At 39.8% G+C, this 51,241-nt stretch overlaps 3 protein-coding genes across 3 annotated transcripts; all 3 read left to right on the forward strand.

Annotated features, from left to right (window-relative positions):
* The first annotated feature begins 6,910 nt into the window (after positions 1 to 6,910).
* Positions 6,911 to 13,146, forward strand: TMEM128 (transmembrane protein 128). Its single transcript, XM_062493379.1, has 5 exons — positions 6,911 to 7,028; positions 8,102 to 8,243; positions 10,158 to 10,319; positions 11,368 to 11,476; positions 12,812 to 13,146. The coding sequence occupies exons 1-4, from the start codon at positions 6,911 to 6,913 to the stop codon at positions 11,465 to 11,467; spliced, it is 522 nt and encodes a 173-aa protein (XP_062349363.1). The 3' UTR covers positions 11,468 to 11,476; positions 12,812 to 13,146.
* Positions 13,147 to 16,485: 3,339 nt separating this feature from the next.
* Positions 16,486 to 29,703, forward strand: OTOP1 (otopetrin 1). The gene is made up of 7 exons (XM_062493381.1): positions 16,486 to 16,609; positions 16,674 to 17,075; positions 22,145 to 22,281; positions 25,152 to 25,210; positions 27,131 to 27,261; positions 28,222 to 29,165; positions 29,533 to 29,703. The coding sequence occupies exons 1-7, from the start codon at positions 16,579 to 16,581 to the stop codon at positions 29,701 to 29,703; spliced, it is 1,875 nt and encodes a 624-aa protein (XP_062349365.1). The 5' UTR covers positions 16,486 to 16,578.
* Positions 29,704 to 41,232: 11,529 nt separating this feature from the next.
* DRD5 (dopamine receptor D5) lies at positions 41,233 to 43,670 on the forward strand. Its single transcript, XM_062493382.1, has one exon. It carries the CDS (start codon positions 41,233 to 41,235, stop codon positions 42,688 to 42,690), a length of 1,458 nt encoding a protein of 485 aa, XP_062349366.1. The 3' UTR covers positions 42,691 to 43,670.
* Positions 43,671 to 51,241: the final 7,571 nt, after the last annotated feature.

Consider the following 51,241-nt stretch of genomic DNA (forward strand, 5'->3'; position numbering starts at 1 on the left):
TCTTTGTGGCAGGGTGGGGAAGGAAGAAATTTAAAAATTGTTTAAAGCTAGTGGCTTTCATTAGAAGTATGGCATGAACACTTAAGCAGGGACTTTAATCACTGGAATTAAAAAAAAGCTTCAAAGGACAGCTACTTATTTGTTGTGCTCAGCCCTCCACTGTCCTGGTGCATTAGAGTAGTTGGTTCTTTCTCCAGTGAAAAGTGATCCTCCCACCTGGTGCTCTAATCCAATTGCATCAGGACAATGTAGTCAGAGCCCAGCAGGAGTAGTGGCTCGTAGCTGATGACCACAGGACACAGAGACCCAATACATTATTTCATTCAGAAACTTTTAAGGCTGTAACACTCACCCTTATTAAGGAAATAAGAGAGCAAATATTAAACTTTTTGTGTGAGATAAGTGAAAAAAGGCATATTGTTCTGTACATTGAGCTGTATTCATAGGTTACAAGATATCTCAGTCAATATATTCAACATGCACTCCTTTCTTCTCCTGGATTAGTTTATAAGAAAAAAACAGGAATAAGTCCTCTAAGTTTCTTTTCTGCTCTGTCAGCCAAGAAAAGCTGCATATTATGTTTCCCATTAGTACTTTTACAGGAAGTGTTACTTTATATTGAATTCTAAATTTCACTTGAACTAGAAGTTTTATTAGTAACTTTCCCTTGCACTTTTAAGATACTGTTCCTTTTGCCCCTTATAATCTACTGCTTTTTTTTTGCAATTCTCAGATGTACTTCCTTTTGCACCTGAATCCTCATGCTTTTATGCTCCCAGACAGCGAAGGCTGAAAACCTTCAAGCTTTTTGCTTAGATTAACAAAAGACCTTTTTCATCAAGACTGCAGATCACAGATCTTAGTCCTTTCCACATATTTTTTAACTTTCCTTTTTAAATTTATTCTAGAAGATTCAGAATTGTCCCATCTTTTCGCCCTTCTCATTAGAATCTCTGAGTAGAAACTGCTCTTGCTACACAAGTTAATACCTGAGCTACAGCAGAAGTAAAATACTGACTTCCAACAAGTAGTTTTATAGTTCCTGAAAGTACTGGAAAGTAACAGAAAACCAGAAATGGTGTCTGTATGCCTACCCACCCATTAAACCCCTCTTGTCAAACTTCTAGGTGGAATGCACTAGTACAAAATTAGTATGAAAAGCCTATTTAAGGCCCGATTACAATCAAGTTCAACTCACATATATTTGGTTTACCAGAAAAAAAGATGCTTTTAAATATAAAGGGATCTTCCTCTCAGGCAGCATGAGATCCATTTGAAGGTATTCAAATCACTACATCTCACTTAAGTAACAAAGAACCTGAATAAAAAAGAACCAGAATTCCACCTGCATTGCAGGTGGATCAAACCACACTGTGTTTACTTCTTCATTCTGTTCCTTGCAGTAGCCACGCAATGAACTTCCACCATCCAGCCATTAATGTATAAATACAAAGCATGAAGTGCACTTTTATGCTCAGATTTTTTGCCCTTCTGCTGGCCTTTTCTCTTGATGAGAAGGAAGTCCAGGAGGAATACACACATACTGACACTGTATAGCATCCATACATGACAAAGGCTCATGTTTTCTGTGGATGAGACAGGACCAGGATTTTCTACTAGATTATTCTTTCTTAGCATGTCTTATAGCATGAAAATATGTTTCCTCCTGCTTTTTGCTCCTACAATTCTGGCTCAGGTATTATACCTGTGAAAGTTCCAGCTTTTCTGGTGAACTTTCACAACTGAAGTGGTTCCAGAGGTTAGCATTAGGTAACTTTTCCATGGGAAATAAAAATTGGAACTGAGCAGATGCTCTTAAAAGACCTGTTTATGTTATGCAGATTAGCTAAAACAGTAATGAGAATTGTACCATCATCCTCCAGCCAAAAATTCAAATTGCTGAATTAAGTCTTCATAAAGTAAACATCTTTCTCTTCCTTTCCTGTCCGTCTTGGACAGTTTAACAGTCAGTCAGTGTTCCTTCTAACTCATGTCCAATTAAAAACAATACCTGTTTAAAATACATGAAAATTTGACCCTACAGAATATGTAAGTGGTAATGGACTGTGAAGAACAGTGGTAAAGAAAACCTTTGCCGTGAATGAAGTGTGTAAGAACTTTGTGTTTATTTTTTTTCAAGACTCCACAGAAACAGCATGAGCTGAATCCCACACTGTACACAGCAATGAGATGTTGCTATGCTGAACTGTACTTTCTAATCTTGTTAACAGTGAGATCCACATGCCCAAGAAGCTTTGTCCCTGCTTTAGTACGTCAGTCAAATCACAGTGACAGTGGTGACACCAGACATCTCCAAAAAAAGCTAGTGTTCTATCACTGCCTAAAATAATTCTAACCTCTACCAATAGAAAAATAAAGTGTCACATCAAAAGAGACCAATACTCCTGTACAGTAAATGTTGAATGATACACTTGAATGCCCATTCCCACAACTGATAGTCTTTCCTATGCGAATTAGACCTGAAATTCATTATTCAAAACCACACTTTAGGATGTTCCTAAATGCCCTAAGTATGAAATTCTTTTCATATTGTTACATATGCATGATTGCATAGACTTTTTCCTAAGTAAAGAAATCTGTTTCAGTAAGTCCCAAGTGTTCTCTTTCCCACTCTCCCACATCTGGCCATTTGTTTTTGCCTCTCCATCACCCCCTGCATTTTTTCAGGCTTTTAAAACCAGATCAAATCCTCAAACTGAGAGGTATTATATACCACTACTGGGGATTGAGTAGTCAAGAACAATTATAGCTGGAGTATTGCTGCCAAGTGCTTTGTATCATTAAACTGTAGTCTTGGGAAAACATTTTGAGAGCCATTGTACTCCCTCAAGAAAGTAAGCATAGTTAAGTGAAACTAAACTCAACAAATTATTTAGAAGAGAGTAAGAAAATTTACCTAGCTACTGTAGGAGAATGGTTTATCCAGATTTATTTTGGATAAATAGGATGATTTTTTAAATATTTGCATAAATATTTTAGTTTTATTTGCACATTTAAAGATGGGATGAACAGAACAGTCTTCTTATATTCATATTGCTAATTATAAAACAGCAAGTGTCAAACACTGAACCTAACACCTTTAATCAGGATAATTGAGGGTTAAGATAGTCTTCTGTCAAACACTTGAGATCAGCTATTTTTTGTAATTTACTGACAACTTTCAAGGTGAGGTATGACATACCTAGATAAATATGATGTCTTTATGTGGTGCATTTTTTTCTGTTCCCCTAGACGCCCTCTTCACCTTTTAAACTGCCTTTATCTTTTCTGCTTTCTTTTTTCTTCATGAAGTTCAAATGCTTGCATGCTTAAATATAGAGCCTTCTTGGTATCAAACACACTATTCTATGTATTGTTTCCTTCCTGAAGGGTCAATCCAAGGCTGCAGTGCAATTTAATACTCGCATGAGAATTCAGCTTGAGTTCAGGAGTTTGTATATGGACCACATTCAGAGTCAATTGAGTTTTAGTTTTACCCAGCAGTTTTTTTTCAGCTCTGCATTAAGTTATTCACACCGAGTGTTTTTAAATCCATTTCCATTGTACTGAATTTAAAATGTTAAAAGAATGCAAGATGAAAGCAAGAGAACTGCTTGTACTATTTGGAGGTGCTTTGTTACTTAGATGAGTCAGACAATGTATTTACTTTTTCACCCAGTGTAAGAGGGGATGCACGATACTTTACTCCAAGGACAAGGTTTGGAAAGGACTGAGAATCTCTACCCATCCAATCTTTTACTACTGGTAGTGGAAGATAAGCAGCAGATTACTACTTACTTCATCATTTCTGTTCACGAACAGAAAGCACACACTATATAGCACAATCATTCCTCAAAATGAAAAAATACATCTGTATTGTATCCAACCTACTTCAGCTAAAAATCAACATAGGTAGGAGCCCGCCCTACTTAGATATGGAACGAAGAAAATTCCAACCAGGTCTTTTGTGAACAGATAACTATTAGCTATTGATTTCTGTGATAGGGAAAAAGTTATGAATATTGGCTAGAATAGTAGAAAACTAATTTGACTTCCTAAAAGTGAGAATTTAACTGGGAACTTCAATTCTAAATTTTGTATCTACCCAGTAAAGAGACACCAACAGCTACCACATTTGTGTCCCATTAAAAAAATTTCTTGTAAATCAACATATAATGAACTAATCACTAAGCAGCAAATACACAGAGAGCAACAAGAAAATAAAATTTAAAAAATCCATATAGATTGCGAAATTCAGTTTATAACTGAAAAACCGGAATATTTAAATACATTCAACTAACATACAAAGGATTATTTTCTGCTTAAAATAAAAGAATGTGAAGGTGTTGAATTCAGTTCCCAAGATGTGGAAACTGAATCACATTATGCAAGAGACCATGAATACAGTTCACAAAAAAATTGCTGCAAACTCTGCCCTTTTTTACATTTCTTTCACTAAACCTTCAAAGTCACAAATTTATTTCACAGACTTTAAAGTTATCACATCAGGCATCACATTTTAATATACTTCCTAACATTTGTGTAGGCATTCTTAAACATTAACTTGGAAGAATTAATTATCCATAACAGGCCCGTTGATTAGATGCATTGTTAATTATGTTGCTCATTTTGTGACAGTCTCAGTTCAACTCCTGATCACTATCCATTCTTTGGCAGATTAATAATTTCTGAATTAGAGGAGCTCTGTGAAAAGATCACAGAAAACATCTCAGCTCTACAAACACAGAACATGAGTGGTCTCGGTTTAGGTCAATAGTGAGCCCAGGAAGGAAGCTCTTATTTCAGCTCTTTGCACAATACTTACTCTGTAGGTAAACAGAAGCATTCAGTTTAACAACACTGACAGATCTTAACGTTCCTAGCATACATATTTATTTAATTGCTACATTTAAATCAAAGATATATCCTATGAATAGCTTCTGCAAAGAAAGTGCATGAAGATTTCCTTTGTTTCTTATTTGAATCATTAAGATGAAAGTGAAGGCTGAGGTAGTCATTTCACTCAAAGGCAATAAAACAAAGAAACCTCTATTTCATTGATAAGAAAGCAGAGCTCTGATCTCCCATGAGCTGCTAACTTCAAAATATTCAACTGAACTACATAAAGAATAATCCCTGCAGTCACTAAGGAGTGCAGTGTGGTTGGCCCTTATGTGATACATGTTCTAAGGCTGGGAAAACAATTTCTACTTTCTATGACACCTCTCACATGAAATTCAGATGTAAATGAAAGTCTGTCTTTCTGCAGAGAAAAAAAAATAATTTTTTCTCATATCTTTTGGGCTGAATTTACTCAAATTTAATTCAAAGTAATAAAGAATAACCAAAACCCTGTTTTCCCTTGTCCCCAGAATCTCACTCATTAATAAAACAGACAATAGTATATTAAGGAAAATATAGTTCTCACGCAGGTTTAGAGCTGCTTAAAACAGTGCATGGAAAGTTTAGCTTTTACCCTAATTAGCTTCTACTGGTTAATTTCTTCCCTATGAATTGCCTAATTTTTAAGGTTTAGTGATAAAATACATAATTATTTAACCACAGCCTGCATTCCATTCTTTTTTATTTTCCTGTTTTCTCACCATAAAACTACAGAGGAAGTATCTGCAAGTCATTTATGTTGATAAATGCTGCACAATATGCAAAGAATGCATGTGGTAAGTGAAAATTTCACACATTTGTAATAATCTTTGTTTTAATGCAAAATATTTTGCCTTCTGAGAGGAAAAGTACAATCAAGTTATTAAACACTTGGATTTTTGAACTTTAATCTATATACAGCTGGAAGGACTGTAAATATGATTTTGGTAAGTAAAACACACACCCTAAAATTAGGTTTCTGTTTCTTCAATCTTCCTTATAATAAATCTGAGTTTGTATTGAATATTCTACATTTAATCCCACTAAAAAGGTATACATAACAGCTGCCATATGGGACAGGTACTTCCACATTGAAGTCAGCAGGATTTTTGCCTTAGTCAGAATGTTAAGCTACACAGTTTTCTCTGGGAAAGCACAGGCCTTGTAACAATCACATGGATCATCTAATTAACCTAATGAATCATTACTATTAGAAACAATTTTCAATTTTAAAAGCCATCTTAATGGCCTAATCAGTGAACACAACCCAGAACACACAGTACACATATTCACAGTACTCTTAATATTCATAGTATTCTTATGAGGACCAGCCCTAAGGTAAATCTGCCAGCCAAATTGACTAGTTTTGAGTTTATCCATGTGAATAAACAAGAAAGCCCAGGTAATATAATTGATTTCAAAGTTTTATTTGCAGAAACATGCTGATACGACTTTGTATCTAGTTATGCAGAAATCAGCTACAGAACCGAAACCATCTATTTTACCATTTTATTCCGTTTATTTAACTTCTACCTAGTTTGTCTTGCAATTATGTTTATTGTTTCCAGTTAGAAGCTGCAGTCTCGCGTGTTGCAGGGTTCCCGTGGCTCTGGGAACCTCCCGGAGCTTTGCATTAGACAGAATCACGGAGCTTGCTGGTACTAGCACCACGCTCCAATCATTTTTAACCTACACCACCGGTCTGTGTCACAAAAATTGAGATTTCCCTAACATCTGCCCTCGACAACATCTGGTTGGCAGATGAGGAAAACATTTCTACGCACAGTTTTTATGTGGTGTTTTGTTGTTTTTTTTTTTTTTTTTTTCCCTGTATCATTTCGGCAGCACAGCGTTGACTGCGGCGCTGGGCTGTGCACGGCACCGCTCCCCCTCTCCGGGGGAATCACTGCGATTCCCGAGGCCGTTCCCGTGTCCCGTACCGGCCTCCGCTCCGCCGCTGCCCCTCACGCCGGGGCGGTCGCGGCCGCCCCGCTCCCGCCCCGCCGCGTCACTGCCGGAGCGGCCCAACATGGAGCCCGGCGGCGGCGGGGACGCGCTCCCGAGGCTGCGGCGTCCGGGGCGGCGCGGGCCGGAGCCCCGGGACCCGCAGGAGCCGCAGCCGCCGGTGCGGGGCGGCGGGACGGCCGGTGGGTGGCACCGGGGCGCGGGGAGCGGTGCCGGGCCCCGCCGGGCGGGCCCTGGGACGGCAGCGGGGCCGCCTCGGGTAGAGCGGCGCGGAGCGCGGCCCCGCCTGCCCTCAGGTGTCCGCTCCTGACTGCGGGCTGGGCGGGGGAGACGCGAGGGGCTTGCTCGATGCGGATGAAGTGCTCGAATGCTCCGGGCCCAAGCTCCAGTAGGATGAGGAGAAATCTAAGACGTGAAAAATAAAGCTGTCTGTAAGCTCCAGCAGAGCTGTGGGCGCGCTGGGCTGGTGGCGGTGCGTGTGGAGGAGTCGGCACATGTGACACTGCTGAAGGCACGCAGGACCCCTGGAACTCCTGGTGATAAACTTCAGAGTGTGCGACAACAAAACCTCCTCTGACACCCTTTTTTGGACAGTGTATATAAATGCTGTGCTGCTGTCGTGCACAAAAAAAGAGTCTCATCTCGCTCTGGTGTCTCGCTGTCGTTAAAACATTACATGGTAATGAGGGGGAAAAGAGAAGGTGGTTTCCTGCACAATGGTAGTTGTAGTTTACCTGCTGAAAGTGTGCAGTGTAAGTAAAGTTAGTTCCTGAAACTGCAGCTGAAAATTTATGAATTGTCTGTAGTTGAGAAAAAGACAATTATTTATGCCTGCAATCGTTTTGCAAATACTAAAATTCATAAAGACGGGTACAAATAAATGAGTAATTGGAAATAGCAACCTGAAATTCCATATGCTAGATTAAGAAAAATGCCTTAATAACACCAGGGGTTTTTAATTAGTTGAACAACCCTTACAAAACCTAAGCTGTTTCCTAAAAAGAAACACAGATACAGTATTGTGCTGACTGTTACTGCTTTATCCTTTTATCAAAGGGTACCTTGCTTAGTCTGTTTCATTTCAGTAAATGTTCAGAGCTTTTTAGACTATTTGTAGTACAAAGTGTATTATGATGAGTAGAATAATCTCCCCAGATAAATGAATTAAAAAGATAAAGCATGATACTTTATGTAACAATAATCATACTCCATTTAATGAGTGGCTTTAGTGCTATAATTATGTTCTTATTTACAGAAGAGTCTACAGCTGTAGAGAAGACGATAAGGCCTCTTAACAGACTGAATATTCATTCTGCGTTCTGGATTTTGGCATCAATAGCTGTGACATACTACTTTGATTTTTTAAAAAATGTTAAAGAAACTATGCAAGCAGATGGGTAAGGTATCTTTTCTTACAAAAATGAGTGTTTTAGTCTTATGATCGTACTCAGTTTGTTACATCTGGTCACTGTATTTTAAATCATGGATGAACTAGATCTGCAGTAGGAATAGAGATACCTGGGACTGTTCAACCTGAAGAAGAGAAGGCTCAGAGGCATCTTGTCAATGAGAGGAGGTTGCAGAGACGGAGCCAGGCTCTTTCCAGTGGTGTCCAGGACAGGACCAGAGGCAGTGGGCATGAACTGTAATGGAGGAGGTTTCCTCTGAAGATCAGGAAACACTTTTTTACTGTGAGGGTGACTGGGATCTGAACAGTTGCCCAGGTCAATCGTGGAGTCTCCATCTTTGGAGATATTCAAGAACCATCAGGACATGATTCTGGGCAACTGACAATAGCAGAGCTTGCTAGAACAGGGAGGTTGGACCACATGACCACCTAAGATGATATTATTGAACTAATTTTAAAGTAAAAACAATGCTTAAATTTTGCTACAATTGGATTTTCTCTATAAGCTGCTGAGCCATCTATGTACGTCCAAAGTTTGCTCTGATACCAGACATTTTAATACTGTACCTTCAAGTTTTCATTTAAGTCCAAGAAATAGCTGCCTGTTTTGATGGAAGTATTTTGGTTTTGACTTTATTTTTATAATGAACCCCCTGAAAATAATCCTTAAAGGTCAAACAGAATTTCTCTAGAAGATCTCTAGATGATTTTGAGTAGGTCAGCAAAAGATTAATGAAACAATTTCTGTGAAGTAGTTTTTATTTCTAGTCTATTTCTATTAAAGTATTTTCAATGGGATTGATGTGTGTTAAATGTTTTTAGATAGCTTCAGCTGGAAGTGCTTTTAAAATGCATTACTTTTGTCATTGTTATATCAATACGTGGAAGCTGCACAGGACCTTGCTCTGTGCTGTGAGGTTCTCTGGAGCTGTTCTACCAGGCTAGTTACACCCTTCAAACACCTGACTGTGAAAGCAATACCAGTGACTCCAAGGTGTAATCAGAATTTGGGGTCAGGACCCTGTCTTCCTGCACTGCTTGTCTGGGTAGGCCATGGCAACAGTTCTAGTGCAGAATTCTCAGTTGGTAGTAGCAAGATTTCAAAGTAGCATATTATGTTTGCTGTACCATTCCAGGGCAAATGTTACCTTATTAGGAAGATCCCTGATTACCCTTTGTAATTTAGCAATCAAATTATGACAATAATTAATTGTTCAAAATTTTTATTTGTTAATATATGTTCAGATAAGATTTTATTAAAGTGCATCTTCTTCCCAAGTTGCCTTATCTGAACTAGTCTTGAAGAATATGCTCAGAAAAGCTCAAAAGTGTGTCTTCCTAAATAATCACATACCCTGTGTTCTTGTTATTCTGAGTTTAAAGTTCTAGATGTCTCCATGGCTTTCTTCAGCAGTTACAAAGAAAAATCTTCATGCTTCTTGTCTGTTAAATTTGTGAGTTTACAAACTGAAACCATATTAAAACTTTCTGCAGTATTTTTGTTGCACAAAGATCACCAGTCTAACTTATATAGAAAAGCTCCACAGTTGCAGTGGAGCCTATTTTATTTTATTAGTGACAAAGTGGTTTTGGTGTGGTGGTATGGTAGATTCCTGACAAGATCTGTCACACTGAATTTCCAAAGTATTTGAGGGGACAGTATATGAAAGGAGCGTTTCATTGCAAAATTAGACTCAGTTGTTTATATTAGACAGCTTTTAAGGGCAAAAAGTGTTTTGTAAAATTAATTTAAGGTAAAGCCTTCAGGAACTCTAGGCCACTATCTGTGTATTTAACAGATATTGCCTGTTCTGTTTGTAGACTGGAGTGAAGATACTGTGCAAACTGCAATGTGACTGTGTAATGTGCTTTAACATGGTTTAATTTGCTTTTCTTCCTGCAGCTGGTGGCTTTCCTGTGGCACTTGTTTATTGGCTGCATGTTTATCTGTTGCCTTTTACTGCATACTGTATCTTGAGTGGTACTGTGGAATTCAGGACTATGATGAACAGTACCCTGCACTGATTCCTGTTGCAACAGCTTCCTTTATAGCAGCAGCAGTTTGGTGAGTTCAGACACTGTGTCCAAACTTCTGCTAAACCTGTGCAAGTCTGGGTGCTCATGGGCTCATGTTATGACAAGTATAATTTCTATAATTCTGCTACATGTATTGGTGACAATACCAGTTCTGTGTAGCATAATTTCTTGCACTTTCAACTTTCATCCACAAAGCCAAGATTTGTAACAATTGAAACTGTATATTGTGTACTTGGAGATGTACTGGATCTTTTCTGTCTTGAAAATTTAGGGGGAAAGTGAAATTTTTGTCTTTGTTAGTATAGATTTCTCACCTCTGGCAGCTACTTGTGCAGTTTACAAATTAAGACAAAGGTGCAGTCTCTCTAACTGAGAAAAAATGAACTTGATCTGTTTCTGACAGAGTTCATTATACAACAATCTGTACGTAGCAAACATACACAATGTTAGACTTCTGACTATTGCCATATGAGCTTTAAGGGTTTATATTTTGTCTGAGAATGCTAGTTTTAGTGAGAGTTGCTTTACTTATGGGATTATATGAGTCAGAACTGAGCAATGTGAATGCAGAAAATTACATATGTTGTGCCAGAATATGTTTTCTGCATGAAACATCATTTCCTCTTGTTCAGTTGCTGTGTCGGAGTATCAGTCAGTATTTGTTGCAATGGTGAAAAAAAGGAAGATTGAGGAAAATAAAGGTTCCCTATGGATTATAATTAGTCAAATCTATAATTCTTGTAAGTCAGTTGTAAAATAAATTGATTTTTCCCCTGTCTCTTCAGTTAACTGAAATCTGTCTGGATGAAAGTTCAGATTAAGGCTTCTGTCAGATGCCATGTATGTCCATGGAAAAATCGAAGAGTAGGTAATTTTCAGGGACTTCAGGTACAGATTTTCTGAAAGTAAAACGTGTCTTTACCCTTGATGCGTTTTGTTTTCAGAAACAAAGAAGTGTATTCCCAAGTTAAGCAATTTAAATCTTATTTCCTCTTTTGACATGTTTCCTTTGTATGCCTGGTGTTTCTGCAGTATGACAATTGAGCTTACCAAATACTTACTGCTTTTATTTCCAGTTTCAATATTGCCTTGTGGCCTGTCTGGTCATTTTTCACACCTGTGTTGCTCTTCATTCAGTTCATGGGTGTTGTGATGCTTGTGTCACTCCTGGGATAAACACTTCAGGTAAATAATTGATTTTTTTAAAGCACATAAAAGTATCTTGTTTTGGGAACTGCTTTGTTAGACATTTAAGGATTAGGAAGCCATTTAGGGATTCCTTCTTTATGTTTTGTGTACATTCTTAGAATCGTGACATTTTGTGGCATATAGAGTAACCAGATAGCATGCAATTATCCAAAGGGAAAGAGTATCCTTTCCACTTCTCTAAAATTCCATTCTGGACGTTGAAAAGAGTGAGAATGGGTGGTTTAGGGACATATAGGCCAAAGTCCTGCAGCTTTACCTAGACTGGGAGAACTTCTTAGTAAAGCTGCTTGACCTGATGGTAAAGGGGAGAAGACATCAACATCCATGTGCAAAGGCCTTCTCTATTTCTTTAAATTATAATCTTAGCCATAGCTTTATCTTCAAGTGTGCTGTTTTCATTTTCTGTAATGCACAGCCCAGATCAACCTACTGTGTGGAAAATTGCCAGATATGAGAAGTTCTTTGTTCTTTCTAAAACGAGCTTTTCAAAGGCCAACCCATCTGTTTTGTTAACTTGAAAAATGCATTCTCCATAACTGCCAGAACTTTTGTTAGGATATGCTTATTAAATGAATACAATGAAATGTAAAAAGCTTAGGAAGACATCAAATACAGCCAGCAAATATGGTAAGGGATGTCCCCTGTATCACAGGTGTCTGATATTACCCAGAGAAACTACTCCTTCAGCAGGTCTTGTTTGTTGTGCTTCTCAAGGGAATGAGGAGGAAGCCTGTTTGGCTTTGCTTGCCATCACAAATCCTTTCTGGTGAGGAAATCCCTCAGCATTTTTAGGACTGTAGCAAAAAGAAGACTGTGCTGGGTTGCTGGATTTAGAGTGTAGTCTCTTGTACTGACAAAGTTGTAGGCAAAAAGTGTTTAATGGCTGGGATGGTGAAACTCAGATTTATGGTTTTTTTAATAATAAACTGAACCACGGTTGCATTTTCCCCTCTTATTTTTTTTTTGAAATATTAAGAAACCTGATTTTTAAGGAGATAATTAACTTATATTCTGACAAAATTCAAACTTCTGAAAAATACAATACTTAATTCTGAACCTCTTTACTGTGGGAACTTGCTGATACAAAGATATCCATGTTTGTTGGTTCTGTCATTAGCTGTGTTCTGTCTGAGCACTTGAAGTATGTGGGAAAACTGTATTATGTCAAATAATTATTTGGCTAATAATTAGGGACAAGTTATTACTTGCTGTTACAAAATCACTAATTCATTTAGTACATGATATAGATTGTGCAATGTATAGAACCTTCAAAGATTTTTGTTAAATTTGGTTTTTTTTCTTTTTTTTCAGCTTCATGCAAAGGAATCAAGTAACTGTAATCCTGCAAAGTGTATGTCACTTTTCTTACATTCCAGTACATCTGTTGTTTCTAATATTGCCTGTTTTCTCTAACTAATACAGTAATTCTTAATCTACTTGAATTATAAATCAATGGACATAACCATAGGGAAAAGCAACTCATCAGTGAATAATTGGAAGATAAATAGGTTTTACATCTCTTAGTAACATGAGGCTTTTAATTTTGTACATCTTTGTAAAGCTTCTATTTATATTTTAATACTAAGAACATGGGTAGTCAGTAATAGCACCATAGAATAGTGTTGAAAGGGACCTTTAAATATTATCTCTGGGGGCCTCAGAGGTCACCTACCCAAACTTACTGCTCAAATCACGTTGTTTGATTTGGAAGTAAGTGATACTTAAATCAAGTGCTGTGGGTTTTTAATATTATATTCTTTCCATTTGAATTGACAGGTAAAATATTGTTATCTGGAACCCGTGTTTGTACTTGTAAACTTACTTACAGGAGACATTTCTTGATCTGTCAAATTTCTAATGTTATATGTGTTACCATGTAGGAAATACTTTATTATCTAATGACTTGCATTCAGATCTGCTAGTGTTTTTTAAAAAAAGTATGGATAAGGGTAAGGGAAAGCTGGTTGACATTCGGCAGTGCCATCAATTAAATAAATAAATTCCACTTGTGCTCATACAGTTCATCCACAGCCAAAGGTGGATGATCAAGCTGTGAATAACCAGCAATGCAATGAACAATATTAACACTGCACAAGAAATTTGGAGCACACATTAAATTATTTTGATGTATGCACTGTTTTTCAGTATTCAGGTTGTTTTTTCTTCTGTAAATTAACTTTTCATTTTTAACAGTGCCTGTTAATGAAGTTGCCATTTTCCTTCCTCAGCAATGAAGAGGCTGATATTAACTTAAAAAGCTACTAGTTATACTCAGTTGGGAAAATAAAATAGCATTTTATTTTTATTAGGTGTCTGTACATGTTGACTGAGATACTTAACTGTCTGAAGACCTGGGCACCATCTAGTTTCCAGACTACTTTATGTAGGTTCTTGTATAAATACTTTTTCACCCACGCCTTTTGGAAAATAGGAGAATGTAGAAATTGGGTATTGAAATCTATTAAAATCTACTCCTGGTGAGTGTTGCCTAAAGTCTGGACTGCCAAAGAATACTGTGTTCTTCATTCTGGCTTCCTAATTCCTACCATTGCTGAGCACGTGGAATGTTCAGTAATGAAAGAGATTCACATTGTCTTTGGCTGTTACTGTTCCATTAACAAAAAAGGTTGCGACCTAATATTATGTAATACCAAGGATCAGACAAACCAAAATAAAGTGCATTCAGCACTACTTGAAGTAGTTTGTAGGGTAAGTTAACAGCTTGATTTGTTTAAATGTAATATTTGTCAAAACCAGTCATGCTTCATATCTTCAAAGTGCAAGTTGCTTATTTTCAGGTCTTCATCTTTTAAAAGCTTTTTACAATTTTATGTCTGCATCCACAGGTACATTTGAGTAACTTTCTTTATTATAATAATTAAAATGCAGTATTGCTCAGGGATGGTTATTATAACTGAATTTTTATTTGTCAGCTATATAGATGCTCTAGGTGTTTTAAGTTGCCTTGTGATCTGAATTAAAATCACTATTTGCTATGTGATTTTTCAAATTCATTCTTCTGAACATCTTAATAAACTTTGTATAAAAGTAATCAATAGTTGTTCAATATTTAATTGTTTAACTGTCTAATTACACTGTCTGGGAGACTTCCGTGTCATCTCATTGCTTTTTCTGTAAAATAGATGTTCGTGTGGATTTTAAATATTATACTTGACTCAAAGTGTTTTGGCTTTCATGCCCCCTCACCTGGGTTTACAGGAGGTGTAATAACACTGTTCACCTGTGGAGAGCTGTTTGCCTTCTGACTACTTTGAAGTCTTCCTGAGAATCCCAGGTAGATATGCTCATTGTACAAAGTCCAGCAAAGTCTTTCAGTTACAGATCTGAGTATCCAACACAATACTCATTCCCTTACTTGCTCAAAAGGAAGTAGTGGCAAATCTTCTAAGAATGTAAAACAATGCTTGTTTTAATTGTTGTAACCTGACAAAATGCTGCTGCCACTTCTGTGAACTCCTTGCTTTTGTTATTTTCCTTACCACTAAATAAAGAATTTAGAGCAAGAGAGTAGAAAGAGGTAGCATAATAATTCTCTGAAAAAAATATGAGGCAATTGAAATCCCTACCTGTACTAAAGCTTGAATGTATTCTCTTGGTACAGACCACCATGGTTATCTTCGGTGTCAATTTACATTATTTCATTTCAGGATGAGAATGTGTACCAGCACCGAAGAGCTTTCCTTCACAGGTGACAAGGCTTTTGGATAATATGAAGTAAAATACTCTGTGCAGTGAAGATTATTTATCATGGTTACCTATAGAAGCATCTTCCTTACTTATTCTTTAAAGGTTACATCATATGAGATAGAAGTTGGATTTGGCAATTCCACAATGCCAGTTCTGATAATGATGGATGTAGCTGTGAGCTAGAAGTGTTTGAAGCCTGACTGTTTGACTAGTTACACTTTTGCTTTGTATTGCTGTTAATAGTCCAGACAGAAACATAGGGCTGGCTTCCTGTTAAATGCATTCTTCAAAAGGAAAATTTGCAGATGGCTTAAAATACCTGGTTTTTGAGAAAAAGACAAAATTAATAAAGGACAGGAACTACTAGTTCTTTATGGTTACCTAAATAGGTGATTGCCCAGAATTCACTCATTCCACCTTTCTACCATTTTGTTTTTCTTCCCTGTTCTTTAAGAGGCTTGTGAACCCAGACACTTATATGTAAGTACAAAAGCATCCTTTATTATATGAGAAAAACCCCTCTATTAATTTCTGGCTTCAGGAAAGCTTAAAATTACTCCTTTGCCAGAGGAAGTGGAATAAAATAGATGCTGTATTTTCAATATATCTTTTTTTATTATTATTGTAGTTGAACTAGTGGCTTAATTTCATGTGAGCATGTAAGACCTGCTTCGCCAGAACAAGGACCAGTCTATCTTGGCGTTTGGCCTCTTAAGATAGCTTGGTACCCAAATATACAAAGTTAAGAGAATTCATTTTAAGTAGAAAAGGGTCAATACTGAAAGCGTGTATAAATATTGGGAAAACTAATATATAGTGGGGTAAATTCTGCAGAAGGTTTTGCTACTTTGAGCTCAGTAGTTTCTTCTCCAGCTAGCAATTCCTATAGTACTGTGTTGTCAGAATGGGACATTTAAAAAGAAAAAACAAAGTAAATTGCCACTTTTGAAAAGGTCTAGAGAATTCCTGAAACCAAGGCTACCATTGAAAGTACCGATTGCCCAAAGGACGATGGCCTGTGGGGCCAAGAGCGTGAAGCACGTGTGATCCTTCCGCCTCCCCACGCGAAGGAGCTCCATCAGCAGCTGGTGGCTCCTGGACTGCAGGGCAAGCTCCAGCCTCGCCGACTCCCGGGTTTTGGCACTTCCTCGGCTTTCCAGCCGTCGGCCCGGGGGTTTGTTCAACACGCGGTGTCTTTCACATCCTCCTGTCCAGGGAGCGTGTTACACCGCACAGGTGTACATACAACGTGGACATAACGCCGCGCTCCTCACCGGAGCCAGCCGGGCAGGGCGGGCTCCGAGCTACCCTTCGTCCGAGCGTCTTCTTCCCCTGGTCTGGACCCCAGCTGTTGTCAGCCTTAGGCAAGAATGTCCGGCAAAAACCTCAGCAGCCTTTCCCGCAGCGGGGAGCGTGGGGCTGCCCCGGCAGCCGGGGACCCCCGCCCGCGGGCAGGGCACGGCCGGGGCCGGCGGCCCCGCTCCGCCCCCGCCGCGATGGGGGACGGGCCAGCGGCGGCCTCGGGGCTCCCCGGGGAAAGCGGGGCCGCCTGCTCTCAGCACCTGGCCGGCGGAGTGGGAGATGGAGCAAGCCGCCGGGTGCCCCGCGGTGGGCGGCAGCTACCCGCAGAAAAACGCCGAGATCCTCAGCAGCCAGTACGGCATCAACCTCTTCCTGGCCGGGCTGCTGCTCACCTTCGCCTGGGCTGTTCATGCCGTGGGCATCAGCAAGAGCCACCTGCTCTCCTACCTCATCACGCTGATGCTCATCCAGCTGCTGTGGATGCTGTGGTACCTCTGCAGGAGCTGCACGCAGAGGAGGCTGATCCGGGACAAGGACACGCATGCCGGAGCCCGCTGGTTGAAGTGTAAGTACGGGCCGATGGCACAAAGAGTGGTACCGCACAAGGGACACCTGTGCCATCACCTGTGTCTGCTACCTCATTGTTAGCCTCTCCGTCCTACCGGGAGGCATCCTGGTATTCACGAACTGAATGCACACACGGTGCACTCTAAAGTAAATATATGCATAAGCTGAACATACTAGGAGATTGTATTGGGAAGCTCTTTGTTAAACATCCTCACTTTCCAACCTACCATTTATAGTGCTGAAAGCTCTGGCGCCTTTCTTCCTTAAAAGGCTGGTTTGGTGAAACTTGAAAAATGAAATATAGCTAGTGGAAGAGGCAGTTTTGTTGGTGTCTTGCAGCTCTTTTGGAGCAATTACCACCTTTTCCAGAAGGTGTAATGCAATTTACTTTATGGCAGTACTAGTCAGAAAGGTCCTCAAGTGCTCTCTGTACCAACGTATATAAGAGATTCCTGTTTATATGTGCACAGTGATGCTCTCAAAACATCTAGAGTTAGACAGGACAAAATTTCTGGCCAGATCAATTTGTAATTAGTACATAAAGCAGTTAAACAAGGAATCTATACTGAGTATTCACTTGCAGAAAAAGTATACAAGTTTACGAGGGCAGTGGTGGGATGTGCTGGCCCTCATCTGCAGCCAGGTGCTTAACCAGAGTGAGGATATAAAGGTATACTGAGAGAAGGAGTTTGGGGAGCACATCACAGAGTTGTAGTGACAGGAAGGCTGTGTTTTCAGGTACCAAGGAAAAGAAACAGCCTACATCAGTGCTTGTGGAATAATAGGCAATCACAGTTTTACCAGCCTCTTCCAGTCTCAGCATTGTAAATGATCATTGGGAAAGTAAGTATTTAAGTGGAATGTTATGACAGCTTTCCCATAAAATATTTTCTACCTACTAAAACTGAGACAACAGCTCATTTTCACAGCAGCTAATGAAATACCTAAATGAAAATTCCAAGAACATCTGACACCTGATTATTTTGAAAAGTAAGGTTGTGCTTTGGAAATGTCGTTTGTTCTCAATCTCAGCGTTTGTGTATCATTTATTTTATTTTCAACTGTTAACATTTGCGTTTGGATTGCTGACAGAAAACCTGTCTTTTAAATTTCTAATGTACATCTACGGTCTGTAGACTCTTCCCTGAAATGTATGGAGTTCACATACCCACTGTTGAATTCTTCCTCTTGACTATTTACTATTTTTCAAAGCAATATTAATCTCTCAAGCATTTTTCATTTATTAGCTTATGTGGCTTACAACCTTCTGAAATTCGTGCAAGGCTTAACTTGATCCTACCTTGGACCAAGCTAAGCTTTTGTTACTCAGAGGGTAGCTTTCCCCTCCTAAATATGGAATAAATACTGCCTAGCATGGGTAACTACAGCAGGATCCCCCACCCTCCTTCTTTTGGCCCCACATTCACAGCATTTCATTTGTCCTACAGAATATAAGGAGTCACAGAAACTTAGAAATAAGATCCTGGATTGAACTACTAGGTTACCTTATCCATTTCTTTTACCAGCACAGGATGGCTCTTTGTACTGGCTTCTCAAGTGGTGCGGCTTCCATGGCTTCTCTTGGATGTCTAGGCTGTAATTCAACAAATTTGCCCTTAGGGAATGACCTACACTTTCCTATTCTTGGGGGTTTCTTGTAGTTACAACAAGTCTGTACAACTCCTTTATCCTCTATTGGTAAAAGAAAACGTATTTGAGCTAAGAAAAACTCGGGTGGCAATTCCTCTGCCATGATCCCCCTTGTCCTCCTCTTTATCTGTGCTTTTGTCATAGAAATCTTTTACCTGAAAGATCAAAAGTCCAGAAAGGAAAGGGGAGGATGGAGTGGGACGGGCATATTTTGTTTGGGTTTTTCCACTGAAAGTTTTCTGAAATTTTTTTCTGGCTCTATCAGCTATTTTTGAAGACCATCTCCTTGCTGTAATTGTGAGAGCAAATGTCCTTGTATTAAACAGAATAAAATGAATGTATTTTCATTAATCCTTTTAAACTATGAGCATCATTTTAGTAAAAGTGAATGGCAGTTGCCTTTTTAGACCCTTTTGCTCTGGCAAATATTGAAATATAAGTATTTAAGAAATACCTCCTATAACTGACTCATTGTACATGTTTAGCAATGCTAGAAGGACAGTTGATCAGTTTGCAAGAGCTGCTCACAGGAAGGTTTCCTCGAGCCTTTCTGCACCAAGGTGTCAATTTGTGTCAACCCTCAGCCTTGGTTTTTCTTCCCACCTGTGGGGTTGACCAAGATCTGCTCCTAGAGTCTGAATGTGGGAAAAGTTTGTGGCAGAGCTGTGTCTCTAATACAGCACAGTTATCCCAACCCAAATAACCACAGGGAACCTTACGAAGCCTTTCCTTGACTTATTCCAAATGTTATTCCCCTAGGTATGCTTCTCTGCCAGGGAAAGCTCTCTGACCATTTTTTGGAATAGTTCAGTGAAGTGAGCCAGAGAACGCAAAATGAAAATCAATTGGCTTCACAAACAGCTTTATTTTATCACATTCTTTAGCAGCAAAGTTTCTGTTTAAAGCATTGACAACTGCTCAATTTATAAGCTCTTGTTAGACTTCAACTTGTATCTTTTTACTCTCTACATTGAATTGCCAATTATTTGAACAACATTTTAAAGTGAGAGTGGTATTTTTGCAACTGTATCATTATTTTTTCTTCTTCTTGATGGTTACTAGGAAGAAATGAGGCAGCACTTAGCAATATTGAAAATCCTATTAATGACCCCTTAAGACACATAGGTTTCAATTAATGTTTGAAAAGAAAAAGTAATGAAACAGTGCTCAATAGCAATCATTTCACATTTCTTAAAATTTTAAATGTTAATATCTAAGCGGTGGAATTATCTTCCTTGAAATTACTGGTATCCATTTAGTATCAGTAAATACTACTGAATTTTCCATCACAAAAGTTGGCAGAAAAAACATTAATATACCATATGCATGGTCATTATGGTTGTACCTTGATTTTTGACTAAGAAAATTAGTACAATCTTTCTCTTTGGAAGCCCATAAATAAGCATGTTGGACACTTTGTATATACTTGCAGTGTTGCCACCTGGATGATTGCAGAAAAATCTAAATACCATTTGAATAAATGAAACATTCTAAATTAAAAGAGACATACAAAGTCTTCTAATCCCTGGAGGTCAGTAATCTATAATCTTTCTGCTACAGAAGATAGCTTTCGCCTTCTTATGGAAACAATCATAACACATGTGAAGTCCCTCAAACTGATGCATTTCAGATAAATAGGCTGTTTCCTGCATACTTTCTAAATAAGCCATAAATCACAAAATCAGTCTTAGAATAATTCAGGTAGGAAGGGACTTCTGAACACCTTGCTCAGAGCACATTTAGTTAACTCAGGCAGAATGATTTATAAGCAGTTATAATTATATAATCAGAACTACCAATTCTAATTTATTTCAGAATTATTAACATTCTTTAGATAAGGAAGGAAACATATCATTTGACCTCAAGAGTAGCCTATAATTTTGTATTTTATGATACCATTTACTTTCATACACAACAAAAATGGCACCTGTATTTAAAAACGTGGGGTCCAGTCCTGTTACATGTGTTAGAATACAAATTAGCTGACCTAAGTAGCATAATTAAAAAAACCCAAAAACCTGTGTGGGATAATACACATGCATGAAGTGTAGAACAGAGGTTTTAGATTTTGCAATATAAAAGCAAATGTTTTTTAGCTCTTGGTAGAAATTACACTCAATCAGTAATTTGACAGTGTTTTTATTATAGAGAGATTGTAAAACAGAAACATAAAATCCTACTGGAATTCATACCCTTGTGATTAAAGAGGTTTCTGAAGTCTATTTTTTTAATTTTAAAGGGTCAATAAAATAATAAATAAAGTTACAGTGTATTTATATAATTTCTTAATTTTTATCAATGTGACTGATAATGAAGGTATAATTAAATAAATTTTTAAGTTAGTATTACTTTTTTACTACCACAAGTCAAGTGGAACACATGATAGTTATACGGAAGAGATATAAAAATAAATATTCATCAAAGTCAACACTAGTGATGTTATTTACTCTATGATGAATTTAAGGAAATATTAAGATACTTATGCTGGTTTATATTGTAAGGATCAGGTCCATGGAATAATTATCTAGTCTTCATTCAAATAAGTCCAAATTAAATCCAGTGAAAGCTTACTTGAATAAAAGCCTAAAAGAAAATGAAAAAGAAACCCAAAAAACACCAATCCCCCCAAAATAAACCAAAATGAAGGAAATGGAGGCCTTAGAGTTTGGTTCAGTAATCTTGTAGCCTATTGTGCTTAGTCATACAGGTACAAACCCAACAATAACAAGAACAACAAAAATAAAGAGAAATATATTTCAAAGTTCTTCAGCGTCTTTAGAGTAATATGTTAGAATATTTGTGTGTGTGTGTGTGTGTGTGTGTGTGAAATATAGATATTGAAATGAAATTTTTGGATCCTTTCTAGGAGAACAAACCTTACAGCTGGTTGTGGTTGTGTTCTCTGAGTTCAAGTGTGACCCTGAGCCATGGGGAGGGCACACCAAGTGATTGTGTCACTTCCCACTGTCGAGGTTTTGGGCTGGGGGAATGTAAGGTGACTGTTCAGCTCCCCAGGACTGCCCAGTATGCTGGGGGGCTGCTGAGGGCAGTAATTCCTGCTCTCTGTGGCTGCTTCAGTGCCACTGTTACCTAGGAGCTTGGTCCTGCCCAGAACTGGGCACTCTGCAAGGTGCTGAATGTCCTGGGCAGTGCAGGGCTGGTGACTCTTCACTGACCAGGGGGCTGTCCAGTGGTGACCTTGCTGAATGTACTGGGCAGAGGCTGTCACAAATTAGAGGCACTTATTCCATGGAGTCAGTTATCTTAATGAGCATTGATCTAGTCTTTTTTCCCTAAACAAGAAAAGAGATACTGATCAACTTTCATTCTCCTAAATAGATTTTTGTTTATTTTACAAATAGTCTCCAAACACTATCACTATACATTAAAATTTTCTAATATCTCTTTCATTTGTAGGTGGGATTACATTATTTGCAGTGATTACTTTAATTCTGGACTCCTTTAAAATTGGATATTATATTGATTTTTCAAATTGTCTATCACCAACTGAAGGCATTTTTCCTGTTACACATGCTGTCCACACCATCTTACAGGTAAAAGTCACTGGTTGCAGTTTTATATCTCTGTTTCTTACAAAAAATATATTTTATCTTGTCTTCAGTGGACTTAACACTAATTTGCTTTCTAAGGATATCACAGAATACTTTTGAGGACTAAATGCTTGTGCATGTATAGTGAATTCAAGTGTTGCAACCTGCGGGTGCTTAACCATAAAATTAATGGGTTTCAAACACGGGTTTGAAAAACAGAATAATAAAAAAAGTTCTCCTGTAGCTGAAGTTACGTGGCCTTTTTGTTTAATTGACGTTACATACAGAATTTTCAGACTGAAATGAGTATTTTGGCTAAAGACAATTCCCTTGTTTGTGTATGCAGAAGTTGTCACATAAGATCAGTTCAATCTGTCTAACCCGATGTTCCCTTGTGGTTAGAGGTGTAGACCTGATAAGTTAAAGGGGTCAAACCCCTTCCTAGCTGGTTCTGAAACACTTGCACAACTTTCCTGTAACAAATGAACATGGTTCCTTCTAGAAGCATTTGGTTGTTCTTATCAGTAGCTGCACAGAGGCAAACATAGTCAGTTACTCCTGTGAAATATTCCAGTTGCTTGTTTGTTATAAGGCTTTGGATCTACTACTTTGGATCTACTGTGTGTTAATGAGTGTACACTCCATAGCTGATTGTTTCTCACATTAACTCCTCTGAACCCTGTCAGGTTTGTAGTGAAGAAAAAGTCATTCAACTGAGATACTCAGTCATAGCCAGGCACTTTTATGAATTTTCAAAGAGGTTTAAGTCATTCAGAAAGAAGTGTTTTCCTAGCAGTTGTGGTTGCATGTAAATGAGCTTTTGAACAACCTACATTTTTCTGCTTTCTTCAACAGTTAAAAATATAAAGCAAAAAACATTGACATTTAAACAGCAACTCTCATCCCATCTATGCTTTTTTTCTGAGGGTGAAATTCTCAGTTGGTTGAAGCAATCTTAATTTCACATTCTTGTAATAGCCACTCTCCATGTCTTACTTCATCTCTGAAAAACAAACCAATAAAATTAAGCCCTTTCTGCCCTACTGATCTGAACACAGCATTCTTCATTATAGCCAGCCACCAGGAACTGGAGTGTGGAAGAGTCAATAAAAATGCTGAACAAAGACAGCAAGAACTCTAACTTAAATTTTACATCACCCAGTGTCACTGAATTTATCATCTACAGAGCTTAAAATAATGAACACTTGAATGTTAGCCTGAGCAAAGAAAAAGTTAAATTGAAAAAGTAATTAACCAGACACCTCTTACCTAAGATATATCTTCTCATGTCTTTGGAATAGTGGATGAAATCACAACAGAGAACATCCCTATGTGTCATCACATCCCATATGTGTAATCTAAAAACCAAAGAATTAATTTCCTGCTGGATATGTATCAGATTCTGTTGTCATTTACCTTGAGGCATCCTGATACATGCCATGAAATTAATATATACATTCTGCACTCATGTATGAACTAACATGTACCTGCCCTCCCAGGGCAGGCTGTGCATTATGTTCTTCTGCAGGCAGAAATCCCTTTGAGACAATGAGTATTCCGTGAGTGAAAACTGGATTTTATGCTATTTCTTTACTTTTCCTATTTTTTTCCCACTATCTTGTGTCTGAACAGATCTTTAAAACTTATATTTTTATAAGTTTTAAAGAATGGTTTCAGATCTGCTGTCAGATTTTACTGCACTTATCCCAGGGTGGGAAATTGAATAGGGCATTAGAGACTAAGGTAATTTCAATTTTGCTTCAGTTGAAACCTACATGAAATATTTTAGTCTTTACATCTAGGATTTTACAGTGGTCACTCATCTCATCGATAAATGCTTCATTTGAGGAATTGTTACTGCTGAGTAGCACAGGTGAGCCATAATGAACTAGCTTTTTCCAAAATGACACACGGAATACCTCAGAAACAGTGGCTGTGAAGACATACTGTAATGGATGCTGTGGAAAAATGGGCTTCCAGTTACTCTGGTTGCTGAAGAAGAACCCAAAGTTTTTATCACTTTTCAGACCATTTCTGGAACACCAAACTAGCAGGTTTCTAAGAGAAATCTTGGGACTCTCTCTCCTGATGGTTCACCTACTGATGAGTTCAGCCTAGGAACTATTGGGAGTAAACAACTTCCAGTGTCACCCTAACATCCCTGAGGAATATTGGTATAGTTCTTCTTGAACCTATCCACACCTGGCTTTATTTCAGCAGCCATTTCTTTCTGAGGTCTCCATTAGGCTCTTAGAGAGTTCTAATTTTATTTCTCTTTACCTTTTACTTGCTAAATTATTGCTGTTATCTCTTTCTTTTATTCCTTGAGTTTTCTGCACCATCCTTGAGTGCAACTGTGATGTTCTTAATGGGGTTTTTGCTCAGGCAGTTAGTACAAACTTTTCTCATGCTTCCTGGGCATCTGTTGTTTTATTAGCCAGGTCTGGCATCCTTTCATCAATCTCTTTCCCTCCACAGAATTTAATATATTTCATAAATCATTCAAACTTAGCATCACCATGCCCTGCAGCAATCATACCTCTATCCACAACCACTGGCATTATTTCATCTGTCATTAAAACAAAAGTCTCTTCAGATACAGAAGGAAAATATGTTTTGGTGAGTAAGACTTTCTACTGTTAAGCCACTGCTTCCTCATGCAAGAAATTTCAGGTTCAGTGTAAATATGAATATGAAATCAGTTCGTAACAGGAAATCATGGACTTTTTCACGTGTGTGGAGATGGAGCTGCCTCATTATAAATCTTCAGAAGTTTTAATAATTGAAATGTCTATCTACAGATGCATTTTCCTTTCTGAGTGTTACACGTGCTCATTAGTGTAATGATATTTTCCTGTATTTCTTCCATTTAGGTGTACTTTCTGTGGTGTCATGCAAAGGATGTTATCCAGTCTTTCAAAACACTTGAAAGGTAAAGTGGTTCTGATCTTCATCTGCATGTTAATAGATGTAGGTCTGTACAGGGCTTTAACACCAAAGTTTTATTGTATGAGGGACAGTGAAAATACACAGAGATCGATTCTCCTCTTGATTGCATTAAGTAGAAAGAAATAGAAAAGTTAAACAGAAAATAACTCAATTCACCCTTATTTAACCTGCACTGATATTTTGTAATACAAAACAGTGACAGAATACATATATTTTTCTCATGAGAGAGGAAAATGGCAATATACCGTACTACAGAATCACTTAAGAAGGGACCACCATGTATGTGTTTTAAGACTATGCACTATATTATATTTTATTTATTTACCTACTGAAAGGGAACATTTATTACCAACCTGAAGTCAATGCAATGTAATGGAGGTATTTTATATTGATTTTATGGAAAGTGCCTTTTTAAAACTAGATCTTAGATGCATAGAATAGTTTGGGTTGGAATAAACATTTGTAAGTCATTTAGTCCAACCCCTCTGCAATAAGCAGGGACACCTTCAACTAGATCAGCATGCTCAGAGGTCCATCCAACCCAGCCTTGAATGTTTCCAGCCTGGGTTGATACTGGAGCTTGCCCTGACCCAGGTGCAAGACCTTACACTTGGCCTTTTTGAGCCTCATCAGGTTCCCATAGGGCCACTTCTTGAGCTCATCCAGGTCCTTCTGGCATCCCATCCTTCAGGCGTGTCAACCACACCTCACAGCTGTGGTAGATACAGCTGTGCACAAGCACTTGGAAACACAGCCTCCCTGGTGGTACCATCTGTACCAAATCAGATCCAATGTGTTTCTGATTTTGTGAGAAGGCAGATTAATGTCTGTTAATCTGCCTGTGCATGGAACATAAGTAAGCAAACATGATAATTTTCGAAGTACTTATTAAAGTTATCAATGATCTGACCAGTTTCTATAGGAGGTGAAATAAATTTGTTTAGAAATGTCATCTGTGGTGAAGGATCTCCATTTGCTCTGCTCTCTTGGGTAAGTGTTCAAACCCCATGCTCAGGAGGTGAGTGATTACAGAAGGCTTTGCAATGTCAGCTGGTGCTATCAGCTCTGTTTATAAGTAGATTTTAAAAATTTCTAACTGTAAGTTTATCACTGAGAACAGTGTTGTAATAAAGAACTATTTCTTGATGAAGAAACACCTGATGAAGTCTCAGGTGCAGGAGAGCGCCTGACATTGGTAGGAGAAAGGATTGTGCCTAGGAAAGATACATGACCTCCTACAAAAAAGGGACTGCTTGGCAATGGAGAACAATTTTTGTCTGGATTTTATTAGGAAGTTCAGAACTATTGGTACACTTCTTTCTCCAATGCTATTCTGTTTCACCAAGCTGAAGTGGCTTGTCAGAGGCCAGGAGTCTCAAAAATGCATGGAGACCTACCTCCTTTGTGCCAGTACTTTAAATGGAATAAAGCCCCCTGTTAGCTTCAGCTTTCTCCAAGAGACAAAGATCTATGGTGGAGAAGGTGATGATATCTGTGAAGAAAGATCAGACACAGAATATGAAGGAGCACTGCAGAAGGCTGTGAAATACTGTACGCAAAAAAGTAATCCTGTTCAGACTGTTCAATCACTAACATGAAGCTTGTCCAGCTCAAAGGATAAAACCCATCGCATAAGAGAGCATAAGAAATAATAAAAACATCCTTCAGTAGTTTAATGCATTAGGCCATTTAATACATTGCATTTCTGTAAGGTTTTAGAAGTCTGATATTCAGTGACTGCAGAACATCTTTAGAGATCGGTGATGATTTTTCAACCCTCCCCCTGCATCAACAAATATATACTGCTGTGTAGCTTGTACGCAGAAATTTAATCAATTTCATTTCATATATTTCACAACGTACAGTCTGTGCAGATTCCTTCAATAATGACTTTATTTTGTAGGTTTGGTGTTATCCATTCTGTTTTCACAAATTTGCTCCTGTGGACAAATGGTGTGTTAACGGAGTCAAAACATCAATTGAATGAACATAAGGAAAGACTAATCACGCTTGGTTTTGGGAACATAACTATAGGTAAGCAAAAGGTTTGTTGCATTGTGAAATTCCTGCTCAAGCACGCTCATACAAAATACTGTCACTACAGGATGTAGCTGAGTCATTCATGACTATGCCAATATAGTCATTCTGGGGCACATGATAATTAGCTGATAGTGAAATGTTATGTGATCATTATCATACATGCGATCCAGGCAGTAGTTTTCTTCTAAATTCCAAACAAATAGTTTTTTAAAGAACATTTCTTTTGAGGAATAACATCACTGAGGAACATCACTAATGAACCATTTTATTACTAAATCACAGTAACAAATTAACACAGCAGTGTTAAAATGAGGGTTTACTATTTACTAAGTTATTAATAAAAAACCAAGCATGGATAATCTTGCAAATCTTTCCCAGAAGAGTTATTACTTGTGGTCTCTGGTCCTACAGGATTCAGTGGGATGGCTCAAAGGGGTAGCAGTTATCTCTTAGTGCTGTTTTTTGCTCTGGGTGTTTTAATAATGAAAATTTTTCTCCATTGGTAAGATGGTGCAAGTTGTAGTCAGCAAACATTTAGAATAAGGAAGATATAAAGAAGAAGTTCTTCACTCTGAGGGTGCTGAGGCACTGGAATATGTTACTCAGAGAAGCTGTGGATGCTCCATCCCTGGAAATATTCAAGGCCAGGTTGGATGGGACTGTGAGCAACCTGGTCTAGAGGAAGGTTCCCTATCCACAGCAGAGGGGTTTGAAACTGACGATCATTAGGGTCCCTTCCAACCCAGGCCGTTCTGTGACAACTGCTGGGGATGCCTTCTGCTTTCAAACTCCAGTGAAGCATGGAGAAGTGGGGCCTTTTCTTAGGTGGGTAACTGGGTGTTGTTTGACTGAAGTCTTACCTTTTGTATTTCGTTATTTTATTTATGTTTTATTTACTCACTTAAACCAAGGGATCTTGATAAAGCACATAAATAATCTCTCCTTCTCCTTCAGTTCTAGATGATCATGCACCTCAATGCAATTGCACAACAACTCTCTGCTCGATATTTTCTCAAGGAATATATTACCTATATCCCTTTAATATTGAGTACCACATCCTAGCATCCACAATGCTCTATGTCCTATGGAAGAACATTGGCCGTAAAGTTGAGCACCACCAGCAAAACAAAACTCCATTCAAATTCCACGGCATAACTGTTGGAATGATTTTTGGACTAATCGTGTTAACTAGTACAATAGCCATAGTTGTTGTGTATTTAATTCAGATTGGAGGTTCAAAAATCAAAAGCGAGTTGGCACTCACTATGTTTTACTTGCACGCTATCTTTGTGCTGGCTCTCATGTGCACAGCTGGAATCGTCGCCCTTCTCATCTACAGACTGGAAGAGAGATCTCTGGATAATTCCAAGAATCCTGCTCGAAAACTGGATGCAGAACTGCTGGTGGGCACAGCTGCAGGGTCCTGGCTGCTCTCCTGGGGCTCGATCCTTGCCATTATCTGTGCCCAAGGTCATCCCAAATACACATGGTATAACCTGCCCTACTCTGTTCTGGTTATTATTGAGAAATATATTCAGAACCTCTTTATCATTGAATCCATCCACCGTGAGCAGGAAAAGGTGAATGATGACATCAAAACTCTTCGAATAGTGACCATATCTCGGGGGAGCACTTTGTCCCTCACTCCCTTGTACAAAGAGATTTACAATGGCAGAGCTGCTCCTGACAGCGGTGACATACCCTGTCTGCTTAAGGGCAGCATCTGTGGGAGAGAAAATGATGGTGCTGGTGTTGCCAAAGAAGAAACGAGTCAGGACAATAATTTAGTCATGCACTCAGCCTCGGATTTCTCATTTTCCAGTAGAAACTCAGTTACTAACCACAAGAGGAGAATTTTGAAGAACATTGCTGCATTTTTATTCCTCTGCAACCTTTCGGTAAGACATTTTGAATGTAATTCACAAGTTAATAACCAAAACCTTCCCATCCTTTCAAAAAATTAAAATTGCATGGTTCTATAGTTTGTAGGCAGTAAATCTTACTTCTGGAAGAAGTGAATATGCTTTTGGGGAACAAAGTTTATTTAAATGTGGAATATGGGAGGCTCCTTTCAGTAATGGTCCAAAAAACTGTAGGAGCAGCAGAAGCTGAAACCCTCTTCCACCAGTGTGCCCCAGTAGCAACAGGGAGGGATTTCTTAGGGATTCCTGAAGCCAATTTGCAGTATGGTGGAGTCACAGTCATTAAGGGCTATTGACTTGTACTGCTGGTGATTAATATTGGCCTGGCGTTCTTTCCCTGCAGCTGTGGATACCACCGGCATTCGGGTGCCGCCCGGAATATGACAATGGACTGGAAGAAATAGTTTTTGGCTTTGAACCCTGGATAATTGTTGTGAACCTTGCCATGCCTTTTTCTATTTTCTATCGGATGCATTCAGCTGCCTCGCTCTTTGAGGTCAATTGTAAAACATAGATCATATACGGTCCCTCAGTGAACAATTGATTGAATAATTAATTACATAAATAACAGTGGAGGGAGCGGATGAATGAATGAGTGAATGCAGCAGCTGCTCAATAAATAGAAGATTCAATAATGTTTTTAAAGAAGGGACCATAGCTAATAGCATGTAATTTTTTTTCTTTCCACATGTTTTGTTATATATGTGGTGTTATTGTATAAATACACTTTTCAGAATCATATTAGTCTTAATATGATTAACACTACACAGTAAAGTTAATTCAATCTCATTAATCTTTGTTTTAGTCAACTTGTATTTGTCCTCTATACAATTTGTATGGCTTTGTTTTCATTCATTGTGACTTATGAAAGGGGTTTACAAAAAATTCTTATGCCTTAGAACAGAAAATCCCAGGAAGAGCTTCTCCTGTATCACAGAGATATTAGGAAAATTCCAACTCTTAATTCCTAGCTTAGTTTTTCTTATCGTAAAATCTAAAAATATTTGCTAGATAATTGGGGTGTGGGAATTAGTTTAAAGTTCCTTATTACTGATGAAAATCAATATATGATTATTATTTTGTGGATAGATATAGATAGCAAGAAATCCAGGTGAGTAACATGTATCATGCTGTAAATAATTTTTTCTGATAAAATATATTTCTATTAATTTTCTTGTATTTACTCTATGACATAACTGAGAAATAAAATTAATCCTTTTACTTAATTCTTTATTCAAATGTTCTTGAAATGTTCTGAGAAAAAAAAACAAACTAGTTTTATAGCTCATATTTAGGTATATGTGTTCCAGTGCCAGAATGGTAAGTATTCCCTGCACAATTTTTTAATGAACTGCTAATTTCATTGTAGATCAGTCTCCTGGTTGAAAAATAATTGTATATTTTCATACAGAGATGCTGTAAAGCAAAGTGACAGTCTCTAGAAAGCTGAAGGCCTTCTGCTGAGAGTTTCGTAAGTGTGGTTTACAAGATGTTACAATATAATCTCAAAACCCTGTGATATTTAGTTGCTTGAATTCTCACAGAAAGCAGTGAAAAGTTTGGTGCCTCAATATTCTTAGAATCTGCACCTGCAAGGTCGAAAGACTGGAGCACTAACCAGGATACTGGAGCTAGAGATCAGTTATAACCCTTGCTAATTTGTTGATGACCTAGTCCTAAGTCTGGTGGTCAAGGGCTGAAAAATTTCTGTTCCTGGCTCCTGAAAGGACAATTGTGCACTTATCCCCGCCATCATCCCGAGAGCAGGAATATTTCCGTGCAGGAGAGGTTTGCTTCTGAGACAGGAGAAAAAAGTTTGGCTTTGTACCACTAGATGGCAAACACAGACCACTCGATAAATTACCTGATTGCTTTAGGTTGCTTCAGGAGTTTTTTCACATCATAATTAATCTTCGGTTCTGTTTTGTGGTTCACATAGCCGTAACCTGCTTAGGAATTTTTTTACCTGCTGCAAAGCCCAGATCAGATAAAGACGGGTACATCTGAAGTGTCAGGTGAAGTCTGAATTATATGAAGCGTCAGGAGACTGAGCATGAGAACTCCTATCTTCCTGCAAAGCAATTTCAGTTTGATTTTAAGCGGGTTTTAGAAGAGACACTATCTTACATCGCTGTTATCTCTACCTGTCCCTACGGCTGCTTGTCATGCTCTTTTATAACATCTTTATTGGCTCTTATATTTGTTCTAGACAGTAACATTTCCTATCTTTCTGCTTGAACTCAATAGCTTGATCTCACCTAGTTTCATGTAAATACCAGCGCTGACTGCTCAGTTGTCTCTCTACAATTTGAGTAAATAGGTTCATCCAGATAATGAAATAAAGCTTTAATCTTCCTTCCAAAGCAATCTTTAATCTTCCTTCCGGGACAAACTCTACAACTAATTTCAGTATCAGGAAAATAAAAAAAATTCAGCAGGTAGGGGCAAAATTCCATTTTGACCTTTAAGTGCTCATAAAGGTGGCTAGAGGAAGCCTGTTTCTTCTTCCTCTGCTCCTGTGGGATGGGTCCCATGTCATACTTTAGCTAAAACTGGTGTTCTTTAGCTGATTTCCAGCATTTGTGTTCAGCCAAAACAGAGCTAGTTCTAAATCCCTTAGGCCAAGAAGGGGCCATATGCTCTATTGCAAACACATAGCACACATTTTGAAGATTCAAATATAAATAACATCCTTCTTTAGTTATATTTAACTTTCAATTATTTAGCCCTTTCTACTTCTTCACATTATGATTGAAATAACTTCATTTGCCCACAATATTTAATTGCTTTTGAGTGCTAAAATTGAAGTTTATTCAGAAAAGTGAATTCAGGTAGCACTCTGGCAATGAGCAAATGCTTTAAACATGCTAATGGGTGAATTCTAGTCCAAGCTGCACTGATGAAATCCCGCTGACTAAAATGGTTCTGTTTCAGGACCAGAGACTTGATTTTGACCTGACATGCTTAAGAGGTTTTCTCAACAGGACTTCTCTCAAAAAATATTGTTTCCAAATACACAGTATTTTATGGAAGCAGCTTTTAGCTTAACTACTCTTGAAGCTATAGTGAGTCATAAAGTTATGAATATTTGAGCATATACATTTTTAAGAAATATTGATTTTTGAACCAGGAAAACTAGAAGCATACATTTTAAAGAAACATAGATTTTTGGACAAGGAAACATACTTAGATTAATGTAGTTAATATAGTGTGACCTCTAGCTCTCTGCTCAATGCTAAACCTGGGTTTTCTCAAACAGTTTTTTCTAATTATTTTTCTCTAGTATATATTGACAATACTGATTTATCACAGGTTTGAAAATATAATAAATAGCACAAAACCTATTTCTGCCTACCTATCTGCTCAAGCATGTGACAGGAGGCACAAGAGCCAGCTTACCCAGGAGAGAGGTCTAACAGCTGCTCGTTGATATTCTCCTGAGGTGTTCCAATTTAATATTATTTTAAAAGACCTTTCTTGATATGCAAAGGATTATGAATGTTTGAGGCATAATCTTTACTAGAAAGTTATTTTCTGATGTTCATCCTTCTGTTAGGGTCTTCCACTCCTTCCCTTTCTTCCCTAAATAATTTTATCTATTCAATAATGCATGCTTGGGTTACATTTAAACTCATATGAGTACAGAACTAAAGGCTGCTAAGGCACAAAAAGAGCACTACAATCCTCAGTTTACCTGAAGAGTTAAACTTGCATGACCACAGATTTTCCAAGTGGTTTTTTGCATCAATGACACTGAGATAGAAGAAAATGGAAGACTCATGGTTGAGCCTTCTAAAAAAAGTGAATTCCTTTTACCAGTATTTCTCAATACTTTGAATTTTCTCTTACAATCATGTAAAAAATTATGTCCATTTTGATAATTTTGGAAATATTTGTGTGTGTTGTACTGTCCACTTGTGTTCCATAGACTTTGAGTGGACTATGTAAGTGCAGAGAAATAGATGGCTCCAGAGAACAGCAGAGAGAAATAACCCAAGTAATGTAAGTGCATGTTTCTTATCACTAGCTTAAATAATTCATTAATCTTCACCAAAAAGTCATGAAACAAAAAGATTCCCAAACTTCAAGATTTTAATAATCTAATAATTTTTATCTTCCCCACCTCACCCTGATTAGACATGATGTGTGTACAGATGGCTCATTGGATCATTTATTCCCTGGGAACCCTTGTCTCCAAGCATTTGGCCTCATTATATGCATGCATGAATAAAATGAGATCTGGATTGAAACAGAATTGAAGCAGCTGCAATAGCTAAAGAGAACTTTTAAAAAGAGGTTTTGCTCTATTAACTTCTAAAGGATCAATTTAATCTTGAATGTGATCATAGTTTAATGTCACTAGTCAATGGTTATTTTTATTATTATTTGTTGGTTTATTTATTCTGTTTTTTTTTTTTTTTATTAGGAGGTGTGTTATGTCCCATAATGTTTATTTGGTTGACATTTAAAGAAAAACTTACAGTTTTATATGGCATACCTTCTGCCTTCCTCTACTACTGTTCTTCACCTAAGAGAGAACTGAATTTCATCTTTAAAATATGGCCTTTGGTAAAATCTTTACAAACACGTTTCATTTTCTTGCCAGAAGAAAATGGACCACAATTTATGCGTAAGTACAAATAAAGATGGATGAAGTAGGTGGAAAGTTTTGAAAGAACAGGGATTGCAGGAAAACCAGCTGCTATCTCTCTACTTCATTTGTAGAATGAAAAAGACAGTGGGTGTTTCATGTTTAGTTTCCAATAAATCTTTGCTTGAATGCCACTGCAATACACCTGGAATTAAAAGCCATCTTGTGAAAACCACACACAGAATCATTAATTCTGGTGAACTACATAAGCATTTTAATCTGAGTGAGGAACATCTCCTATCCACATGTGCTGCTTTTAGCTGGGATAGAGTTAACTTTCTTCACACCAGCTAGTGTGGGATTTGTTCTGGAAACAGTGCTGGTAACTCAGGGATGTTTTAGCTATTGCTGAGCAGCACTTCCACAGAGCCAAGGCCTTTTCTGTCCATCATCCCACCAGTGAGGAGGCTGGGGGTGCACAAGGAGCTGGGAGGGGGCACAGCCAGGACAGCTGACCCCAGCTGACCAGGGATATCCCACACCTCATCCCACACCGTATGGCTTCGTGCTGAGCATAAATCTGAGGGAAGAGAAGGAAGCAGTGGAGGGAGGGGACACACGTTTTGAGTGGTGGCATTTGTCTTCCCAAGTCTCTGTTATGTGAGGGATCCCTACTGTCCTGGGGATGGCTGAACACCTGCCAGCCCACGGGAAGCGGTGGATTAGTTCCTGGTTTCACTTTGCTTGCTCACACACCTTGTGCATTATCTGTTAAATTTGCTTTATCTCAACCCACGAATTTTCTTACCTTTACTGTTCTGAATCTCTCCTCCAACCCACTCTGGGGGAGGGAGTGAGTAGCTGGCCAGGATTTTTAAGGATACCATAACTTCTTTATTCTCATTATTTTGCAACCAAATATTTTCCAGGCTTAACTGAAGACTAGAATGCTTTTAAGAATGCACAGATACAATTTATATACCTAAGGCCAAGTCCACTCTTTGTGTCTGGTTCCAGCTTGAGTCCATACTTTTCTGAATTTAATAATTTCACTTCTTGCAGGCAATGGCTTTTGCAGGAAGGCAGCAACCAACAGCAATGATGCAGTAAGCAATAGCTTTGTAACAATGGTAGCTGGTAGATGGTGCATCTTAATGGTAGCTGGTTATATGAACACCCTTCCCCGTCCCTCCTGCTGCTCCTCTCCCAGGTGCAAGAAGCATGCCTGCAGTGCTCCCCAGATAGGGTTTTCCACCACTGCCTGCTTGAATCTAATAGTTTAATTAACAAGAAATATTTTAAAAAGATGTATCACTAGCCAAACAGACTTTTGAAAGTGTCCCCAAGTCCTTTAATTTTTTAAAAATTAAACCTTTAATTTTATTTTCTTTGCTCTCCACTTTGGAAAACCTTTCCAATCCAATCAGAGTCAAGAACCTAAACTCCACTGTATCAAGAAGAGCTGGCTGTGCCTGCACTTGTGAACTTTGTTCCACTGCAGCAATACACTGGCTTTGTGCTGAATTTGGGGTATTTGCCTTGATTCATTTGAGCATTCATTTTTCAACCTGTATGTTCCCTCCTTTCATTTGCAGTGCATCAGCCAGAAAAATGAGGGGGTCCTAAAGGCATTATAGGGGTGCTTGATAATATCTGCACTTGAAACTCCTTTGACCCCCATTATGTGTGCTGGAGAAGAAACCAGAAGGATGCTAAATGAGCATGTCATTATAAGTACTGCTTGGGGACGGGGTTGGGGGGGGGGGGGGGGGGGAGGCAGAAATAGGTAAAAGTAGCAGGTTATTACTGTTTATCTCAAAGTAACAAAGTTGCTCATCCTTATCACTAATGCTTAAAAATTTGAAACTGCAATTCTTCCCACAAATAAATCCTGAACTATGAAATCTAATGCTGGTCTTACACAAGTCTAAAATGTACAGATTAAAAAGCCTATCACCTCTAACTGTTGACATACTCGTAAAATCACCTTGCTCTGCAGTTTTCTGTGTAGCATTTGCAACAGGCTCCTCTGCAAGGATACAGCTGTCCCACAGTGCCAGTGAAACAGATGAGGTTTGGGTGTCCTGCTTCCCAACCCCATTCCCTTCCATGCAGCAGCTGCCTTCTGGGAGGAGGGAAGCACAAGGATGAGTCACTATCTGACCCTACAGACATCATCTGTGTTCCTTGAGAGGCAGACACGCAGCTGCTGACTTCTCTTTTCTGAGCCCCCTCTCTTCTATCAGGCTTAACAGTCTTCACAATAGTGTCTGATTTCATTACTGAAACTACTGTTTGATTCCATGAAGGATTTGGTTTTCCTACTCATTTTGTGAAAGATAATCTCATATGTTAATGGAGAGGGTAAAATCCTAATAAATTACATTGTTGGTAAAAGTTCCAATAAGAATTATTTAACTAAAAAAAATCCTGTATTTTACGCATTCAATAAAAAAATTAATAGATCCTTCTAATGTGCAGAAGGTTAGAGAAACAGAGAAATGAGAACACTGAAAAGAAATTTGTTTTCAAATTATTCCACTGGGCAAGTTGTTACAGTACTGAAGCCAGATGCAAAATTACAGCAGCTTCTTGGGGAATTAAGCCCACCTGATTTTTATTTGCAGTTTGATAGTATAGATGGCAAAACACAATAAAAATCTTCAAGTGTTCCTCATTAGAAAATTAAAATCACTCTTTTCATCTTGATTATTTTCTCAGGACAGTTGTTGCCCTGCGATATGGCCATGAACACCTAGAAAATACAAATAAAATTCCTGAATTGTAAAAAGACAGGGTTTTTCCTCTTTTTGTTTATCGTGTTTCAAATATGACTGATCTTTAGTAGTTTTTAATCATGTGAAATCTTGTTTTATTAGAAAAAATTATCCTATTTTAAATACATTATTATAAATATCAAAAAAGACAGTATTTTAAAAGACAAAAGCCCCAAAATGAACTAAGACAGTAAAGTAGTAATCATATTTACAAAAATGCTGTTCCCTTTGGTTTTTAGCCTTGGTTAGCATTCATCTTCTATCTTGGTTTAAATGAAATCAAGCTTGGTATGAATTAAAAAAAAAATCTGTGGAAATTTCTTCTGTTAACATCAATTATTTAATTATTTCCCTTAGTGGTCACTCATTACAGACCCCGTTACATATGGTTAATCATGTTAACAAAAACCTAAATAGGATTTAAGGCCAGTGGAAATAACTGTAGCCATCCAAAATTACTTTTCCACAACACAGACTGTAGAGTACTCTTTGGTACCCTCGGAATCAAGGCAATGCTGAGGGATGAGCTGAGGCACAGCCTCTGAGAAATGCATTCAGCCTTGGCTTTCAGACTGCAAATGATGGCAAATCTATTACAATCCAAAATCAATTGTTTCAGCTATTATTCATCCTTATTGTTAAAAATGTGTACCCCACCTCTACCCTGATTTCTTATAGATTCAGCTTTTAGCCTCTGAAGTTTTTCTGACTTAACCTGAAATATTAGAAGTAATCTGTTATAGAAAACTTTTCCCCTTGTCAGATATCACCAGCTGGTTCTAAGCCTCCTGTTGCCCTCTGCTCAGCTGAGGAAATTTCCCAGACATAATTCCTGTAATGCATTTCTGATCATTATCCAATTGCTCATATTTATTTTTGTTTGAAGCATGAACAGCAGAACAAACCCAGTCTGCATGGATTTTTCTGGACTCCATAAATTGGTGATACCAGTTATCTCCTTCCTTCCACAGTACTCTCACATGGCTATACATACATACATATATGTATTGCACCTGTACAATAAATACTGTCAGTGTCAGTGAGTAAAACTGACTGAACCTTAAGCAGGTGTTCAGCCACACTCCTAAATACAGCTCCACTTGAGCATCCTTCTACACTTAAGAACACGTGCAATGATTTTGGTAAACCAACCTGATGTGAAGTGACTTCCAGTCTCCTCCACCTCTACCACTACCTCTTCTTCTCTATTTTAGACCTTTTGGGAGGTTTTTGATGGGATGCTTTTACAGCCTAAACCCCAGCAGTACACCTGTGTCTCTGTATTTTAATTTCCTTTTGGCATTAATCACTTTATCTCTTTACATCAAGTATCTCCCAGATGAATGTGTGAATTTATGAGTATTGACAATTTTAAAATAAATATTATTAGGCAGAACAATGGGTATTTGTATTTTGAAGTGGAACTAGAAAATGTGGCAATGAAGTGAAAGAGCTAGTGAAACATACATTTCTAAAATCAGGTACTGAAAAGATTTTTTTTTGCTCAGAACCATTGCAGTAGCAGTTAAATTCCATTACTTCCAATCTGCCAGCTGTGAGAGAGAACTGCAATTTTAACAGGTGAATAAAAAAAAAATGAGGCAAAGCTCTGAAGGAAAAGCACAAAAGACATTACAAAGATGATTTCAGGATGGAAAAAAACCCCCACCCCAAATCTCTCAGCAAGTGACAGCTGTGGGTTTAATGGACTATTCTTAAAATGGGATTTATATGCAAACTGCCTACAGAAAGTTAAAAAAGGATGCTAATAATCTATAAATGTGAAAGGTTTTTATCTTAGGCTCAAAAATTTTGATGGCAGTGGAGGGAATGTTATAACACACCATAAATGTCTCCACTAAGTGATAGTTTCTCTGATCCGATGCCATTATGAATAAAAAGCATGAAGCAGTTGTCCTGTTGCTCCTTCCTGCTCCACTTCTTCCCAACTCACTGAGTCTGTCAGCATGGGGGTTTTAGTCTCACATGCCACCCCATCACTAGTGTTTCTTTCTACTACCATTGAAAATATTCCTGATCTCCTAATGCATTCCTTTGCCTTGAAAGAAAATTTTGGACATGCATGCATTAAATGTTGAATCAACATTGGAGACCATATCACTGATGCATCTTAGGGTGATGAATCTTCCCCCACCTCAATGCTGGATCTTTATCCACAGGGAGCTTTGATGAACAACATCAGTTTACACCTGCTGGAAGTCAAGAATGATTGCTAAAGATTAAATAGGTGGGAAAGGATATTATATCCTCTAAATTCTGTGTTACAGGGTTCAGACAGCCCAATGCAACTCTTGGCCAATAAATGGGATACTTTGGAAAGTCCTCCACTTTGGGTCCACCCATTGCAGACCATAAAGAACAAAGCATAGCAAAACTTCATTCTTTAGACATCTGACAGATGAGCTCTAACAATTTTTGTTTCAATGGGTTAAGGCATCTTTCCCATCTGCTTGCACCTTCCCTGCGCCTGACTCCAGCACACCTGGCAGAGCTGGCAGGAGGTAAAATACACCTTCACCTTTGATTTGTACCGAGCTACCGGTGTGGGCAAGGGGCTGCTGAGTTGTGAGCAGGTTGTTTTATTGGGCTACTTTTGTTATTAAGACAGATACCTATACATGTGTTCATTTAAATAGCTCCTGTGTACTGGCAGCCCACATGTGAATATACACATACACACAGATACCACATTACAAGCATATGCATTCACCTCTGCACTGCTGAAGCAATGAATATAAGCTAAACAAGCAAATTGGATCATTGCTTTTTGGCATAAAATATCCCCATTAACTGCATTACAAAATATCCCCATGACTAGCAGCTTCAACAGGCACATGCACAAATTCTTGTGCAATCTGCTTCTTCGTTTAGAGAAACTGTAGGAGGCATTGCTTAGGAAAGCAGAGTTTGTGCAAGCAACACATTGCCTCAGTATCAGAGCTTTAGTCACACTCTTTAGAATTCAGTGGTGACAAAAGCTAAAGTCTCCCTCCAATATTAAATATAACTCTGCTTAAATGCACCAATTTCTTAAATGAGAGCTAAAGTGAAGCTTCAGTTTTCTTGTGACAATTTTATAAAATTACCAAAAAAGGTTTCAGAATTTATTTTTTTCCCCCTCTGTATTTAGTAACTAGCACTTAATCTTCCTTCATGTCAGTGCAGATCCGGCAAGGCATAGTGATCCTTGTCCTTCCTGACCTGCCTGGAAAAGCAGCTGGAGGGGCCCTGGAAAGTGTCAGTTCTTCAGCCCTTTCAGTGCCAAAACAGACTGCTGAGTCAAGAATGGATTTGATCTCTGGCAACGGTTTTAAAAAGAAATTAAGTTTTAGAGGAACTAAAACAATTGTATTTTGAATAACAATAACTAAGACATGTTCTCTGAAGAAAGTCAAGCATGACATTAGCACACGGTGATTCCAAGAGCATTATTAACACCTGCAATGCTCACGGTCATACTCGGTTTTTAGCTGCGCTGGAGCCCGACCGAGAGGACTGATTCATCCCATAGAGCTGGAAAGAGACAGAACGGGATTTTCGGTTGCCGGGGTTTCTGCCTGTAATGCATCTCAGCCATCCAGTAGAAGCCATTGGAACAAGTACGGAGGCACACTATCCCCCATTCCTGTGCAAGACAACCCAGCCCGTCCCGCTCCCCGCACCGCACCTTTCGCACCCGTTCTCTCCCAGCGAGAGGCCGGCCGAGCTGTGTCCGTACCCGTCCTGGACAGTCCCTCTTCCCCCGGGGATGCTGGGGGTCATTTCCCCGCTCGCCCGCGGTGGGAACGCGCTCTCCTCTTGTGCTGCGCAAACCCGCCGCACAGCGCCGGTGTCGGCGCCGGGGAATTGCGAGGGTGACTCGGTTTCGGAGGGAGGGAAGGAGCGGGCAGGGCGGCTGCCGTCCCTTCCCGTCCCGTCCCCTGCCAGCCGCGGCGCCCACCGGCCCGGACGGGGCGATCCCGGCGGCGGAGCATGCTCACCGGGCGGCGGGGGCGGCCGGCCCGGCCCGGCCCGGGAAGCACCGGGGGAGCGCAGCTCCGGCGCGCTGGGAACCTGGGCGGGCACGGGGCGAGCCGAGCCGCCAGCCCGGGTGGGAACCACCGGGAGTCGCGGGGGGCGTAGAGCGAGCCCAGAAGGGGCGGGCGTGGAGCGTGTGCCGCGGGCAGGGTCCGCGCCGAGCGGCGGAGCGGGGAGCCTGAGGAAGAGAGGAGCGCGCTGAGCCGCGGAGCGCAAGCGGAAGGACGCGAGGCGGGTACCCGAACCGGGCTCCGCGGGACAGACACCCGAGCGGGGGGACGAGCCCAGCTGCGGAGCGGGAGCCCCTGGAAGGAGCCGCGGGGCGGAGACCTCGAGCAGGGGGATCCGCGCTGAGCCGCGGGGCGGGGATCCCGAGCAGAGGTGCTTGCGCTGAGCCCCGGGGCGGGGACCCCAGGCGGGGCCCCCGGGGCGCGGAACAGGGACCCCGGCAGGGCTGGCGCGACGGTAGCGGCGAGGCGCGGAGCCCGGAGCCCGGTGCGCGCTGAGCGGGGCCGTCCGGCGGGGGTGGCGGCGGGGCGGGGGGGCAGCGGCCCCATGGGGCCGGGCGGCGGGGCGGCGCTGGCTGCTCGGCGCATCCCGGCCGGAGCCGCCCCGCCGCCGGCGGGAGCCGCCAGCGATGCTGCGGGGCGGCCGGAGCCCGCTGCCCCCGGCCACGGGGCTCCCCGGCGAGGCGCGGGGCCCGGCGGGCGCTCCCGGCGCGGCGCAGGTGGCGGCGGGCAGCCTGCTGGCCCTGCTTATCCTCTGGACGCTCTTTGGGAACGTGCTCGTGTGCGCGGCCATCGTCCGCTACCGGCACCTGCGGAGCAAGGTTACCAACATCTTCATCGTGTCCCTGGCTGTCTCGGACCTACTGGTGGCCCTGCTGGTCATGCCCTGGAAGGCGGTGGCAGAGGTAGCTGGGTACTGGCCCTTTGGGGCTTTCTGCAACGTCTGGGTGGCCTTTGATATCATGTGCTCCACGGCCTCTATCCTCAACCTGTGCGTGATCAGCGTGGACAGGTACTGGGCTATCTCCAGCCCTTTCCGCTACGAGAGAAAGATGACCCAGCGGCTGGCTCTGGTGATGATCGGCGTGGCATGGGCGCTGTCTGTGCTCATCTCCTTCATCCCTGTCCAGCTCAACTGGCACAAAGGTGGAGACGTTGTTGCTACTGCTGACAATGGAGATGGATTTGGCACTGCCTGGGCAGCAGCAGGTGCTGTCACCACCTGGGCAGAAGATATGAGTACCACTTGGGTGGCATTAGCAGCAGTGAGACCCTCTGATGGGACGTCTGGCAGCAATGATACCCTCACTGGACCGTCAGAGAGCTGTGACTCCAGCCTCAACAGGACTTACGCTATTTCCTCCTCTTTGATCAGTTTTTATATCCCGGTGGCTATCATGATAGTTACCTACACTCGAATCTACCGCATTGCCCAGGTGCAGATTCGTCGGATCTCTTCCTTGGAGAGGGCAGCTGAGCATGCACAGAGCTGCCGGAGCAGCCACATTGACTGCCACCATCACACAAGCCTCAAATCCTCCATCAGGAAAGAAACCAAGGTGTTGAAGACACTCTCTGTCATCATGGGTGTCTTTGTCTGTTGCTGGTTGCCATTCTTCATCCTGAACTGCATGGTTCCCTTCTGTGAGAGCCCACCCAGTGACCCCCATGCTGGCCTCCCCTGCGTCAGTGAGACCACCTTTAATATCTTTGTCTGGTTTGGTTGGGCTAACTCTTCTCTTAACCCCATCATCTATGCCTTCAATGCTGACTTTAGAAAGGTTTTCTCCAACCTCCTGGGATGTGGTCAGTTTTGCTCTGGTACTGCGGTGGAGACTGTTAATATAAGCAATGAGCTTATCTCTTACAACCAGGACACCCTTTACCATAAGGAGATAGTGACTGCTTATGTTAACATGATCCCAAATGTGGTTGATTGTGAGGAAAATCGCGAGGACCCTTTTGATAGGATGTCCCAGATCTCCCCAGACCATGAGGTTGCCACTGACTCTGCCTGTGAGCTGGACTGTGAGGGGGAGATTTCACTAGGCAAGATAACACCTTTCACTCCAAATGGTTTACATTGAATTGTGTCCTGATCTGGTCAGTTTTTCTTGGATTATAAAAGATAATATTAGCACTGAGTGGAGAAACCTGCTTGATGATGTTCTGTAGTTTGCAGGATGTAGACGCTGTCATACAGTGGGCTGGCAGAAAACTTCAATCAGCACTTCCCCAGGCTGAGGGCAGACCAGGCAGTCATGTTGATTAGCTGTGGCGAGGTATTGTGGTATAATTGCAGTCAGTTCATGTTTATAACGTGTTTGCAAATGAAAGATGCCCTTGTCACTACTAAGTATTATGACTTCTAAAAGCAGGGGCAGAAGTGGCTGGCATAGACATTAAATAAAAAATTCTGGGCTGTTTGTTTGTTCAGATATTTTTCTCCATTTTTTTTGTTTGTTTAGTATTGATTTTTTTTTTGAAGATAGAGATAGTGAGGTGGTGATTTGGATGATTATTTAAATGCGTGTTTCTGCCAAAACAGTTTATGTGAAATCCTTGTTCTCCTAGGCGGCGTTGTTGCCTATGATATCCTCTGTTCCTGGATGTATAAATAAAAGTTATATTGATCAAGGGTTTACTATCTTTCATTTGTCACCCTGAACGGTTTACAACAAGTATTCCAACTAACATTTCGATATGAATATTTAGAATGACTAACAGCTTATTATTTTAAAAGCAAATAGTCTGTATAGAAAATACAGTTTTTGAGTGAAAGTGAGGCTCATAGGAATTCTTGACTTAGATGAATTTGTTTATATGATTCTTACAGCTAGATTTATACCTGTTTTTCTTTAATATTATGTTGCTATCCCTTTTTGCAGCGAAGAATATCAAGTATACATATGTATAAGCTATTAAAACTTTCCATTAATTCTGCACTTGAATTTACTTTTTTCAAATGCTATTAATGTAAGGAGTTTGGTGAAAGAATTAGGAGTTGGGTATGTCTAAAAACAATAATTACATTTGAAAATTATATTAATAATCATCATTTCCTGGTGTAGACACTAGAGAACTCATTCACACTGAGAGAAGAAAAGAATTATGTTAATGTATATTTTTAGTTACTTATTAACTAGAATTTAAAGGTGCTGTAAGTATTTTGGCTATACTAAACATTTTAAAGCAATCTTTAAAACTGAAGAGAGTATTTTTTACTCTGTTTCTATTGAATAATTTACATAAAATGGAGTATTAGAAACAGTTGTAAGCTTTCAGCTCAGAAATCAAAAGTGATGTTATTTCCAGAACAAGTGATCAAAAGGTAGTAAAAGCAATATCAATGTTTATTTCAAGTTTTGGCTCACAAATTGAAAAACACTTGAATTAATTTACCCTTTAGAAATACCTGTGCCATGAGCTGAGCAGATTTAAATTGAATGGTAGGTGTGGATTCTGCAGCCCTCCCTCCTAACAGCCCTGACTTGGGGGCTCCCTGTCCTGCCTGACTGGGAGCTGAAGGCCCCTGTAAAAGATGTACGGAAGAAAAGTGGAATCTGCATGGTTCAGGGGAAATCATTTAACCAGGTGCTGGAACTTGTGAATGTTATGGGCTTAGATTGAGCCTGCTTGGAAGTCAAACCCTTGATACTGGTTTGGGGGTCATCTTCTACCCCCTGGGGATATGGGGTCAGAGAAGTGCAGGAGGCATGTGATTGAAATCCCTTCGTGGTGGCCTCTGCTACAATCTGGTCTGCAAACAATATTTTATGTATTTAGTCTTTGATATTAATTATATCATCTTGGATTACCTTTTCAATTGCTTGTCACTGAAGATTGACATCTACTTGAGCATTTTCTTTGCTGTTGATAAGAAATCTTAGTGTAATATCCCTTTACAGCTCTCCTTAGGGAAGGGTATTTTGACTGTGTCTTAGGGAAGCTTGAAAATTAAATCTCCTAACCAGGTTCAATCTACTAATAACTTGACATCAAGGGTGAATATGTTACTGTTCCTATGCTAAAGCAACATATGTTTTGTTAAGAGTTAACCACAGTTCCAGCAGTGCTGGTTAGATAAACTTGCCCAGAATAAAATAATTTTCCCAAATAAAAATGAAGGGAAACTGCTTCTGGTGGGGCAGAAATTAATTATCCCATCCTGAATTTAATTTTTTGCATTTTTCATTTACTACTCAAATCTTGAGACCAGTACAGCATTTTAAGCTGGATTTGTGCAAAAAAAACCCCAGTGATATCCAGATTCAAGAGGTGCAGGCACCTGGAGCTGATTCTGGCTCCTAGGGCAATGCCTGTATTTTATCCAGTTTTGTCTGCATTAAATCAGAAGCAGCCCAGGGAAATGGTGAAGGAAAATCGTGATGTTTCCCTGAGCACCTGCGTGCCAGCAGGCTGTGCAGCCTGGTGCTGCGTGGTTCCCCTGCTCCATCAGCAGTACAGAGCAGCAGAGCAGGGGGAGTCCCCCCCACCTGCCTGTGTGTCCTTTCTGCTCCACGGTGATCCCTGTGCAGAGGTGGGACAGCTCCCTTGGATCCAGCTCACTGCAGGTGTGGCACAGGGGCAGATGGATGCAAGATGCTACTGCATCAGCTTGACCTCTGTTCTCGTTGAGCCTTTACCTGCCTGGGTTTCTGGAATAAGTGAGTGGGTTGGCTCTGGGATGCAAGAAGACATCTCCATCAGTGGGTTTATGTAACAGCTTTCTGCAGAATTATTAGGAACAGTCTCTATCCTAGATTTGAAGGAAGGCATCCTTTTAGCCAGCCCCTAGATTTTGTGAGAATGATTAGGGCAGTACAGAAAACCGGCCAAATTGCCACATTCCATTAATAATTTTCATTTTAGGACTTCATTTGGTAAATGATTTCTGATGGTTGGTTTATGATGTAATCTCTCATCTTGAAATATGTGTCTGTTAGGGGGCTTCATCTTTCAAAGCCTAGGAGCATCAGAAAGGAAACATTTCTGCTTCAACAGACAGACAGAAGGTACTTTTTTTGCTGAAAGCAGAGCTTGACCTTATGGATCTGAAAGAAAATATTTTCTTAACTCATAGAGACAATTTGTTGCATTTTTATATGTCTTAATTACTTACCACTAACAAAGCTGGAGTATTCAGAATTACTAAGATAAACTTTTAAAAGAAATGTGTATCTTGCCTTGAACTATAAAAATGGGCAGCCCATTTTAATGAAAGCATCCCTAAAGGATTTTTCTAACTTGTTTCTCTCCGATGAAACTGCTGCCCTACTTTTTTACATTTCCTTCTTAAGGACTAATGCATCTGCCTATACATAGAGCATAGAGTGGAGTTCACTGGACATGCAAGTGGGCTTTTATAATCCTCATATCCTTGTGGTGTCTCTCTGGAGCTTGTCTATGCCAATGGTTCTGTGCCTCTCATTTTTTTTGTTTTATTTGTCTTTTTTTTTTTAACCTAAATAATTATGATGCATGATACGGTTTGGCTTTAACTTAATCTAGTCCTGAGTGATGGCTCATCTTCAGAGTCCCAGATAATTTTCTGTTTTTGTTCTGTATTATTTTTAGAAATCTTACCTTGCAATCTGTTTAACTTTTAAATTACCTCTTAGCTAGCTGGATCTGTGAGTCCTGGATAGCACCATACCTAAGGAGGGTCAGTGTATTTGTAGTGTTTGTGTGTATCTTTGTGTGTAATTACAAACGAGTCATTTTGTCTTCTATGGAAGAACAGAACGTGGGAGAGGGTATCTTAATTTTTAAGAAGCTGGGACATGGAGAACATGAAAATACTGTGTTTCATGTAAAACTCTGCAAACACCATTTAAACTCTTTCACTTCACAAGCCCTCAAAGGACTTTTAACAGCTCTGGCTTCAGCAAGGGATGTTGGGTTGTATACTGATTGTTTTTTTTTCCCTCAAATTAAAGGAATGTAGGTGTCTTTCTGAGAGGTGGACACAAATAAAATACTTTCTGAAGGGAGAAAAATTGCTGCAGTAACTTTTGGTAAGCCTGGTACTTTACTGCTTTGCTTTCATTGTGTTTTTTACTTTTGCCAGCCATATCTGATGTGTGTCTGCAGGGAGGCTCCCTACTGAGAATTCCTGCATTTTTGTAACATGTACCAAAAAAGGCTTTAAAATTAGGAAACCTTCCTGTAGCAATGGCACTAAGCACAATCTTACACCGTTTAGGAGTCAGTCATGTATCAACTCAGCATTCAAGACTGGCAGGACTGGAGGCAGTGTTCAGAGCATGCATCAGACTGGAGGTTTGAGAGGTCACAAGTTCCTCAGCAGTTTCTAAGTATCAAAATTGCCACTCAATAAGGAGGCGAGGGCATTTGCACTACAGTTTAATTGAATTCATAAGATCTTTAAAAATATTCAGTGCCTATTTAATTCAGCAGAATACCTCAGGGATGAATGTGTGCTTATGTCACAGAGCAATGAAATTATTTTTCCTTGCTTCTTATGAATATTTCCATTGGTATGCTCTGATAGTGGATGAAGCCATGTTAAAATTGGCACACTGAATAAATCATTTCACCTGCGGCAATGCAGAAATTTCTTTTTTATTCAGATGTATTTGTTTGTTTTCAAACTTTGGAAGACTTTTCAAATCTCGCAGAAGCTTCATGAACTCCACTTTGATCGTAGATTAGCAACAGCTACAGCATTTTGAATGCCTTGTTAACTATATAGTGCACTATATATTTATTGACAGAATTTTACCCTCCAATTTTAATTTTTTTTTAAAAGATAAGGGTATACTTAAGGTTTAAAAACAATGATGCGCACAAAACAAACTGTAAAGGGGGATATTCCTGTTAATGGAGTGCCCTAGTTTGAAAGACAGGTATTTGCTGAGAAAGGCAGAAGCCTCCCTTTGAACTGAAAAAATGTGATCCCTCCTCCCTACAAATTGTTATAATTTTGGAATTAAGGGAGCTCTCAGGCAAAGATATGGGGGTAGGAATAACAGTTCTTTACTAGTATATCTAACAAGACAAACAAGAACAACAACAGCTATGAAATTACCCACAAACAGAACAGTAGCTCAGTCCCAGTGTTTTTTGGCTGCAGGCACCTTTTCCCTGAGCTGCAGTTCCCGGTGCTGGGGGCGGGCGGGTCCCGCAGAGCTGCAGGAGGGCTGGGGGTGATGGCAGAGCTGTCCCAGGGGGAGAGAGAGATGGAGAGAGAGCTCTCCGCTCACGGTGTGGGTCCCAGTGCTCAGCAGAGTGCTGGATGGTGGCAGGTTACAGCGAGAAGGCAGCAGGGCAGGGTCTGACAGCAGTGAGGATGGCTCCCGACGCTGGGATGGCAGGGATGGGACACAGGCACCGATCGTCCTTCTCGTCCGAACTCTGCGGGGAAATGGGGAGAGCCAGAGCCTCCCGTCTGCTCTTCTGGATGTTTGGATATCGAGGGGTTTCCCTCTTCTCTCCCCTCCCCGTTGTCACCAGGGCCCAGTCAACAGGTATCTTAGCATGACAATGGGGAAAATTCCACAGAGGGAAAAGGGAAAGAACCAACCCCCAACATGGAGCATCAAAGATATGTCTCTTTCTTCAGCCTTTTGTTTATTGTTGCAGTGGTATTGGTGCAGTTGATGGTAGTGAACAGTAATAGCATTAGGTGTGTCAAGAGTTGAAATATAAATAGCATCATCTGAAGCAGATGATGGATTGTTTTTCTCAGAGAACTTGCTGTATCTCCCAGGATAGTTGAGTTTAATGGAAAATTTACAAGATGATTTTATATTGTTATATGTTGAAATACATTCTTAGTTGTAAATGGAGGTAACGGCCAATATTTATAGTAAGCAGTTATTTAAGGAGGAGTTATTTATGGACTTAATCTTTATATCATAGCTGTCACAGTCACATTTATGAGATTTATAAAATACTATGCAGTAATCATAAAAAATTAAAATTTTCAGTCTGTGAAAAAAGTTTCTTCCTGTGAATTAACACATGCAGTTAACAGCAAATACTTGTTTGTATTGAAAACTGTGCCTTCATTGCTGCCAGAAGAAGCTGGAAAGCTCTGAACCTTCTACTGTTAATCTACTGACTCACAGTAGGAGGGAGGTCTGCAAACAAGGAAAGATATGGCAGAAGCATGTGCAGATGGGTTCAGTTTGCATGAAACCAGTCTGTGTCAGGCAGGCAGTGCAGGGGACTGCAGGGCAGGGAGCCATTCCTGACACACAAGAACCTCACTCTCCACCACAAGTGCCTGCTCCTTGGTAGAGCCCTTGCTCCCAAGATGGGTGCTCAAAATCTGCATGTGATGCATAGGAAATCTGGACTTTTTAAGCAACGGATGTTTTTAGGTTGCTAAATAAATGAGAAACCACATTTTCTTTTGTGAGGTTATGCTCTGAATAAATGAGATCTGCTTGACGTGGCCTCTGGCAGAGCTGGTGTCTGGTTGTGGCTGGAACGGATGTGGCTGTGAGCTGCTCAGAGTTTTGGTGTTTTGTGGCTTTGAGCTGCACGTAGGTCATAGTTTAGGGACCCAATATTGAGCTGAGGAAATCCAATCCTAAATTCATATAGTTTTTCCAGAGACCCTGGTAGTTGCATAGCAGAGATGAGCCTTGACCACAGCCTGAGTTTGGTTGCTTCTGAGGAATTGGAGAAGTCTGGTCAGCAGCTCACATGATGCAATTTTGAAAATGTCCCATTAATCAAATATTAACCAGGAAGTTCAGTGTACTTGCTTTTACCTCTGACCTAATTTTTCCAATCTGAAATGTTTTCAGTAAGATTCAAATCCTAAGTTTCTAGCCTTTGGCCTTGACCTTTTGCTTTCTCTGTTGACTTGATATAATTAGTCTCTTTCGGTGTGCAGAAGCTCCTGGCATGGAGCTTGCTGCTCAAGTACCTTATTATCATCACATCTGGAGCAACCTCAAGCTACACTTAAATTACATTATTCTCTGCCCAAAGGGAATCTTATAGATCTGGTTGTTTTTCTTGTTGGTGGTTGTGTTTTTTTCCCAAGCAACATTTCCTTTCTCAACACAAGATTTTTCACCAAAACCATAGTTTAGAGGACAAGAGTAAATGGATTTTTTTAATAAGATCTATGAGATTTTACTTGAGAATGCAAAGTGAGAATGGACCAGTATTAGACATAGAGGTAATGGAGTTTTTTCTACAAAAGTTGTAATTTTTTGGCTTTTCTAAAAATGAAGGCTGAATATTTTCATTTGGAGAGAATATGCATTTGATTTTGATATACTTGTGTGTATAGGTTATTTTATATATAATAAATAAAACCTATTCAATCATATTTACTGGGTAATTAAATATATTTTTCTCTCTACAAATGCCAAATGTACTAATTCATCCATAAGAATCAAGTCAGATCTTAAAATTTTGGTATCTGTCATTACAAGAATAAAATGCTAGTACATAGTCTTCCCAGATAAAACATTCCACTGCAAATTTCTTTCAACTCTTTTGTATTCAAATCAGTTTTATAAAGATTCACTAATCAATCTTTACCTGTAAGCATTCTGAGACAGCAAGAAGATAATTTAGAAGTACCTCTGGAGGTCTCTCAACAGTGGATATTTAACAGTGCTTTTGTCTTTCTGGATCAGTAAAACAAAGATGCAAACTTCTTTGCAGTATGCAAAGAATTTCTGCTTTATCATAAGTTAAAAGGTTTTGCATAATCTCCAAACATTCAATTGAGGTAAGACAGTGACTGAATGTTAAAAGGCTTCTTAGGTAGAACAATTTTCTGTATTAAACAATTACTTTGATCATTCCGATAGTGACATTCTCTTTAAAAAAATGGTATTTGCAGATAGGGTTTCATAGGTCAAATGAGATAAAAAAGGCAAATTCCAGGACCAGTTCAGCAGCGCTGGAAGAAGTGGCAGGATTGGAATTCCGGGCGATAGCAGAGCTCTGTCTGAGCACAGGAAGGAAAGTAGCTGGGTAGAAGGGAGGAAGAGAATTTAAGAAGGAGTTAGAGAAACCAGCTGGGAGTCCATCAGTCCATAAATTTGGTGGTGGCTGAAGTAGGCAGGGAACCAGGAGGAACTGGCTGAGGCAGGGATGATAATAAAGGTCAGTAGGTTTTGGAGCAAGGAGGTAAAAGGGAAGGGGTCAGGATGGGCCCAGGGCAGGGACTGTCCCTAAGGGCCTGTGGGACTCAGGGCCATTCGGATGGGTGAGATTTACATGGGGAAGCCAACACAGAAGGACTGAGAGTCCTGTCCACCTCCCAGAATCCACAGACTCTCCTGCTCTGTGCAGTCCTCTCCTGCCACTTCTGAATAACTTCAGTAATGCCATTGCATTTTGTCATTAAACACATTCATCTCAAGCGTGTGTCTACTGTGTGCAGCTGATGAAGAGCTGTCACACTTATTCCATTATGGTACAGCTTGGAAAATAACTTCCACAGCAACACCCTACATTATCCTGCAAGGAATACTGTCTCAAGGAGGGGAGAGCAGAGAGGGCTTTGCTGTGCTGCTTGGTGCTGTTCTCACTGTACTGTGGTAGTGCATTTTAGAGGCTTCTTCTGCTGGATTGCTGGAAGCAAGTCTGTCTTCCAGAAACTTTCTGAAGGTGCCTGTGTGAAATCTCAGCTAGAATGGC

The sequence above is a fragment of the Cinclus cinclus genome, chromosome 5, assembly GCF_963662255.1.
Source record: "Cinclus cinclus chromosome 5, bCinCin1.1, whole genome shotgun sequence".
NCBI classification, from domain to species: domain Eukaryota; kingdom Metazoa; phylum Chordata; class Aves; order Passeriformes; family Cinclidae; genus Cinclus; species Cinclus cinclus.

Coding starts and splice junctions, on each gene's coding strand:
- TMEM128 (XM_062493379.1), top strand. CDS start 6,911: ATGGAGCCCGGCGGCGGCGGGGACGCGCTCCCGAGGCTGCGGCGTCCG. Junction 7,029..8,101: donor GCGGGGCGGCGGGACGGCCG/GTGGGTGGCACC, acceptor TCTTATTTACAG/AAGAGTCTACAGCTGTAGAG. Junction 10,320..11,367: donor TTTATAGCAGCAGCAGTTTG/GTGAGTTCAGAC, acceptor TTTTATTTCCAG/TTTCAATATTGCCTTGTGGC.
- OTOP1 (XM_062493381.1), top strand. CDS start 16,579: ATGTCCGGCAAAAACCTCAGCAGCCTTTCCC. Junction 16,610..16,673: donor AAACCTCAGCAGCCTTTCCC/GCAGCGGGGAGC, acceptor AGGGCACGGCCG/GGGCCGGCGGCCCCGCTCCG. Junction 22,282..25,151: donor CTGTCCACACCATCTTACAG/GTAAAAGTCACT, acceptor TCTTCCATTTAG/GTGTACTTTCTGTGGTGTCA.
- DRD5 (XM_062493382.1), top strand. CDS start 41,233: ATGCTGCGGGGCGGCCGGAGCCCGCTGCCCCCGGCCACGGGGCTCCCC.